Source organism: Coloeus monedula (genome assembly GCF_965178545.1).
Source record: "Coloeus monedula genome assembly, chromosome: 2".
Classification (NCBI taxonomy): domain Eukaryota; kingdom Metazoa; phylum Chordata; class Aves; order Passeriformes; family Corvidae; genus Coloeus; species Coloeus monedula.
This window is the reverse complement of record NC_138782.1, coordinates 55056613-55128701: the sequence shown is the minus strand read 5'-3', so window position 1 is coordinate 55128701 and position 72089 is coordinate 55056613. Positions and strand designations below refer to the sequence as shown.

Sequence of the window (72089 nt, the reverse complement as noted above, 5' to 3'; positions counted from 1 at the left end):
CCCAGAAGCACCCCTATGACAGGACTGACCAGCCCTTGCAAAAGAAGCTTGGGCTCTGTTTTGCTCAAGAAGCTCTGTACATGTGACTCCCCTTATGAAGGATAAATTGCTGAAAAAAATTGAAGTGGAGGGAGCTGTAGCTGGAACATGGGCTCATCACCACCTTTGTGACACCTCATAGCAGATGGAGGTACTCTTTCTTCCCTCTCCCAGAGGGCATCGAGACTCAGACAAGCAAGACCCTTGTCAGGATTTCAGTTTTGGTTGTCTAGACTGTAAGCACACCACTGATGATGGGGTGGCATCTGTCATTATTTGCCTGATTACACAGGGAGTTACCAGAGGCTGGAGCTGAGGGCTCAATGAAGTCCTTCCTGAGCTGCTGCTGCTTTCTGTGCCCTTCAAAGTATAACCTTTCTGAGCAAGGCAAAGCACATTAGGCACCTGCTCAGTGCAGGATTACAGAGATAGGGAGAAAAAGCCTCTGGAGTGGGAGCTGTAAATACAGCCAACATATATTCAGCACTGTCTTTTCGGTACAGCCTCACAACAATTATTCTGTGAAGAACAGTTGTAGCAAATGTAAAGTCTTTGGATCCATGCAAGGGTAGAAATACGAGATAAGACTTTCTGGCCTTGTTGAAGATATATTTTCTGCAAAGACAGACAAAAAATAAAAATCCCCATAACTGTCTTCAATTTACCATAATCTTTTCATCCCTGCAGAGTTGCCAAGGCAGTTGAAGAAGGCATCAGGAACACAGAACAGCTATTCTGGGCCAGATCAAAATTGTTTTTACCCAGTAGTGTATTTCTGACAGAAGTTAGATGGGCATTCTTAAAGAAAGGGCAGAAAGAGTATAGTGCCCTTTCCTCTGCTAAAATCTCCCAGTTTCTGTTAAATTGCAGACTAGGCACTTCCTGAGACAGTGGTTTTTATCTTCATGTATTCAGTAATACCTGGCAGATTTTTCTTCTGGGAATGTATCTAATTCCTTTTGAATCTTTTTTATGCTTTTGACCTGCACAACTACCCTCTGGCAGTGAGTTCCACAGCCAAGCTGTATGCAAACAAAAGAAAATTCTTTTTTGACCAGTTTTAGCTTCTTTTTGCTTAGTTTTTTGATGCTACCTACCTTTTGTGCTGTGAGAAGCAATGCATAAGCATCCCCTAATTTCTCCCCACCATTCATGATTCTTTATGCATTGAGCATGTTCTCCCTCAGCTGTTTTTATTCCAGTCTACAGTGGACTATTCCATTTAATCTTTCTCCCTAAATGATCTTTAGTCATTCATAGGAGACAGCCCTTCACTGTACTAATTCCAGTTCTTCTCCACCCTGAAATACAAGAGCTTGTGAAGAAGAGTGAGTACATGGGAAAAGGCAGCGTGAAGATTTGAACAATCAAAGCTCTCTTGCTTCCATCAGACTCCACTGAAAAGGCTTTGAGGGGCAAGAAAATTACAAGTAACTGTGGAGTTAACCTTAATATCACAAGAGTTCCAAGTCAGCCAGAAAACTAAACTTCAGAGTCCCACTTTTCTCCCATAATCTAGAGGATTCCCCTAGTTTAATCTATGGAAAGAAAGCTTTAAAGTGCAGTCCATTCAAAAGCTGAATACAAAAGGATTGTATCATCTGGCCATCATATATTTGGAATATGCAAAATGGACAAGCCCAAACTCTGAAGCTGTCTCTGAAAAGTGACTGAGCTGGTAACTTGTCATGTAGCTGTATGAAATGTAGGTCACTGAAAGTTACAAATGCATTATACATATTTGTGTCCATAACCTGCTTTACAATCTGTTGTGGCCTTTCCTCATTATGAGGAAACAGGGACATCATGGCATCTGCAGCTGTCAGAGGCTTGTGTTACAAAGTCAAGAAAGGTCAGCAAGGTCTAACTAAATACATCTCTACTGGCCAGGAAATGGATTGTGATTTGCACTGCCCATTTATTGTTAAGCATATAAATGCATGTGTTGAGGTACTAGAAATATTCCTAGAAAAGTTAAACATTATACAAATTTTCAACGTACTATGCTCTTTTTGAAATAGATAAATAGATTTTCGTGCCACTATTACAAATTTTAATGGAGGACCACTCCCTGACAAACCTCTGAATTTGTTAAGTATGGTGCAAAGTAAAGCGAAACACAAGGGGACAGGTTAAATAGATGTTTAATAGTGTTAATATGTAGATTCTGTTCTGCCACAGATAGATCAATCTGGGATGAATTCCCTGGTTTCGGGCCATTGCTCTCAGGTTTACAATGCAATAGTGGGAAAATTCAATTCAGAGCCTTCTTTTTATGTATTCATATAATACTCAATATAAACACAAGAAAGAAGTCTCCTTCTTCTCCGTGCTGCTCCCAAACTCTCTGAGATACAGTTTGACTCTGTTAGTCAACGGTGCTTATTTTTCTTATTTTTTAAGAGCAACTTAAAAGATTTAAAAGATAAAATGTTCCGAATTAAGATAGATAGTTAGCTTCAGATCATAGTTTAGTTCCTATTTATTATGCCTTTTCCTCGCAATAATAAGACGGAACTTATTTCAAGGGAAGTAAGTCCCGGTCTCCAAAAGTTCTTCCAAAGGGTGTAAAGATCTGTTACACCCCATTTGCTCTTGTCCCTGCAGACATTAGTTTTCATCTCAAAGGTATCACTGAATCACGGAATCAATTAGGTTGGAAAAGACTATCGATTACCTGTACATCTCCCTCTGTCATCTGACTGGGCACAGGACTGGTTTTCTGAATTTGACACTTAAATTGCATATTAGCAGTAAAGTTGACCAGTAAGTAGACCTGTGGTATAGCCACACACTTGGAAGCTTTCTTGGAATGTTCTTCAAGAGGCCAGTTTGCTATAAACTGACTGATGAACTTGTACGTTGAGTAATGTCCTTTTACATTTCACTACTAGTATTAATCAACATGAAATCAATGTTCAGATTGTTATTGGCATGTACTCTCTGGAGCTATAATCAGAGGGAGCAGAGCATTCAGCTTCCAATTTGCTGGGAGTAGACAGTAATTGCCTTTAATTCATGATCTGAAAATCCAATGCTAAGTGATATTGAACCTCACAAAAGCTCTTGTTACAGCAATAGTCACACAAGCACCCAACCTTGTGGACCTAAGGGAGAGCACCGCTAACCATGTGTATAATTTTTGAAAACTTCTCTTGCATTAAATGAAAAATCTAGCAGAAATATAGTGTTTCCCGACATGTATTTTGAAAAGGGATTTCAAGGAATGGCATTGCAGAGTTCTGTATTTAAATTTCAGTAGCTTCCAGATCAAATATACTCAGTCTAGAAATGAAAAACCTTGGGGGAAAACAGATCTAATAACCAAGGCTACAGGTTCATCTGGTTTCTAGTAGTCAAACTGGACTTTGTGCTATCTTCAGTGTACTAGGGCAAGCAGAAGGAAAAAAATATTGAAATTTTGAGGAGATTATTAAAAGGATGGTCCTTTAAAGAACAAAGACTATTTTTAGGGATACAGCACAAATGGATTTTGATGGTTTGATCTTAAATATGCCTACCAGTACTCTTGCTTTCTGTCTTACTGTAAGTCTCACTGATTTAATTAGTATATGATTGGTCCTGTGCAACTCTTTTCTCTCATGTTTTATTGAAACAATTGCAACCAGCAGAACTGTGTGATTTTGTGTCTGAAGAGCAGCTTTTCTACCATAGCCCCTTACTTTTGCAATGTGTTCTCTCACATTTGATCCGTAAGAACTGATAAAAACTAGTCACCTTACTGGGCATGTGTAAGATGATTTGCTGAAATTTGTACAGATTTGGACAAGTTTTCAATGTGCAGCAAAAAGCATAACCCAGATACATAAGCCACTCTTGCATTTTGTTTTAATTCTTCATGACAACAAACAGGGACATCTTCTCAAATAAAGGTTATCAGATTGCATTAAAATTGGCAAAACATTATCTTCTCTCCTTGGTCTAGAAGTAGTGAAACTAATGTGATTGAAATGCAAAGCAATTACCCCTGCTCCCATCCAGATGGAAGACTTCAGCCCCAGTTAGTATTCGACAAAGTGGGTGAAAATGAGATTGTACTGTGGCAGTTGCCAGGTAACCTTGAGGTAGTGCCACCTATAATGCCAGCCAACTTTATAAATGACATATGTATTACAGATACAATATTGATTTCATGTAGTTGCATATCACTAGTAATGAGAAAATTGTTCATTTTATTTACTGTGCCTTTTCCAATCTTCGTGGAAGTTGAAAACATTATCTTCTTAAACACCAAGGGTCTACTTTGAATAATTTCTTCATTTGGGAACAAATTAATTCAATTGTTGCCCAGGCCAAGGGTAAGCTGATCTTTATGGTGCAGAACAGAGCATCATTGACCCATTAATGAATAGTGATGTAGATATCAGAATAAGAGGATTTAGTCATGTTGCTTTAGCCATGATTTTGAAGTACAACACATATGAAATAGAAATAACTTTTTAAAATTAATCTCTGAAGTTCCATTTGTTTCCATTCAGCCTTGTGCAAGATGTTTTAAGCTAATTTACTGTTATTGGCCATAGACACAGCTTCCTATCAGCACTGTAAAAGGCTTTCCCTTCAGAACTGGAAGCAAATCCTTTAGCTACCATAACCTTGTCCAAAACGCAAGTTAACATACCTCACATATTCTAGTCCTTGGATGCTTCAGTATATGTATGTGCATACACATGACTCTCTGGGGAGGGCAGCAGCATTTCCTTACTTCCTTCTTTCCTGCCTTCCTGCCTTCCTTCCTTCCTTCTTTCCTGCCTTCCTTCCTGCCTTCCTGCCTTCCTTCCTTCTTTCCTGCCTTCCTGCCTTCCTGCCTTCCCGCCTTCCCTCCTGCATGCCTGCCTTCTTAAAGGCTGTTCCTGTGAATTGCAGTTAGCCACTGTAGTATTTGCAATGCTGTGAGCACACCCCATTGTACCTTACTGCCTGAGATGCAAACAATATAAAAGTTATTAAGAACACTCTTTATATAAAGATCACATAATTTCATATAAGTACATTTGAACACTCCTGTGGAGTCAGATCTGGTTCAGGAAAACTCCAGCTCAGCAGGAAACTTACCGTGTTTTGTGTGAACTGTTTTCCTTGTGATTTGTGTCTGAATCATGAGAAAGAACATCTTCAGTGCAAGCTGCATAGTTGGTAGAGCATGTACAGGCAGTTAATCACTTTTATCTCCTTGATGTTCTTGTGATTTGTTCTTTTTGTTTGGTTGGTGTGGTTTTTTTTCCATATACAACTGGGGGCAGAGCAGATGGCAAAGGCTTAGCTTGGTGTAATATGTCCATAAAATAAGCAAAGCTGTCAGTGAGCCTTGTTTCCAGCAGACCTATTCCACTTTGATTTTTCTTCCACTGGAATCAACCTCAAAAATATGATTTTAAGAAGAAACAAGCAGCTCCACTAGCAGCAAAATTTAACAATTCTGAGTTTCTCTCTAAGCTCACTGTAGAACTTCTCCTTAGGGGAGGAAGGCAATACTTTGGGATTCTCTCCTCCACAAGGCAATGTTTTTCGGTGAAGCTTGTAGGAATTCTTCGATTTTGCTGTTTCTGCTCTTCTGTCATTAAAAGGTGTTTTGGGGAAGTAGGGAGTGACAGGAAGCTGGCAAAATCATAGAGACATCCGTCTTGCATGAGTTCATGACTTGATAATGCAAGTCACATGATTATGTGCAGTCTCATTAAATTCTCTTCAAGTTTGAAAAAAAAAAAACCACCTTAGATTTTTGCACCCATTGTATTGAGCTAATTCCTAAATATCTTCTGAAACTGTAACTTCAGAAGTTATTTCTGCTGTTGTTTCTGCTGCCAGGTGTGTCCTGTGTGTGCCAACACAAACAACCTTGCACAGATAGACAGCCAAGACAGGCTTTACCCCAAAACAACATTTGAACAGGAAACACAGGTAAAACAAACTTTATTGTTGCTTATTTCTAAGGAAATTATGAAATGGACTGCTTAAAAAATTTGCCAAAGGCCATGCACTAGGTCTGAGGAAGAGCTGTGTCTGAGGCAGAGCTGTGAACAGAAAACTTCTGAGCCACAGTCCTGTGCATTCACCACTGCTTAGGGCATTCACCATTCATCCTTTCTTTTCAGAGGACTACCATGTAGGAGCACATTATTCAAAGCTGCTGACAAGTCTGACTAGCAGTTTTTCTAACAATTGGAGGAGTGGCAGTTGGCAAAAGGTGATAATAGTGCTGGGCAGCAAAGATTGTAACTGCTTGTGCCATGCATTGTATTATACATTTTATCTTTAAATGCTTCCTTAGAGAAGCACAAACAAGAATACGAAGGAAGTAGAAATCTGACACATGCCTATAATTTATAATACTCATTATATTTTTGGGACAGCCATCCTTGGCAAGGTAAATTACTTTATTTATAGGCAGGAGCTGCTCATGATTTGCATGGTAATGCATTCACATCTGCAAAGCCCATAAATTAGCCTCCAGCTCATTACAGCAATGCCATTGTCTTACTTGTCAGTATGTAATCTGATCCCAAATGTTTCAGATATCCACAAAATAAAACCAGCCTGAGGGAAGAGCTTCACTGTTGCAGTATTAGCACACCAAAAAAATCTCCTTCCCCTGAAAAAAAAAAGGAAAATAACATAAAATGTCTGGATGGGAGGAAACTGCTAAGTATTTCAAAAAGATGAGCCCCAAAGCCTAATACTCAAGAAACTGGAAAGCTGTTGCCATGGTTTAAGGTGCTTAAGCCAGTTCAGCCAAAATAATGAATTTATTGCACTTTTTAAAAGGTTCCAAATAAAAGCAGCTTCATACAAGATTAAGTCACTCACTTGGCTGTGCATCCTGATTTTATCCTAATGTGTCATACTTGAGCGCTTGTATTATTATTACTGTTTCAAGCTGGTTGTACACAGCTATCCGATGTCCTTTATTTTGGTGAACATTATAAAGACAGTCCCTACTTCCAGGTAGTCAAGAGTTTCGAATTATGTCAAGATTTTGCCCCTTCATTAAGCCAGCAAAAAGACGAAGTCCAATGTAGACAAAAGCAGGCTCATAGAGCACATGTCCCCTCCCATCCAGATATGCAGATGCCTCCTATGTTAATTCACTTTGTCAAAGGCCACTCGATAATAAAAGATTGCTGGTCCCCAAAGTTCAGCTTCTGAAGTAGCTCAGGCTCAACTTTGCTATGGTGGGTATGAAGAAGAGGGATCTCCACCGAACTCAGATAAATGCTGGTTCACTCTTGTAACTTCCATCTGGTTGCCTTTAACTGTTCTGAGGCACATAAACATACCCATCCTTAAAAACCAGAAAACTGAAACCCTTACAATCACAAGCCCTACCCATATCATTGGAAAGGTCTTCAATAGTGTGAAAAGCCGCTGTCAGCAAGCTCTCACCCACTGCCCAGACTTGCTTCTGCATTACCCTACTGTGTACCTCCTCTGGCTTTTTTAGCTCTTCCTTCCAACCTCTCCACCTACTCTTCCTTGGCTGTAGAATCCTCAAAAACCTCTCTTCTTTGCTGGCCTACTCCTGCAGGTAAATGACTGCAAATGAGAAGAAGGCCTGAAATAAGAGAGCTTCAGCTGAAGCTTCAGAGTGGGAGGGGGCGAGGCACGGGTCATTGCACAAGTGATGTTGGATTCAGGATCCCGGTGTACCTGCATGCAAGATGTGCAGTATGTTACATTTTTATTGAATTCTGGCTGATAGTAATAGTTGGTTATTCATTTATTTATTTATTTACTGTAGCTCTCTTGTTTGTCTCAGTATGTGGGAGAGCAGCAGAAAAACAGGGCTCTGCATGAGTCATAACCCAGAAAAAGCTCTGCTGAGAATACAGCTCACACTGTTCTGCAGTGTAGCCCAGGTGATAGGTATCAGTGTTGCTGTTCTCTCCATGTTGTCGGTCTCATATTACCATGAATGATAATATTCACTGTGATGTATTCAAGTAGAGCTGTAGGGATGGATAGTTAGGGATGTCTCCATTTAATTTTCTTCTTTTCCATACTGACATGAGAAAAAGGAAATGCAGCATAAAGAAAAATAAATACTTGTTTAGAACAAACACAGAAACATTAAAAAAAAAGGGTGTTCTAAATCCAGGGGTTTGACCTCACTTGTGCTCAGTTGTACTTTTGATCTTGCAAAGAATTGCACAAGGCTAGATCCAGTTATGGGCCCAGGGAGGGTTTATACGTCTCTGCTGCGTATCCCACTGCATGAGTGGGCAGTGCCCATGTATGAGCCACAGCCTTGTCAGCCCAGAAAACTAGCAGATATTTCTTTTAAATACAGGACAGTCCTAGTGAACTCTGTGGGACCTTCCTAGCAAAGAGCTGGGCACAGAGTGAAGGAACAAGAAGGCCTGGTGTTCTCCATGAAACCTGCAGTTCCAGCACACGTTTAAAGGCAGCCTTCCTGCTCACAGTGGGAGTCAGGCTGCTCAGTGCTAAGTCTGCAATGAACTTCTCACAGAGGGTCCCTGGAGCAGTCACTGCTGGATGTGGATGACTGCCCACATCCAGGGTGCTCTGAATGTGCCAAGCTGGGGATGGCAGCAAGCACTGATCTGGGTACCTGTTGTCCTCACATCTGTCTCACCCAGAAACTGAAGACCATTCGGGGCTGCTGAAGTGCCAGCCCTGTGTGGCCCTGCATGTCCCACAGAGAGCAAGCAAGCTCTGGCTGTCCTTGGAGCTGCCCTTCTAGGCTGAATTTCTGCACTGGCACTTCATTTCACATGCTGGCCTCCTCTTGGCCTTCATCAGACTGTACAAACATACTCTGAGTAGTTGAAAGAGATTCCAGTATTTGAGTAGTTTATCAATGCTTCCCATGTTTAATGTGATTCTTCTATTCCCAAGAGAATGGAGTACAGGATACACTGGGTGTTGCTGTTTAGATACTGCACTTAAAAATACAGTGTCTGTGCCTAGACAGAGCTGATTCCTGTGCCATTTATAATTGCATTCACTTTCTAAACATGGCATAATCTCCTTTACAATTATATGTGTGGGAAAAAAAATCTTAGTACCATTTTTGTTCAGATCACCTGTGATAAAGACTCCTTTTCTTCTTCCTCTGCCTATTGTGCTTTAAACTTTTGCTGAACCTATATTTTGTACCGAGTTTCTTCATGCATTGTACTACTGATATCCAAGGAATTATTTCTTCACGAATGGTAGCAAAAAAAGCATGCAAGGACTAGAAACAAGCATGCTGTATAGACAGTTTAAAAACATACATTTTCCTCTGTGTGTATTTAGCAGTTTCCGTCTTTGCCACATGTTCTTTTCCTCATTATTTTGCCTTTTAGATTGTTCTTTAACACTTGCCTGTTTTCTTGGTTCTACAACAGAAGGGGAATTGATCTTTCATTTGTTCGCAAATATTCCTTATTGTCCCAGGTTTTATTACCCCATCTGTTATCGAGTGATCAATTAAAGTCTCTTGTGGTCTCACTTTTCCAACTGATCACGCTATATCACAGACTATATTTCAATGTAATTGCTATCTACTGTATGATGTGTAAACGAGAGAGAGAGAAGCAAAAAGACAAGGGTGTTTTTCCCCTGCCTACCATTCCTCTCTTTCTGTGTAAGCACATATCTTCAGTGCTTACTTTTTATCAATGACAGCATTTAAACTAAATCCCTCATCTCCGCTCTTTTTTACATGGGTGCAATGCTTGTAGCTCAGTGTTTGCTACTACACAGCACAAAAGTATATACAAAATAAGCTCACCAACACTTGAGGGAAACAGGTAGATACTGTCACACTTCTTGAGCTAAAACACTTCCCTTCAACCCTCCCCAAAAAGGAAACTTCTCCCTCCAAGCAGTATTTCCCTGTTCTCCCTCTTCAATCTCCCAGCCCTTTCTTACTGCTCTCAATTCTTACTCTTGGTCATGTATGTGTTAACTCTGTGTGTAGTTTTAAAATTACTTCTTCTCCCATATTTTTAGGCATTTACAACACCATATTCTGCACAGTCCTCTTTCATCTTCCTGCACTCAACTCTGTCTATCACAGCAAGGGGGTCAAGAAAGACGTGCTTTTAAAATTAGAGGTACAGCATGGTTTTTGCAAGGGGAAGCTAAACCCTGCAAGTGTGATCAAACTGATGTGAAGAAGGTGAGTTTTCTGCACAAGGACAAATAGATGGAAATTTCTACTTTCTGTCCAGCACAATGGAAGAGAAAACTCAGAATTATAACTATTTAAACTATTGCTTTTCTTAATAATAGAACAGAGTGGGTCATTGCCAGGGAGAAACACAGAAGCAGCTCCAGGTGGAACACGGCTTGGGAGAAATTGCGTCAGAAGCAGCACCCCTGATTTGCCCCTGAAAATAATGACTCAAAGTATTGACGTTCATGCATGCTGTGTTAATCCAGCGTCATGTCCACATGTGCTGCTAATTCAGAGCTGTGATCCCTCATTTGAGTATGTGCTTAAAGACCAGACTGTCTCTCAGAAATCAGGCCTCAGTGAACTGAACTATTGGGTGAGTCATTTATAAAAGCTAAACAGAGATTTTAATGTGGAGCTGTGCAATCAAACGTACTCTGTCTTCTTCTGGATGTGCAGGTGGTGATTAAGTTCATCCCAAAAGCTCCTGATGTCACTCCTGGGAACCAAGATACTGTTTTACAAGAGCTAACTGTGCTGAGGCTGGAAAGAACAAAAATGGTGATTCTACAATGCTGTGTGGGCAGCTGTGAGATGCACATGGCTTTTACAGAGAAGAAGGAAGAGCGGAGACAGAAAATACAGATTGATGCAAGAAAATGCAAATGCTGGTGGAAAGAAAAATTGTATATCTATCATGACAGTTTTTTCCATGAGATTTTTGAATTAAAAGCTCTCAGAAAAAAGGAGTTAAATATATATATATACACATATATATGTATATTTATATATATGTATAAAATCTCAGTGCTAAGAATGGACAGCAGTACAGGGGCACCCTTAAATGAACTCAAACCCATGGATGGAAGGCAGTGCCACACTCTCACTGGAAGACATACAGCTTGTGGGCTCTGCCTTGCTCTCACCTGGGGTGCAGGTGTCTGGGTGGGAGCTAACACCATGGCCTGGGTGACCTTCCATCATCAGTGGTGAGACAATCAGACACTTCTCTCCACTTCAGCCTCTATCTAAAACATCTGAGTGAGAGAAATTCCATTTTAGGTCCTTGGCCTGCAGTTTCAGGGGAGATAAGCACCTAAATGCCATAGAATTGTAGAATCATTTAGGTTGGAAAAGACCTGTATGAACATTAAGTCCAACCATCAAACCAGCACTGCCAAGTCCACCAATAAACCATTTCCCCAAGCACCATATCTACATATCCTTTAAATACCTCCAGGGTTGGTGACTCAACCACTTACCTTGGCATCACTTCCCTGGGTTGTTCCAATGCTTGACAACCCTTTGCATGAAGAATTTTTTCCTAATATCCCACCTAAACCTCCCCTGATGCAACTTGAGGGCTTTTCCTCTTGTCCTGTCACTTGATACCTGTGAGAAGAGGCCGATCCCCCCCTGGCTACACTCTCCTCACAGGGAGTTTTAAAGAGCAGTAAGGTCACCCCTGAGCCTCCTTTTCTCCAGGCTAAACAATCCCAGCTCCCTCAACTGCTCCTCGTAGGACTTGAGCTCCAGACCCTTCACCAACTGCATTGCCCTTCTCTGGACTCATTCCAGCCCCTCAATGTCCTTCTTGTAGTGAGGGGCCCAGAACTGAACACAGGATTTGAGGTGTGGCCTCAGCAGTGCTGAGTACAAGGGGACAATCACCGCCCTGGTTCTACTGGCCACATTATTCCTGACACAGGGCAGGATGCCCTCTGCCTTCCTGGCCACCTGTCTTGTTGCTAGAGGAGCAGAAATAAGGATGGCTGAAAGGGCCCCATTGAGCCTGGCCAAGCTACTCAGGAGGCTCCAGGGTGCTGGGCAGAGGGTCCTGGGATACAGTAAGCCCCCCTGTGGGTAGGGGGTTTTGGCGGGAGGCCGCCTTGCCCCCTAGATCCTATCCCCCTATTGCAGCTTTCCCGAGGTGTCTCCTGCCCCAGGATTGCATCCCCTATCGCAGCTTCCCCGAGGCGTCTCTTGCCCCAGGATTGCATGCTAGATCGCAGTTTTCCCGAGGTGTCTCCTGCCCCAGGATTGCATCCCCCATCCCAGTTTTCCCGAGGTGTCTCCTGCCCCAGGATTGCATCCCCCATCCCAGCTTCCCCGAGGTGTCTCTTGCCCCAGGATTGCATGCTAGATCGCAGTTTTCCCGAGGTGTCTCCTGCCCCAGGATTGCATCCCCCATCCAAGTTTTCCCGAGGTGTCTCCTGCCCCAGGATTGCATCCCCCATCCCAGCTTCCCCGAGGTGTCTCCTGGCCCAGGATCGCATCCTCTATCGCAGTTTTCCCGAGGTGTCTCCTGCCTCTGGATCGAATTCCCTATCCCAGCTTTCCCGAGGTGCCTCCTGCCCCCTGGCGGCAGAGGCGCCGCCGGCCCCGCCGCCCCCAGACACCCGCGTCTCTGTGTTTAAATAAAAGTGTCAGCGTAGGAGCAATCTCAGGTCTCAAGGGGAGTTTAAGTGAAAAAAGTTTTCCAGCTTTGTATCTGATATTGCACAAATACGATATTTTCCAAGACACATCTTCTCTTGATTTATCAGATGTGAATACAAAAGTCAGAATAAACACAAGCATGCTGCTCTGCAAGAATTAATAAATCTTTCCAGTTCTTGAATAAACAGAAGTTTATCTTAAAAGAAAGCAAAGTAAAACGCCAGTGGAACCCTCTGGCCCCTCAAGCATAAGTACACACTGTACCTTGGGTTTTCTTGAAGGGGTGGTTCAAGTAACAGCAACCCTAGGAAAAAATGTTCACACACTGCGCCAAGCTCCCATTCCTGCAGGAATAGTTCCAGTGTTAGCCAGGCAGTTGCTATCACTTTGTAACATCACACATGAAGATGGTCAGTTTCAAAAACCCTTGGAAAAGGGCTTATGAACAAAATCAAAATCAATAAGGAGGTCAAGGATGACACAGTTCTTTATTTGATGCTTTCCTTTCTTACATTTTGGAAATGCAAATGAGAGGATGAGGCAAGGGAGGAAAAGTTGCAGCAACAAGTACATAGAACTTAGTTGTCAGAAGGCCCTCATTATTCTGTGGGCATGGTCTAAGTGAGCCTGAGCCTTTAGAGAACTTTGGGGTAAAATCCCTTCCACCTGGGATTTGGCCATTTCCTTCACTAGAAGCAGAATTTCACCCAGTGCAACTCCAGGACAATAGAGAGACCTTTGCACAACCTAAGTGCAGGAAACTGGAGTTAGCAAGCACACATGCACCTTTACGACTGTATGGCAACCATAAGCACTGCATGTACAGAAGGAGGACTCTTTACTACTCTTTTATTTCTGAGATTTTAGGTCAGGCTGATGGAGTCACAGAAGTTGTCCCTTGCAGGAATGAGAAAGCATTAGTCACACCTCTGCAGGCCAAACTGTTGCTCTGGTACTTCCACAAGGCTTTTGAAGCAGGCTCCACAGAACATCAGTTGCAGAGAGTCAGCTTATTTCATCTATGCCAGCCCCAGAGGAGTCTCCAAAGTAAACTGAGTTCAACTAAGGGCTACTGACAAGAGCTGGTCAGAAAAATTGCTTTCTTATAAATTCACATAATGGCAGCTTTTGAGCACACATGAGGAAATTGAAGTTTGATCTGGAAACACTGATGGAGGGGTTCTTGTGGGTTATACAAAGTACATCCCATGCCTATCCTTTTTTATGAGTTGAATGACTACCCTGTTTAGGTGATGTTAATTAGGTGGCTGTGATGCCTGAAGAGAGATTAAGTAGAACTGGGGCACTCCAACATGGAGGAAAGTAAGCATAAGACGCTGTTGAAGGACAACACCCATGAATTACAAAATAATTGGATTTACAACAGGTATTCAGTCTGTGGACATTTTTTTTCTGAATTGTTTTTGATCTGAGAGGTAAACGGGCTAGAAAAAAATAGCCAGGTAAAATGGATAAAGGAAGGGTACCCCATCCCTGAGAGGACTCTGCAGAGCAGAGGGATGCCCTTGGCACTGTGTGTCCCACTCCCCTCCCCTCAACCCAAATGCACTCTTAGCAACCAGCCTGCAGATTCCCACTGGCATATTTCAAAACCTGTGAGAGGCCAGCCATACCTGTCTGGGCTGGAGCTGATCCCTGACCTTCACTCAGTGCTACTTGGTTTTCTCTGATAGCTGGGTGAATGATTGCTAGCTAGTAAATGATTTACTCCATGTAAAGCACCGCCTGCTAGAGAGGCATATCCCTTGTTACACTGCAGAGAAAAAATATTTCTATAGACCCACAAAGATTATGAAATTAATTTATTATTCGCATAATAAATAATAAAGGTAAGGGTAGTGGTGGTCAAAGAAGCTTATGCTTCCTTTTAACATGGCCAAAGATAAAATTGGGGAAAGTGTCCTTATGTTCATAACTACAGAACACATTGCTGTGTTCACGGCAGAAGATAGTGTATGTTTGGCAGAGCAGCTTGATCCAGAAGGCCCAGCTACATTCAGGCAGGTTTGGTGTTTAGTAAAGCAAACCTCCTGTTTGTTTTGTTATGTATTAGGGCATCTTTTCCTCATAATCAAAGCACTGCATGTTTTTCATGTGTGGATCATTGCAGCCCCACAGAGCTGACTCCTACCATCTGGTCCCTGGGAAGATGTGGGTTTATAGAGCCCAGAGGTGAGAAAAGCTGCATATGTTGCTGGAGCTGCCTGTCTTGCTGCAGGAGGCACTGGTTCATTAGTTTGCTAGATCTCTTCGCTTATAGATCCAAGTATCATTGGGACTGAAGGCAGATAACTTCATTGGCTGTGTTATAGGCCCTCATACAGAATGCAATCTTTGGTGTATTATCTTTTAAGTTCAGCTGGATTTCCTAGTTGTTAAAAAGCCAGGTATTTAAAAAGAAAGGAGAAGATGGCATTTCTCTCTTCATGGGGTCACTGGGAGCAGCAGGATAGGCCACACAAGCCACTAATGCCCTCAGAGCGTCTCATCATGCCACTGCAGGCCCTGGACACTGAGGCACTCCAGATGTAGGACAGCCTTGGGAAACCAAGTAATGCAATTACTAAAAATCGGAGCCAGCTCTATACTGTCTGAACTGAGGGAACTCTAACTTTTGACCTTATAATGAAGACAGAACTTTCCTGCGTGGTGCATTTCTACTATTTTTCTTGAAAAATGGATGAAATTTAACCTCATTTCCCTTCCAACAGCTCTCAATTTCTGTGCTGAAGAAATTACTTTCTGCATTGCTTTCTGAGGTGACCTGAGTGCTGACAGGGAGACTACCGGAAAATCACTGCTCGGCACTGCACAAATGAAGTTCTTCTGTAGTGACAAAAAGAGGATCATAGTGCCCAGTTCTGCCATTACTTCTCCCCTATGCAAAACCTGTATACTGATGACATAGGCTTGCAAGTAGTTCTGGAAAATTTTATTTACAACTCTATTATGAATTTGGAATGAAATCTGAACAGTGGGAATGAACATCAGAAGGATGTTGAGAGGGCTGGTGAAACTCCACGTGATTTCTGGTACCCTGCCTGAGGTTTTTGCAACTTGCCTGTGGTGATATCGTCTTACTGTTCTGATTTTAGCATCACAATCTATTCTTTAATATTTACCAGCAATCAGTACTCAGATGAGGTTGACCATCCCTCCTCACAGAACACCTCCCATGAATATCATTTGAGGAATTGACACTGGGCACTGTTTGATTATATGTGACATAGCTGTGACAAAATCCCATTTGATGCAGTCCAATAGGAACTCATATGCTCCCATCCTCCATGAAACATGTGTAATCCCCTTACCCACTATTGTTTTCAGCCTTTCAGATCTCAGAGATTTATCTTCCTGATGTCCTCTTTGCTGAGGCCTAGAAGCTGCTCCAAGACTCAATCAAACATGTGTGAGTTGTGTGCCCAAAACACACACATTTCTAGTCCTGTCATGGGCACGTGTCTGCTCATACAATGAGTTTGCTTTGGTGCTGGGCAATGGGATGACACAATGGGATATGTGGAGATCTTATTGAGGAGAAGTGCTTCTCCTATGACCAAAACTTTGGGTGCCCATTCATGCCATGTGATGGGGAAGCATTCATTTTGGACATCTTGCATCTTGGAGTGCATTTCCAGACATGGAATGGGAAAAGATCAGGGCAGATGGATTCTGAGTACCACTGCTGGGCTTTGTCCAGTGCCCAGCACAGCCTGCTTGGAAGCCAGAGCACAATTGCAAGCAAACACTCATTAGATAGCCATTAGGAAACATGCATTTGTTTAATGCTAAGCATGATGTGAGGCAAATTATGGTTTCCTTGTTAATAAAGTCATATTCCCATCCTCACATGACACCTTTCTTTAAGGTGTCTCTTTTCTTGTCAACTGCAAAGAAACTTTTTGCAAGCTTTTGGTACCTGTAGTGGCTAACACCATCAGTATTAGCAATGTTGGGCAATGCTGCTCGGTCTATCCAGTGATCAGAGAGGACGATGATGATCTCCAGCCCCCATGAGGAGGGCAGGGCTCGTGGAACCCCGAGAACCGCGAGGGTTTTTGCGTTTTTGCGGTGTCTGGGCCACGACGGCGGAGCGGGTGCGGGTGCGGGAGGGTGGCGTACAGCGAGAGGGGAAGTGCGAGGGTGAGCCCGGGCGGGCCGAGCGAGGGGCCGGGACCGAGCGGGGCTGAGGGGGGCCGGGCCGAGCGGAGCGGGCTGGGCCCCGCTCCCTCCGCCGCTCTCCGCCAGCCCCACCGGTCGGGGCCGCCGGCGGCGGCGGCAGGCTTACTCAGAGGAATGTGGGTGGGACTCCCTCCTCCCCGGCGCCTTAAAACCCCGCTCGGACCGGCACACTCGCAGTCTCTCGTCCCGGCGGAGCGTCCCCGCCGCACCACACCCGCGACGCCCGGGCTCGCTGGGCGCGCCGCCGGCCGGGCACGATGGTGGTGTGCGGCCTCGCCTGCTGGAGGTGCAGGTGGCTCCTGCCCCTGCTGCTGGGCCTGGCCATCATCATGGGCATCATCGCCCTGGCGGGCCGGGGCTGGCTGGAATCCGAGTCGGAGCCCTACGTGCAGCAAGCGTCGCTGTGGGAGAGCTGCACGCGGGGCGAGGAGGACCTCAACTGGAACTGCGAATCCCTCATGGACTACGGTGAGTGAGAAGCCCTCCGAGGGACCCGGGGCAGTGGGTGCCAAGACCATTCACCTCCCCTAACTCCGTTGTGGAGTAGCTGCTTCCTGGGATGGAGTTTCCGTCCAGAACCAGTATCCATGCTCTTTCGGGACTTAAACCAGCAATGAAACACGGGACTAGACTGCTCCAGAGAGATCTTTTTTAATCAGTACAACACTGAGAAGCTGGGGTGTTGATATTTTGGGTTTTTTCTAAAGTTATCGTACAACCAAAGTAAGATAGCAACTGGCTCCAAGTCCGTGTATTTGCTTCCCCTCAGCTCTCGTCGGGCTGCCGTCGCACAGCCTTACCTGGCACCAGGCAGCTCCCTCCCTGTGCCGCTCGCCTCCCTGGTCGAATGGCAAGTGTGGAAACCTTCTTGCAGGGTGTCCTATGCAGAACCACACCTAGACAGTAGTAAAATGGTATTTCCCCGACCCTTTGCAGGGAGAGAGCACCTTAATTTAGCCCTCCTGGCCAAGGGAGTGTAGCTATTAAAATGCCTCCTGATCTGCAGCTTAAAATGGTCTGATGTGGGTTTGCAGGCAGAAAAAAAAAATGCTCTCTCCTTTGTAGCTTTCTGTTGCACTGGGGCCTAAATCAGGGATAAGTGTGCGTCTGTTTTAACTTGCTTAGCTGCTTCTGTATCTGGCATCGCCACTGTAATATTCTTACTGCACACTCTCAGTTTCTAGGTCTTTTGGGGGACTTTGTTTTATTGCTAGAACACGTGGGTCTGATTACATCTGCTTTTCCCTCAAACAAAATATTTCTGGACAAGTAAGCAGACCCGCCTTAAGATCCTGGATGAGGGTTCTTTAGGGACTGGGGGGCTGGAAGGGTGTGTTTCAACTGGGAGAGCTGGGACTGTTTCCCTGCGCAGGTCCCTTGCTGCCTGAGCACAGCAGACTCACTTCCAGAAGCTTTTCATTGCAACACTCATGCACAAACTAAATCCTGAATATATTGCAAGAGAAGTGGCTTCGTTTCTCAGCCGGGTGATGACTTTGGGCTTTACTGCAGGTGGAAGAATTCTGGCTAGTGAGGTGAAAATATCTCCCCCATTAGACAGAGAAGAAAAGCTAGTGCGGGGTTGCTGAAACTTGCATTGCATAGGGAAAAAGTGCTAATATAGTACAGCTGCTGGAATTTGTTTTCTCCTGTAGTGACACTGCTTCACACGTCCCTGAGTACTGATGGGTGTGTGCTTTGCGTCAGCCCTCAGCATTGTGGGGCAGAAGTAATTTTCTGTGGCTTTTTTTCTAGTTAACAGACTGACAGAGAAGAACAGTATCTTTGACTTCAATTGTTTAAGCCAAGGCTTAAACAAAGCAAAACTTACTTAAATCCTTGGCTTATTTTTACGAATTTGCCTGTTCTCAAATTTTCATAACATCAATGCCACTGTCTACTCAAATAGTATTTACATCTAGAGACAGGATGTAACACATGAGTTCAGGTTTGATTTGTTTTGTTTCCTTTTCTTCTATGCTAATGCAATTAGTGTCAAAATAGGTGAGGGCATTTACAAAGGAAAAAATGCCTAGCAGGCATTTATAGCACTGCTGCAGGAAAATAAAGGTTAACTAATTGAGATGCGTAACTTCTGTTTTGCATAAAATAATTGCTGTGCTCTAACCATCCTGCACCTCTCCTGATAAAATGAAGACTTCAGAGTGGGTCTTCATTAACAGAATGTTCCATTAGACAAATTCTTAATTGAGCTGTGGCATGTGTACTAGGAAGAGGAAGAAAAAAAGCAGACGAGTCACTTATTTTAAATGAGGGGAAGGGGCAGGAAAAGACAAACAAAGATTTGCAAATAGGAGTGTCTCCTAAACTGCATAGCTCCTTAATGCATATTTGCAAATGCCACATGAGAGGGAAGAAGTGAAAGGGAAAACGAAGAGTAGGGTGTCGTGTGGTAGGGAAGCAGGGAGGGGATTTTGTTTAGAGCTCTGTACTGGTTTGTGTCTTGGAAGTGCCCTAGCTGGCAGCGTCTGTGTATTATCAAAATGTTGCAATGCAGAAGTGCTGTACTGCACAAGAATATGACTCAAGATGACTTGGTGTAGACCATTGCAGGATTTAACTGTTGACTGTGTGTTTAAAACATATCAGTAAGCCATCAGCTATGCCAAGGATTATTTGCAGTGTGTTACTGGAGAGGATGATTGTCTTTATAGTGATGAGGTTGTAAGTTTAGGAGCAATATTTATGGGTGGCTGTGGCCTCCTGGTTCTGAATGACTGGTCCCAGTGACTGTGCTTTGAATTAACACTGTAAAAGATGGGCGTGTATGTGTGCAGTAAAGGTAACCCCATTAGGTTAACTCTTTCTTCTATTCCTAAGACAGTTGGTATTCATTAAGTACACACCAGCCAACAAAGGAAAAGGGAAGCATTCTTCTGGATCCTTAGTAAGTGCCAAAAGAAAAAAAAAAAAAAGGAATCAAAAAAGGTGGAACCTAGAAGTAGGAGCCCAACCTTTGTGAATCATGTTTCACTGTACCTGTGTCCCTAGAGGCATGGACTTCGATACCACAGATTATTGGTGAAACTGAGTGCATGTGGAGACTTCACTGAGGGGCCAGGTAAATAAAGGAGGAATGCTAAGTGTATGCTTACTTTTTCGGTACACCTCTTCTCAGGCACACTTTTGCCTGATTTACAATGCCAGGATGCATTCAGTACAAACACTGTTTATAGTGTCAGCCAAGTGCAGGCACTCGGGAAATGCTAATGGCAGAGCTGTAGCAGTTGGTGTCCCTGCCTACACCCAGAAAACACTGCAACTTCCCGGTAAGAGATCCCAGTGAACAGGTGAGGCTGGTGTCTCTGCCAGGGCACTTTGCTGGCTCCTGGGCAGGCACACTTTGCTGCTAACAATCCAGAGACTAAAAGCTGGAAATGTATAGGATTGTCTCTCCTCAGCTCTCAGCTGAAGCCAAGTTTGTACTAGAGGGCTTGTATTTAATATTTTGGTAGTGTAGCGATAGCTTTTCTTGCACTCCTAAAGCCAAAACAGAGTAGTGATTTCCAGTATTGATTTCCAACCTTCCCTCCCAGAAATCCTTCAATTTTAGGCTCTTCTCTACTTGCGGTGGGTATGTACATAGCTTCCTCTCACCAGTTGTGCTACCATGGAAGTTTGCACATTATCTGAGCAAGAAAGTAGAGCTGACAGTGCTCTTTTGCTCACAGTCCACTACTCCTTTATTACATCAAAAAAGGGAGATATTTTTGGATATTCTGTGTAATGGGCTCTTGAGACCAAACAAGGATTGCTACTGCCATTTATATGCAGAAAAATATTACAGATACAGTGTAAAACTGTGCCCCATCTATGCTGGTAATGATAAAAATTTCTACCCTAAGATTCCATTTATTCACAAGCTAATGAAGTAGCTTCAGCTTCTGGAAGTGAATGAACAAAGATGAGAGTCTTGTTACTTCAAATCCTGTAGCAGCTAATCTTCCTGCTAGACTATTTTCACTGCTCTGTTATTGATTTCTAAAGGGAAATCTAGATTTAAATATCTTAGCCTGTAGAGATTCCATCTCCTCCCTGGTGAGGCTGAGGCATGGCCAAATGAAATCAGGAAATACACATAACACTAAGGCACTGTTGCTTGCTTTCTTTTAATTTCATCATATTACTGGTGCTCATCATTAACATTAAGTAATCATGACCCCTCCTAGTTATTTGCATGATAACATTTGCACCTTAGTTCCTTTCCATAGTAATCATTAATGTAATGTAATACTATGTAATAAAACTCTTAATCCTTCCTAATAATTATAGACCTTCAGCTTCTGAACAGTTGTTTTTTTAATGTTCTTTCAACACCACCTAATTGATAAATATTTTTCTGCTGATTAGATGCAAAGAACCTGACTATTCTTTGAGGCCAAGCTGACCTGGAAACACTAATACCCCCAGCTATTTCTCTGCTTTTCTGCTCTCCTATTCTTCTGCCCTCCTATTTAGGCAGCTCCAAATAACTGTGGTGTTCTTGGTTGATTTCATAAACAGACATCATCTTTATGTTTATTTTGCCTAAGAAATACTCTCTCTGCCAAGTGAATGGATCTGAGAATTTTCTATTTTTATGGGACAGCTTAAATTCTGGCTAAATATCTTATGAGTACAAGGTACTTTTGAGCACAAACCAGGTAGAAACTGGGGCTAATCTGTCATTCTCTGACTGTGAGCAGGTCTCTCCAGCTCTTATGTCAGCAAACAGTGAGAAGGTAAACCTGCACCTCTCCCCTCCTGGCAGCTAGGAGCTGTAGGGGGAAGATCTTTCAGAAAGACAGGAGAGCTGGGTGCCTGTGGGGACTCAATCAGCTCTCAGAAGCCTTTAGGAGGAAAAGGAGCTGGGAAAGCCTGACTTGACAGATATTGGGGTGAGGGGAATCCTGCATGGAGAAAAACCAATTTCAGTCTTGGTCCTGCAGCAGCCCCTCTGCTGAAAACTCTCCCTGTCGGTGGGGTTGGCCACAGGTCATGTGGATAAGGAACATCCCAGGGCTGCAACCTATGCTCTGGGAAGGTGCACCCTCCCACCCCAATCTCTCCCATCAGTCACTTATTAGAAGACTCTTATATACACACGATGTAAGAAATCTCAAAAATTAACCATAAGTCCAGAGGATTTTGCTGCTTTTCCTGTGATTCCCACAGGGGATCAAATGGCTGACTGATAGTTCAATGGCTGACTACACTCATCCAGCCCAGATCACACCCATCTAGTCCTGTGGCCAGCACCTATGACTCAGTCTTATCAGGTCTTGTCAGCATCAACCTGCTGCTAAATGCTGTTGGAAAAGATAATCCAGCAGGAGAAAGAGAGAAGGTGCCAGGTCACCAACACAGAGCTCTGTCACACATAAGCACAAAACTCACTGAGTTTCATAACGATGGTGCCTACTGCTTCCTTTCTTCTGAAGACCTGAAGCAAAGCTGGGCTTGATATTAATCTTCCTGACAAGATATCTCCTGCAGCAGTATGTGTTGTCATTTTCTTATTGCCAGAGACAAGAAAATAAATCATTGTGAGCAGAGCCAGGGCTGACCTGTATCCAAAAGCTTATCACACTTGTAAGGACAGTACAGATGATATAAAAATGTCAGAGAGAGCACTGTGGGCATTCTGCCTTGTACTCTTCCAGTTGTGTTTGTGTTACACCAAACCTCAAGGTGCCTAACATGAAGGTGTATCTGAATTTACAACCTAAATTTTATCAAACAGATGCCACATTTGTCTTCCTACACCTTGTCAGCATAAATAATGCATCTGAAAGGGAATATGCTATGATAACTAAGTGTTCCTTCTTGTTGTGCTTTTTTTTTTTCTTCTTAATAGGCAAATATTGATAAATAGCTTGCCTAGATCATCTAGTCTGAATTGGTTTTCCTGGGCTGGCTGTGTGTAATGGTTACATATCTTACATATCCCTTTATATTAGTTATCACTAAAGTAATCCTGTTGTGGAGACAATATTCAATACCTGTAAGTCAGACACTGTTCTGTATGAAAAGATTTTATCAAACCACTGATGTAGCTCTAATCTCTAGACACTCATCAGGTCTCCTCCCTGTTCTTCCCCTCAGCATTCCCTTAGGGAAGGGGTATGAAACATGCACAACTAGCTGAAGGAGAACTAATTTACTGTCTTGAGTAGCTCCAGGAAGGGAGAGGGGAAAGAAAAACCTTTTTCTTATCTTTTCTATGTCAGCTTTATTGTCTTCAGGTGGCAGTGGTAGTGGCTGGGAGTTTTGGGCAGAGATTTGGCTGATGGATACCTGCTGCATTTTACTTTTGTTGTTGGATTAGGGGAGAAAGAAACCAGTTCAAACAGATCTATTTAAAATAGCTGTAAAACAATGCTTTGCTTTCAGATAGCAAATTGCAGAGAAAGAATGGAGTCTACATTGAAAGCAGGATACCTCCAAAGTCACTTCAGCTGTGTTGGAATGGACAGCTATGATGAAAGATAACTTTTTTAAAGTGTTCTGACCTAGATCTCACTGGCCTCTTTATTTTCCTACATTAGAGGGAGCTCAGGATCCGGCCCTACCTCTAAGTGTGTGAAAGTAGAAACCCGCAATATGTAGATGTGGGAATTGAACTGTGATGACAGCTGACTGGAAACAAAGCACTAGCCAGTATGGTTTGGCCCCTGTGGGCAGGTATCCTGCCTCCAGGGCAGGAACACCTTCGCTTGTAGTTGTTTGCACTGGGCTCACCTAAATTACTTGGTTTCTGAAGAGGACAAGGTGTGTGAGGGCCTTTTCACAAGGCCGTGTTACTGCCAAGGTAGAATTGCTGGCTGTTTTTCTAGGAGGTTTTCCTGCCATTGTTGCCTTGGCCCTGGGCTATGGTGGGTGAGTTCTGGATGCTGGTGCTGCTCTGTAGGAATACAGCCACTTGCTTCATGCCTGAGCCTCTCCAGCGTGCAGTAGCTTGATACTAAGCAGCTTGATACACCCTGTTCCAGCAAATGTCGAAGTAATGATTCAAAGAGGGCTCATCAACTTTTAACTCAGATTTTATTGTTTCTCCTCCATATGCTACGTTTTAGCTGTGAATAGATACTTATTTTCAAGAACTTTCTTTTTGTCATCTTTTCAGCTATTCCAAGTTTCTTTTTGGTCGTGCTGATTTTGCTCCACATGCAGTATTCTTGTCATAAACAACCAGAAGTTTTGTGCAGACAGCACTGTTATTTTCCAGCAGTTATCTCCTGTGGTGGTACCCTCTTGTCTGCTTTCACACTTCCCTGTGCATGGAAGTGGTTTTGTAAACTTGCATATCGAACAGGAACTGTAATGATAAAGGGCACTGTCAGCAGTTGTGTGCCCTATCTGCTCAGATGTCTGTGGGTGTCTTACAGATATGTGTTATCTCTGTTCTGTGCTGCGCTCTATCCCCCTTTTCAGCAAGACAAGTTAGCAGGCTGGGAGTCCTGTGCTGTTCCAGCAATGATGGTGCCTCCCTGCTCTGCTGCTGTGTACTTTGCAGGCATTCAGTATTGCTTTGACATAAGGACATGCTTCTTACAGAAAACCATTTCAATAAAAAATGATTAAAGAAAACCAAAGAGCTGCAATGACCTACAGGAGAGTACTGCTGTGTGTAACATCTTGTTTTCTCTTCAAGGATGGGGGAGAGCAGCAGCTGCCACATACCTCGTTGGCTTTGTGATCCTGGTCATCTGTTTTGCCCTTGCAGTCATCGCGTTCTCAATCGAGATCCTCCGCTTCAACTTTGTGCGAGGAATTGGAGGCCTGCTCTTTGTTGTTGGTAAGGCTGGGCACAAAGAAAAGATTATTTTAGATGTGAAACTGGCATCAGCAGAAAAACATGTTAGATGGAGCCTCCCTTACAAAATTAGCCGTTGTTGTCTGGTTTATGACTCATTTTCATGGGAAACAAGGGAAGGTTGATTTACCCTCTGAGAGCATAATGGTTAAGGAAGCTCCAGTGGCCTTTGTCAGTTCTCACTTTCCCAAAAGCACTCTGTGGGGACACCCAGCACCTTTGACCCTGCATTTCACATGCTAAGACTTAAGAGCTCAGAGCCCCGGGTGCTTCCCACCTTTCTGATGGGGGAGGAGGAACAGGGTTCTGGGAGGAACTGGCTCGGCAGGGTTCCTGCTGCTGGCTGTGGGACAGGGCTGGTCACAGCATGTAGGTATGTGCCTCAGCAACCTGGCAGTGGCAACTGCAGCTGCTACAGCCACGTAGGCGTGGTGATGTGCCTGGGACAGAAGTCACGCACCTCTGTAACAATGCAGATTTGATCGCAGGTCTGAAGCTAATCCTTACACATCTTAGGTATGCACTTATCTCCAGGTACCTTTTTTTAGTGGGAACTGTAATATGTTCGCTGTAACTTACTCCTGATTTTCTTTCTTTTCTCTCTCTAGCTGTATTCCAGGTCATTGGCTTGGTCATTTACCCTGTGAAATTCACAGAAGAAATTCCACTGACTGGAGATAACATGTTCAGCTGGGCCTATGGCTTTGGCTGGGCCAGCACTGTTGTCGTAATAGGTTGTGCTTTCTTCTTCTGCTGCCTCCCCAACTGGGAAGATGAAGTCCTGGGAAACATCAAGCCTACCTATTACTACTCCTCCCCAGAGAGAGCACCATACTTAAATTGAAAGATTAAGTCCAAGTACAGTCAACTATCAAAACAGAGAAGCACCTCTGATGTACATTTGGTGTGATTGTAGGAGAGTGAAAAAACTCACCTTATTTTGCCAGAGTATTTGTTCCAATATATCTAGCAATAAATTAGGAAAAACATTGGCATCTTAAACCAAATAGATTTTACCTGAAGTATTATTTACATATTCTCATGTCAATTCAGTTTAGGTGGTTTTCTTGCTCCTTCCCCTCCCAATTAATTGAGTCATCCTTATTTTATTCAAACATTTGCTATGAATAAAGATGATAGTGTTCCAAGTGTAGAAAGGAAAAGGATTAAAAGGATTTTAAACAACCCATTAGTGGGTCCTGCGAGATGGGTTGGTTTTTTCCACCTCTGACAAAATTGCTTTCAATGGACCTAGGAAAAAACACAGCCTTCCAAAGAAGGCTTTTTCTTCTGTCAAAGTCAGTCCTAAGGAAAGAACTTCCCTGAGACTATCACAGTCACCTGCTGCCTAAAAATCTTTTCTCATTCCTGTTACTGGACTGTTGTTGACTACTAGCTATATGAATTAAGGGGAAAATAAAATTAAAATTTATTTTTCACCAATTGCTGCTGTTGGACAAGGTCTCTTCCAAAGCATGGAGCTGGTGTGTATAGCATAACAGTGGCTAATATAACATTGGTGGGTTTGTGGCCACAGCAGGACTTGTGATGGAATCACATATTTATGTTGTTATAAATTCAGATGTTAAATGACACACATTTTTACATGGTATTTGAGGGATGCTGATTTAGAAAGTATCGTTGAGCAGAAACATAAACTATTCTATTTGTCTACCTTTGTAAAGCTGCAGTGTTTTAATTATCAGTGTGCTTTGGAGGGAAGCCTTTGCAGAAGGTGTTTAAAAACCTCCGAAAGTTTCTAACACTGTAGGTACCTCAGAGTTTAGTAAACTTGGGGCTGCTTTGTGAATGAGTAGGGGTAACAGGTAGAAATAGAAAGGCAGTTCTGTGAGCAATTTACATATGCAAACTTCATACAGACACCTGTTTTGGAGTAATCTGGCTGGCTCCTCATTTGTGTTTCTGTAGCCAGCAATTCCAGCTAAGTATTCCAGCAAGGCGTAGCTGTGTCTGTGTTGGTCATGGACCTGCAGCATCTTACAGCAGCTTTAATTATGGTCTATAATCTTTGTCAGGGCTTTGTTCAGCTGGAGAAGAAGGAAGTTCATTTTTTGAACTCCTCTTCCAGCTATGGGAGAAGTAGCTTTAGCAGAGACAGACTGAGGAGGGTACAGGTGGGGTAGAAAGCAAATGCTGCATGTTACTCTGTTATTTCTTGCTCTCATGAACCTGGTACTTAGGAGAGGGTGTGTGGGTATGTGTATTCATGCACATGTACAAAATAGAACTTAAAAAGCATTAACCAACAGACTGTAAAGCTAAAGTAATTTACAACTAATCTTTTGCAGTGCCCTGTATTACTTGTATTATATATTGTATAGCTTTCCATTTTGTAACACCTTTTTCAATTTGATAATGCATGTGATCTTGTTTTAAAGAGGCCAGGTGATTCCTGAAGGTCCCTTTTAGGCCTGTATTTTATAACTTTACAGAGCACAAATGTCTGCAGACTTCAGAATTGTGTTACGAGCTCAGTTGTGGCATATACAATCAGTTGTATTTATGATTCTTGCTGAATAAGAGAGTTCTGTGACAAACATGTCCTTTTAATTTTTTTCCCCCCTTTTCTGTACAGTACTGGCTGGTGGGAATACTGTGTAGACTTACTTGTATCATAAGTAATGATAGTACCTACTTCTAGTGAATTCAAAACACAGCAGAGAATCTCAAGATAGGAAAATCCATGCACAACTAAAGCTGAAAAGGAGGAAAAGTAAAAAAATGGACACTTTTTCTAGTGACAGGGAAGATGATATGGTAATATGGTAGTTGGATTTAGCAAAATTTAAGTCTTCTGTATGCTTTTTTATAAGCATTGGCATAACTTGTCAAAAAAGCACAAATGTAAAATAAACTTGGCTCTGAATATACTGGGAGGGGTAGAAACATAACCAGCATGTTACACAATTAAGATGTTCCAGAGAAAGCTATTGCAAATAGTCATTAATTACTTTCAAGTGATATTAATGTATGTGACACTCCTTTCAAATGTGGTGGCTTAATTAAAAATGTTTTAACCGATGGTTGTAGAAACTTGGTGGTGTTTGTGGTTCATGGATTAATTTCATAAGATCAAACAAATAAGCCATTATTTTCTTTTCTTAATGTGAATATCATTATCCATAAAGTGTCAGGTCACTAAAATGAAGTTAAAGACCTCATGTCCAGGAGGCAGCAACTTCATTTTCCAGTCAAATAAGCTTCAGTATACACTGCAAAACGTCTGTGCACTTTCATTGAAGTGCCAGGCATAGAATGTTCTTTGCTAAGTCAAACCCTCTCAAGTGCACCACAGCTTAAGGGAGAACTCCAAACGTTTTAAATACACAACTGTCTGCAGGAGGTCTCGGGTGTGGGAAGTCTGTTTTTATCAAAACTGTTCCAAGTGCCTTTCCTACACTGATCAAGAAATTTAAATAGTGAAAAAAAGATGGTGTACTTGCCTGTTATTTTCAGTGGAAGGATGCACTTCTGCCATGATTAGAAACTGTCCCACTTCTAACCTCAGATTATGCATGGCCCATATGGTAGCCCTGTCCTAGTGGCATTTTTAAAGAGAGCAAATCAGTCAGTCACTACTGTCTTACACCAGTCTGTGGCTTCAGATTTCTGGAAAGACAGGTTCATCATTCTCCTGTTTGTTTTTTTATCTATCCTCTTCCCTAAATGCCTTAATTTTAAAATTCATTTACTACCCTGGATTCTAGTGCCTTGCATGTGCTTCTTTTTGGGTTTTGGTTCCATGTCTCCCCTTTTTTAATTACTTTAAATTTTAAGTAAATAAATAGGAAAAATATTTTGGTTCCTTTTAGATTTTCCTAAATGCTCTGAAGATAATTGCAGGGTTTCTGTAATGCCCTTCTTTCAACAGGAAGAAAATTTATACTCCTGTTTACCTACCAGTCTGTATTAAGCTGCAACCTAAATCTGTGCTCACTAAAATCACTTGAACATCTCCAGTGAGCTTCAGGCTGCATTGTTGCTCCTTCTAATCCGACCCGGGAGAAGAGAGAGCAGTTCAGAAGAATCTGAGCACACTTGGCCCTTTTCTCAGGGGGAGTTATGAGCAATCAAAAATGTGCATGACTGAGTACTAGGGAAGACTAATTGACCTGAATGGGATGATTAATGCTTAAATCTCATGGATATGGCAAACAGCTGCCACACCCCACTGGGATTTTGTATTTTTAGTTGACGTAACAAGTGACTAATTTTTTAGACAGTTCATTGACAAGATAGAACTCTAAAAGACTATTTACCTGACCTTTACATCCTGCATACAAGGCCTTTTGGATGTAGAACACATACATAAATCAAGGGAGTGTAGTAACAGATCATTCGGGAGGGGGGAGGGTTGTTATGGTGATAAGCACTCCAGAAACAAAAACAACCGCATGCTAAAAGAAAATATTGCACACACACACACACAAAGAGAGTTGCTGAGATCACTGAGCACTTACAAACTAATGACCCAAGCACATATATCTATGGAAACCAAAACGCTTTAGGAAATGCATGACATTTGAGAGAGCTGAGGTACTGGTCCCACAGCTCAGAGCAGTGGGAGCTACTGGCAATATGGAAAAGCACCCTGAAAAAACAGGTTAACCTGTGCCAGTAGGTGAAGTTGCACAGATCTTTAAATAAACTGGGGAGATGATACTCACAACTAGAATAAAGTCAAATCATATCTGGAGGATGCATTTGTCAAAAATAGGGATGCTGAGTTTCTGAATTTGATTCTTGTAACAGGCATTCGGTACAGGAGTAGCAAAATCCGTGTGCAGTGGGTTCACAGAACCACTGTTCTGTGTTACTGCAGTAACGTGTTAAATGCCAGTGTTACTGTACAGGTGCAGCAGTTTATATGTGTAGATCTCATTTGCTGCACGTATGCAGTGTATTTATGAGATAATTCCAATGACTCCATGGTGCAGGTGTGCACTGGTACAGTAGGCAGCCTTTTGTCTGGGATTCCTGGTGTTCTAAGGTGTGGGCAAAGGTGCATCAGCTATGAAGCTTAACATCTATAAATTCCAGGCAAGAATCCAATGCCCTCAAATTTTGACTATATAAAATTATATTTAAATTACTTGAGAATTGTTAGAATAATCCAAAGATATTTGAATGCATAAATTTAATAAAGCTGTATTTATAATAAAGACTGCAGAAGAAAACAGACAGACATGCCTGGAGCTTTATAATATAAATATTACAGCTATAAACAACATAAATAATAATCTGTGCTAAGAAATATGCTTTATATAATATAATTAATAAATAGAAATTAATTATATTCCTCATGGGTTCATCTTTGCAGGATTGGATAACACTAGAAGAGTTGGTATGGCTGCTGCTTTTTATTTGTCTGTGGGAATGGGGACAACACATACTATTTTTCACAGAGGTCTTTGTGAATACAGAATATTTTATAAGCATCAAAGCTTGCTAAGACTCAAGGTGATACATTGGAAATCAGTGTTCACTGAGAAGGCCCAGAAAGGTTTAAAGTGAGCACTCACGAAACTGTGAACATAAAAGCCAGGTAAGTCCTGTCCTACAGTGTGCTGCTCTGGGAAATGATCACGGGCTGCAGTAGCCTAGTTTGATGGGCACAGTCCTGAATACACATGGAAGCATATGACTGGGGCAGGAGCTAACCTGTGGCCATTACAGTCCCTTTTCAGGAAATAGCCTATTTTTAAGCTCTCTTTGTGTTAGCAATCCCTTACAACAGGAAATAGAACTTTTAATGAAAAAAAATTTAGGTGAATTGTTATATATGACAATTAACTTCTGACTTGAAATAGAAAGACAAAACAACTTGCAAAACAAAACTTGGGAAAATCATAATTGGCAGTTGGTATCAAGATAGTAAGTTGAAAATGTTGCTAGGAGACCTCCATTTTGATTTCAGCCCTCTTGTCGAATCAATTTTATATCAAACATTTAAAACTGAAGAGGTAATTTCCATGTAACATGTTAGTTTTGGCAAAATCCTACTTTTGGCTAGAGAATCTCAAAGTGAATATTCCTGGCTGAAACCCTTAAAGATATGCTTGGTGTGCACGTCATATCTGTAAATCTCAGAGTGTTTAAACAAGTAGCTATTTGCAACTGACCCACAAGGCAGTGCAGATAAAAGCCATTTCTTTGACAGAGAACTGTAAGTAGCAAGGCTGTGGCACCTGGGAATTACCTAAGTGATTTTATTCCTCTCCTAAGGCAACTGAGCTTTATGCTTTACAAGGAGTTACTGTTATGATCCACTACAACAGGACAAGTATTCAGTTAGCTTACCTATGCCACAGAAAAGTTGTGGAGCCCAAAGCAAGTAGCTTAAGTAAAATCATCCCATATGTAGAACAGGACTGTGATGTACCACTCTAACTGCTTACTCACGGGTTCATAAAATCCCTGTATGCAACATGCTATGATTCTTTCATTCTATGATTCTGTATGCTCACCAGAGAACTTGTGCTCCTGACAGCCACTCAAGGAAGATACGGACACTCACAATGGTTACAAGTGTCCAGAGGCCATCTCAGCTCCTAACTGAGTAGTTGATTTACAAGACACCCTTGATTTCAGCCTTTTGCCTGGAGAAAGGGGAGTTGACTGAACTGATTAAACTCCTACAGAGTATCTGTAGGAAATACCTGGGGATTAAACCTTGTTCCAATATGGAGCTTATCACGTCCTTTAGCAAAAACTAGCTGACAATTAAATCCATGCTCAGGCACACAGAGTCTTTGTACTTTCCTAATCTTGTGTTTTCCTTATTTGTGTTTTCCTAATACAGTCTTGAATTGCTTACATAAATGACAGTCCTGGATGCCACCCTGTGTTTGCATCTTGGGTGTTAAAACTTATTGGTTTGAACATGTAGTCTTGCTAAGAAGAGGAAGAAAGCCCTTTTGAGCCTACTCTTTGTCCTGTCAAGGCAAGCCTGCTTTGCTGACAAGATCCAGCCAGCGCTGCATGTGGGGCAGGCTTTGGAGGTCCTGCAGCAAGCTGGTCCTGGATGACTCTTGCTAAAAATCTTAACAAAACCCTGTGGGAATTCTCCTCTGAGCTCAGCAGTCGATGAACAGAGGAAGTATCCAACATTTGCAGAGCTTTCCTGTGTTGTGTGGAACAAATAGAGGAAAGCTTTCCCAAATGCACAGCAGCAGGACTGAGCACCCACTATTCACCAGGTCATCACAAGCATCACGGAGAAGCATCATGGAGAAGCATCGTAGTGCCTGGGCACCACGGGAGAGTTCCTCAAAAAGGGTTGGTGTGGGCAAAACTACAGGATCTCAGCTGCGTGTATTTTTGTAGGAGGGTGTTTTTATTTTGCAAAGAAGTAAAGTCAGGTCCTGTTCAGAATGTATTTCAAGTGTCCTTGTAATTAACGTAAAGGAATTGCAGCTTGGATTACCCTGTGAACACTCCTGATGGCTAAAGGTCCTTTTCTACATGTGCTTGCTATGGATGAAATATTAATCACATGGAGAACACTACTGCCTTACACACAGGTTGTAACAATAACTGCAGTGCAGCCCTTTCCAATGGGAAACCGTAGATTGGCATCAGCAGAAAAAGAAAAGGACTTATGGTTGTAAATAGATTAATAAATATAGTAGTAATAGTTACAAGATTTATGCTCAGAGTCACTTATTAGATGTAAGGTAGCACACAAGAGAACAGATCATAAAATAATCTTAGCAAAGCTTTTAAAATCCAAACTCTGGGGACTTCTTATTTAGGAGCAGTGTGAACATTAAAGAATGAAAATGTGCTTGTTGCAAAAGTCATGCACCACATGCACCACAGCTGGTCAGCTTATGCCAATCCAGTCATTTATCTAGCTTAGCTGACCAGACCAGAGACTAAAAGTGAATGAAAATATGCTGCCAGTGACTTGTTAGCTTCTTCTTTCACTAAGAAAACCATTTGTGTCTTGGCTGAAAAAGGCATATTTTTAATTCTGACTCTAATGCTGTAGAATTGTTTGTTTTATCAATATCCTCCTGCTTACTTGGTTACCTCAAGTAATAATGAAGATTCATTAGCAATACTTCTAGGTGCAGAAAGTTTTAGCATTGATAATATATCTTCATTTTCAACAGATTATTCTGGTGTTAGCCAGGAGGGACTATCCACAGACACTGGAGAAGGAGAACAAGCATTTGCTTTCATGTAAACACCCAGCTTGTACATTGTAAAAGACAAAGCATGGAGAAGGTAAGTCATCACTTCATTTAAAGTTTCCAATCATTGTTCCTTGTTTGCCACAGGAGTCTCAGAATTACATGAGATAGATACATCACTTTGTCACCTTTGGATATATCTCCCTCTCTACTGTTCAAGGTATCACAAATTACCCTTTTACTGAATGTGAAGATTGCTTGTAATTCTAAGTTACTTAAGGATGACAGAGGTGGGCAAGACACAGAAACATCCGTGGTGACTGAACACTACTCACCTTTCTTTCACAATGTGATATTGTTCTCTGTGGTATCACCTTGCAAATGCTAGCATTTGTGACAGTATGCATTCATCCACAGGTGAGCTGTAATAGAAACTGCTGACAAATCCTTCAGTAAGTGCCTACCTGAAAAATGGCTGAGCATTCCAAATTCAGGGAGGGCCATTTTAGTCCTCAACAGACATTGGCTCTCAAATGCATGACAGTACCTCTCTTCATACTAGATTTCAGGGACAAAGTTACTTGAATTTGATTTGCCTATTTCCTTATAAAGCTGTAATTTTGTGAAAGGTTGAAACTTGGCAAGAGACTAGATATAGAAAACTGAGTGAAGGCTTGTCTACACTCTACAACCACATTCATGAAGCCATCTTTTAAAAGCCATTTAATATCAAAACATGTGTTCTCTCAAACTTTTAGATTCTATTGTGCCCACTTCTACCTCAGCTGTGGCAACAGAAAGAACATGCATCTACAGACTTGGACAGCTTGCAGGTACCAGCATAGTGTACTAAGGTTGAGCTTCAAATGATATTTGCTTTAATGTAAATATTTTTTTAAATCATGCATAAAAAATTATATATTGCAGTGTAATAGAACAGGTAAATTATATTTTAAACATTAGGTTAATGATAACTGAATTTGTGGATAGCATAAATGTGGACTACAGTGGAAGATACATTCTATTCTAAGGGAATGGTTGTTCCCTAAAGTTTACTCTACAAAACAAAAGGTGAGATTGGCCCTTATTTCCAACTCAAAACAGCAGCTGAGGTGTCTTCATAGTTGGCTATGGCTTTCAGCAACACTCAAATTCAATGGCCAAAACAGTAAAAATGTCTCCTGCTCTCACAGAAGCCTGTTGGATACCCCTAATGGACCTAATGGACAACCACAGGGATACTGGACTGTCTGTGCCACAGGACAGATGCTGGCAGGATGCTTCAGCTGGCCAGAATGAGAGATAACACAGCCTCACCACGCTCATCTACCACCAGGCTAATGAGGTCATGTGAGATAACACATGCTGTCATATTAACTTCTTCAAACCAAATTCTTCATGGAGTTACTGTTTCTTCACTGTGCTGCAGCTCATTGCTGTGGATGTTCCAGTTTGGTTCTCTGCAAGCTCAATGCCTCTTCAGGCACAGAGTATCAGAGTAATGTAAATTATTAATTTCTTTTATTTAGGCCATTATTGATTTATGAGTATTAATTCAGAAAAATGATGTGGAGTTTGCAGTTCAAAATCAGTTCATGGCTGTCACATTGCACCATGAGAGCTGCAATACAATAGCAAATTTCTTTGGGTAAATGTGGTCAGTACTTGGATGCAGCCCCACCTGACAAAATCCACCATGTGAGCAAAGGATACTTTGCATCCTCTGGGCTTAACTGTGTTTCACACAAACCAGCTTTGATCAAGGGCTGCAGCTGCTTTCACATGTAAATGCATTTGGGCCCTACCAAAAGACTAGGTTGTAGCACGTGTTAGTTCAAAGGGAGGGTGCAGGGAACACAGCAACATCGCTTCGGAGCTGACAGACAGAAAACTCTGCCCTGCACTCCCAGGACATAGATGGCTCATCCCTGCGTTGCTCTCAGCAGCCGCAGACAGGCTCTGACAGGCCCCAGGCAGTGCATGTACAGCCAGATCCACACACGGGGAGTGTTTGTGAGGCTCAGCCAAATCAAAACTCGTGTTTTGTTCTCCCAGTAAGGCTATATCCAGATCATAATATATTTTTAACAATAAACCTTGGTTTTGTTTTCCTCTGTACTTATGCCCCAGAAGGGGAAGAGAGGGCAGTCACAATGTTTATTGTCTTAGCTTTATAACAGCTATGGGAATTTCTTTAATTGTAAAAAATAAGGTATGGCTTTATTTTTAAATGGCGTCCAAGAAAGACAACTTACAGCCTCCAGGTGGCAAGTTTCAGAGGCATCTGCCATGTCACACAAATCGTTCCCTCTCATCTCTGCTTTCACCTGCCATAGTGCAAATACCTTAGAAGATAGAAAGGTGTAAGCAGAGCTCTGAGATGCTCCTGCTGGTGGGAATGTCAGGAAGGAAAGTGTTAAATGCTGAGGGTAAACAGCTCCCGATTTGTTACCTAGTCAGCAGGGCAGAGAAGATCCCACAGATAAACCCAGCCTCGAAGCTTCTCCCCAGCTCAACTGGTTATTGCTCAGCGGCAGCTCTTACTCATCTGAATCTAGGTGGAGCTCCTTCCCTCCCTCCATCCCTCCCTCCCTCTCTGCCGTGTCTGTCCTGGATGAAAATCTTTTCTCCAACATCTGCACACGCGCTCATAGGTACGGGCACCACCTTTCCAGGAGCTCTGCAGGAGCACCCATTGCTTTGCACCGCTGAGCCTGTGACAGAGAGGGACATCCTCATCCCACCACCACCTGCCCTGAACCATGGTGAAGTACGGCCTTGACTACACGCGCTGCAGATGGATCCTTCCCCTGCTCCTGGGCATAGGAGTCATCTTCGGTATCATTGCACTGGCGGGCAGGGGCTGGCTGGAGTCGCAGACCTTGCCCTATGTGCAGCAAGCGTCGCTGTGGCAGAACTGCAGGAGGCCTGCCCAGGGTGGGGAATGGAGCTGCGAGTCCCTCATGGGCTACGGTAAGCACCTACAGGGGTGGTGGGGAGCAGGCTCTGAAGCAGAGGATCACATCCCCCAGATCACCTTCCCTCGGCTCTCCTAACTCTATCACCCAATACCTGGCATTTATATATGAAGCCATGGGCAATAGGGACTGTCTCTGAAATGCACCAAGGCTTTTGACTAACTGGGTGAAGAAATAAATGCCCTCACACCCCTGTGCAGAAAAAAACCTAGCGGATTACATAGTACATAAAACCCCCCACATGGTATTTTACCAGTGCAGAAAATAATACAGGATTTTCTTCCTCTCTTAGAAGAAGCTGGTAACCTCTTCTCACTAATCACTGCTTTTCAGAACTTAACGGCTACTGGTGATCAAACATCCAAACAACAAGTTGTGTGGGTAAGCCTGGCATTAGTGTGACAAGCGGGTCTGAGTGCCAGGAAAAGGGAGGTAAAAATGTAAGATCGTAGGAAGATATTCCCAGGGAGTGTCAGGCTACAGAATGCTGCCCTGAAACTGCTCCAGTAGGTGGGTCGTGTGAAAGTCTCCTTGTGATTATGAAAGAGAGCTTTAAGAGATGAAAGGATTTCTTGTTCGTACTAAGTTTTGGGGAAGTATGCTATTAAACATGTTGACCCAGGTACAATCTTCAGCTTAAAAAGATGTAAACCACAAGTGTGGGAGAATACCCCAAGAGAAGGGTCACTCTGGATGTGCTCTGTTTCTTTTTTTTATTTCCTTTTTTTTTCTTTCTGTGTATTTGCTATTGGCCATGGTCTGAAACAAGTAATTGTTAATGAAGGGCTGTTAGCCTGAGCAGGGAAGAAAGTTCAAGAGTTGTTACAATTTATGCTAATTCAAATTACAAGGAAGAACCTTTTCTCTAGGGCTCAGAATCTCAGCTGTTCTTGTTAAAAGTAAGCGTAAAAGCACTTGCTGAAGCAATCTCAGGGATCATTTATTACAGCATTTCAAAATTGTTCCTGAAGGTCTATTGTATGTCATGAAACTCTACCTTCTATGCACAAAATTCAGCTGTAATGAGTTAATTGTAGCAGGCCTCTGTGAGTGTAGGGCTCCAGGCATGGCCAGCTCCACTGAGCATCACCATCCAGTCCTGCTCTGTAGCTGGGCTCCAGCATCAGCTCTGTGGCTGGGCATAAGTCAAGCCAGCAAATTGGCCTCTGCTGCATGGCACTTGAGAGCAGGAGAAAGAACATGATGCTTAGTACAGGGCTTCTCAGTCCTGAGTTTCCTCCCAAGTTTCCTGAAAAGCGAGCCCTCCTCTTGATCTCCAGGTTAGGCCCTGGAGAATGCCGTGAATGCCAGCTTTAACTGGATGGAAAACAGTGAGATGTTTCACCTTGCTTCTCTTGATAATGCAAGAGAAATTTCACCTTAGTTCCAGGACCTATATAGGTGTTTGGCATTTCACTTCCTTCCTTATCCTTCCTCACTCTCATAGCCTTAAATCCTGCAGCTATATGCCCAGTTTCCCACTGGACAGCATCTAGAGACAAACCAGGAAGGTCATCCTCTGTGTGGACTGTCCTGCAATGTCTGGGGTTACCATGAATCTCATCCACAGTAAGTCCAGCACTTTTAACATAAACATGTTGGACTCAGTATACACATGCAGAACATTACCCAGCAGGTACACTGGAGTTTCCACTGATGCTTCCGAAAGCATTAGAAATGCTTTTCATGAGCTGCATGACTGCATTATGCCCTAAGTAGGCATGCATCTATCATTTGACCTCTTCAAGGTGACTAGATACCTGGGAAGCCTAAGCAAATCCTCAAAATCCCCCTGGACAAAATTTCCAGGATATGTCTGGCACAACGGAGTCACTTAGCCAGTGAGAGAATGTGTGAAGGCTGTAGGTAAACAGTGTGTGCAAAGGCCAGGTAACAGTGGGCTACCCTGCCAGGCTTCTGCCTCAGACAGATTATGCCACTAAAATGCAGGTCTTGCCCTTCACAGGGGTGACTTATCCCTGGCCCAGGAGACTGACTGTTAAGGATGCAAGCTCATGTCACTGTCCTGATCCTTTCCAGACCTTTCCCTCAGACACCTTCTCTCCAGATGTGGGATGTGCTTAGATCCAGTCCCATTCTCCATTTTTCCTTGCTCAGTGACATGGGGTTGGGATTTTTCTTTTGTGACTCCCACCTTTTCTCATGCAGGGCAGAGATGGCTGATGCTGGTCTTGGATTCCACCCAAAAGACCAGGCCGTAAGAGCATCTCACTTGTGAGCATCCAGCTTTTGTGTTGAGCCTGATTTTACCTGCCTTAGTGATGAAATACAGTGTTTTAGTAATTCTGGGATTACATTTATCTACTATGCTCCAGAAAGGTCATGGAAAACAGCATTCAGCATCATGTTCTGTGGGATGTTTAACTTTGTGCCAAGCTAAATACAGTGCTGGTTAAACAAAGTGTAATTACACGCCTTCCTGAGTGCAGAGACAAAAGATGTCATGTAAACATAAAGGACAGAAATGTTTTACATCCTTCCTGAGATGAGACCTCTTTTCCCCACTCTGTTCCACAGTTTCCATCTTGTTTCTTCCAACCTTTACTCTCAGTTTCCCTGCCTAATCTGCCTTTGGCTGGGTAGGTTCTGAAATTCATCCTTCCTGCAGGGGTGGTTTCACCAATAAACATGGTATGTATGTGTACCCCAGCAGCTGCCAGCAAATATTGCCAACATGACTTGGACAGTAGTTATCTTAATCCACTACAGTCATCTTCATCCTATCATAATTAGATGTAATTGCAACATCCTTGCAAGTTGTTAATTATAATGTGCAAATTCAAATCAAATTCTGCACGTGCAGTGTTTATAATTCCCCTCGAATCTCGACTGTTTGCCTTAAGATATGTTTATACCGTTGCAAGACAAAAACCCAACATCAAGGCTGGTTATATTGGCAGGGAAGGAGGCTGAGTATTTCATTGGCTGCACCAGGGGAGTTTGGAGGCTTTGACTTTATTTTTCTTTTTTTTTTTTGGAAAGACAGCGCTTATCTTCTGTGAAAGCATCTGCTCACCTGTGGTCTTTTGCAAAGTTTATGAGCTCTGTGGAAAGTGAGAATATGAAGAGTTTACACACTCTGTTATCTTCTCCAAGACTTCAGATCATCTGCTTTAACCATATGACACTCATGCAGACTTTATCAAAGACTTTTGCTTTTCAAGCATATTTACTTCAAATAAATAGAACTTTCTAGGAAAAAGTATCCAGTGCATTAGGACACTTACTCAAAATGCATGGACTTCAGGATGAGGGACAGAGAGATTCATTGCTCTCGCTCTTCATTGTTCTTGCACTTGAAAAAACAAAGGGCTCAATCTTATGACATGCTTGAACATTTACAAAGAGAGATGAAGGCTTTTTGGGTAGATAGTGAGTAATATGGAATGTATCTGTGTGGGACATGGCTGAGCTTACAAAGAAAACACACAGGTTAAACCCCATCATGGTGCTGGCACAGCACTCCTCTGTTTTTCTTGTTCTTCGGCCATATTACCCGCCTTGAACAAGGTGTGTCTTGCAGACCTGAGACACTTCTTCAGTATGTAATTTATTCCACTGCAGGCTTTGAAGATGTTTAAACATGTGTAGGTAAATACATAAGAAACATTAATAATCTTTATTTATGTTTAAAATAAATAAAGAAATATTTAAATATAAATGTATATATCACAAGTATATCAAATTATTTATATGAATGATAATTACCAGATATTTCAGGGGAAATAACTGACTTTATTAGTCTGAATGTCATGCACAAAGGGTGAAAAACCTGTGACTCCACTTGTCCCATCTTAATTTCCACCTAGTCTTGCAGCTCTTCCATTTGCAGATGCTGCCATCAAAACAACTGAAAGTTTAAAGCTCTAAATGTATGTTGAAGAGATCATCTTATTTGCATAGTGCAAACAGAAATCTCAGGGAAAAATATCAGGAAAAGGCATTTCCACATGGCAAGCGGAATCCACATCTTCAGTTTTTTTCACATCATAATATTAGATTATAGCTTTTTCCTGGGATGTGTGGAGGGTTTTGTGGCTGTGGAGATTAGTGGAGGGATGAATGATTTTGGCATCTGGAAAAGACACCTTCCTGCAGCTTGTCTTCCAGGCAAATAATGGGCAACTATGTTCTAGGTAATTCCAGTTTTATTTTGCTCTATGAATATGAATGCAATACTACAATATAAGAAGGCTAGTATAGTATGATCATAATGAACAAAAACTACTTCAAATATGACAGCAAACAAGTAAGGCTACAGGATAAGTGAAAGAAGGAAATGTTGCAAAGGTAATATCCTTTTGACAAAAAACATATTCTGCATCTCCATTGATGAGTAGACTTTCTTCCCTGTTTTGTCTGTATCAGGCTTTTGTTTCTGGGGAATCTTTTGCTACAATGAAGCACCATTTATTATTCTGGAGGAAGAACAATATGGAAATCACTTACTAAAAATCCCCAAATAAAGATAAAACAGCAAGATTACATGGTGTGGTTAGGATCAGTTTCCAAGCAGCAAAGCCCCTCTCTTGGTACTACACCTACCACTGGCCTTGCACTGCTGGCCACACAGCTCTCCCTCTGGAAAATTACTTTCTCCATCAGAGCAGTGACTCGTCACACCCAGGCACAGGACAAACCAGACACCACATTTTGCCACTGCCACACTACCTACATAAAACTGCTTTTCCTTCCCCCACATTCCCATCACATCTGACAGCCAGCACCTAATCCCAGCATGGGGAAACCCTTACTTGCCTCAAGATAAAGCAAGCACCCTGAGCAGAGTGACATGGGGACATTTCCAGAGGGACAGGATGGGATACAGCAAGGCCTGGGAGGAGAAACAAGATGTCCCAGTAGCTCTTTGACATCTGAGGGTGTCTGTACATTGGAATAGAAATGAAGTAAACAAGTAACTGTGCTTTTGAAGTAGGGACCAGCTTAAGTCATGGGGCCTTTATTGCAGATTTTTCCTGAAGTCAAGGTTCTGCACTTAACAGCTTTCAGATTTGGTAAAATCCAAGTAGGTTTGCAAAAGTGTCTTTGCAGCTGGGAAGGAGGCTGGTGAGGTTGCTGACCAGTTCAAGGAAGCCTGTGGGAGAGCCCAGGATGGAGCCCAGCTCTGCCCTGTGCATGGCCTGGATTAAAGGGCAAACTGTGACTCCTTTGACACAGGGGGAACTGAAAATGAAAGCCTGCTGCTTCTCCTTCTGTATTGTAGCATAAAATAGTTATATTTATATAAAATGATTGTCTGTAGTTTTAATGACACTGTTAGAGAAGCATACAGTTTCCTAAGACATCATTCTTTAATGTTACCTGAGACTAACCAGTGAGAAATGAGATTACAAGATTAGTTCCTGAATAATGTAGAATACTCAATAATTATTCAAAGCTTATAATGAGAAAAAGTACAGTCAAACATATAGCCAATGAAAAAATCACAACAGTGTATGTAAGGAATGATGCAAGAAGGAAAGAAAAAATTTGATTTTTCCCCAGCTTGTAGGAGACACTCCATTGTTTCTAAACAGATATAAGAGAAGGGAATCAAGGCCAGAGCATTTAATTACCATGACAATTTTTATTCCTTATCTGCAATTGCTAGCATGCTTTTCCCTGTAGTTTTAGAGTTTGTCCTTTTATAATTTCAGTGGCAGATTCATTTAATCAGATTCTCTTCTAAATAATAGTAATGCTCTTGAGCAATTAACTCTCCAGAGGGCAATTGCACTTGTAATCCCACCGTTTATTATGCAGCCTTCCCTTAATAATTACAGTTAGATTATATGGAAAAATAGCAATCACGTGGAGCATTCTCTTCTGCCCACCAGGAGATATGAACTTCTGGTGCCAAGGATTTTAAGATCCTCAACAGTTTGCATTGTCAGGCCCTGAAGTCCTTGAGAGAGGATTCCATTCACTTACACAGGAGGCATCTCTGCTGAGAGCATGTGGAAACTTGTGGCCAAACTCTCCACCCTTTTCACCTCATCTCTTCCTCCAGTTTATTGAGGTAATCTGATACAGCAGGGCTATAATAACATCTCCATAGCCTGAACAGTGATAAGAGCTGCAAGATGCATTTCAAATTCCACTGTAGGTTTGAACAGATTACTTAAGTAGGAAGGTGTTACATAGCAAAAGAAACAAAACTCTCTGAACATTTTTTCACATTTCTGTATCACTTCTCACTAGCAGCTTGTGTTGTTCTGAGAAACCTTAAACATACTGACTCAGTGAGCATTGTAATGCCATGTTTCTTCTTTGTCAAGTACCATTACAGAATAACTCATTGCTCAAAAATTCCCAGGAACTCAAAGCAGCTTGTGGAGTGCTGACACTAGCTTGTGTTCCAGAGGTTTCTAGCTTCCTTCTACTAGTACTAAATAACACTTCACATCACTTCAGTCCTGCTGAATTACTAATCTGAAACTGAATACATCTAATGTCACCTACTGTGCTGACATATGCACGTTGTGCCCAAATTAGGCCCCCAAAAAATAGGAAGTCTCTGTGCAGTTCATTTAACAACCTCGTCAGCAGGAAGCAGCAAGGGACAAAGATTTTCAGGATGCATTGTAAAAGCTGTTTCATTAACAAGAAGAGTAAATAAATTCAATATATTTTTATGAGCACTGAGCATGACTTCTGCTTATATGTTGGGGTTTTTATTTTGAAAATGGTAAAATTTTGCTTCTACCAGAAAATCAGATCCAAGTCCACAGCTGCTGTCTGTTAGTGGTAAATTCCCTAGTGCAAAAGGTCACTTTCAGCAAGGTTTCAAAACAAGTTTGTTCACAGCATAAAAACTGTAGATCAAGAGTGACAGCAAATCTTGGTGCACATGGAAGATTTAAATTCAGTGTTCGTTAGTCCCAAGTGACTCTGGGAATATAAAATTTAAAAAGAGATTTTTTTGGAAAGGTTCCACTATTTTGATTAAAAGTCCTAGTTCATAGACCGTGTTATCATGGAAATTGATTCTGTTTAATTCACATTAAATGTTTCAACCCACTCAGGGGTAATTAGGGAGCAGGTACATTTTGCTATTCTCATTAACTGAGCTTATGTAAATGAACCAATTAATCAATACCTTACCTGTTTTATTTACCTGACCCTCCCAAACCCCATGGACACATCCAAGTATAAGTAATCCTGCTTTAATTTAAAATAAATAGGAAAAAAATAGGAGGAAAAAATGTTACAGCATTAAAGTACATGAGGCTGAGCTTTAATCCTGAGATTTTCTCAGCATGTGCACCTGCTTCTGAAGATAATGTGAGATAGGGGTACTCCCTGACTCTCTCATGAGCAAACCTTTAATTTTGAGGCACTGTGTGTGCATTATTTTTAATAGCTAACTTACTCCCTTGGTGCTCCCTTTGATGATGGCTCTACACCCTCTGCCCCTTCTGCCTTCCCAGCACTAAGTAAGCATCAGGGAGCAGCCCTCATTAATACGAGATTTGCAGAAGTCAAACTTGTACTGAGCTTATGATGAGATGAATCTGAACCACTCCCTCAAGATGTAACTGCTCCTCCCCTCAAATTCAAGTCAGAATAGCTTCTAAGTTTAATTGCTTACCTCAGTAAGAAAGGAGGGTTGCAGATTACATAAAGGCCTTTGCCTGTGTTTGTTTGTGAGTGAAGTCAGTGGTGAGGAATTAATAGGTATTTCATTTAAAGGAGTTAAAGCCCACCAAGCCACACTGAGCTATCACTTTAGCATGCAGCTATGGACAAAACACTGCCTTCTGCTAATACATACTGTGTTTTATTGATAGAGGACCTACTCATAAAGGTTCTGGTTTTTAATGCTGTCGTTTAAAATCATTATTATGGGGTAATTGTCCTAAAGTCCTAATCCTTTCTCATTTATATGGGCCCTGTTACTAATCACTGAGAAATTTTCACAATGACATTATCCTAGTGTGAACCTAAATAGGTCATTCTCTGTTTCCATGGTTGTCTTTTAAATAGTGGCAAGCTAAATGCTGGTTCCAGCTCACATAAAAATGGCTTTTATGTTATGAGATTATACTCTGTTATTGAACCAGAAATACATATTAACAGCCAATGAATTCTAAAAAAGTAATGCTAGGGGGAAAAGAACAGAGTTGCCAAAGAAGATGCCATATAGAAAGACTAAAAATTCTGTATTCCACTTCAAAAGACACAAATTCACACCAAAAAAAAAAAAAAATCCAAAGAAAAACCTCCAGTATTCACTACCCATGGGAAAGTTATATGGAGAATGAAGTTGTTTTAAGAATGATCCAGATGCAATGAAGTCAGAAACTCAGGAAATAGTACACCTCCGATCATACCTTTGATATTGTTTTCCTCGTTTTATTCTGTTCATATATTATCCATGACTAATATGTGATTTTTTTCTCATTTGTACAAACTTCCTCTGAAATAATTTTTGGTCAATGGCTTCTAGTCTGCACATGCAGTTTATTCATAAGAAGCTGCTTTTGATAGTTTCCAATTTATTTTGGCTATGTACAAGCACAGGCACACAGGTATTTCAATGCCAGCTCACGTGATCAGCTAACAATTGCAGAGATGATAGCGTGCATTTGTTTTCAGAAAGAGCGCAGAAATTTCCCAGAGTTGGCATGTTACAGAGTCAGTATTTCCAGAAGACAGGATTTTCCACGGGGTAGTGTTGCACACTGTTGCACACAGGAAATCCAGAGTCCTGATGACGTGGGTTAATGAGTCTGATGGACCACCTTAGGATTCATGCTAAGGGGACACAAGTTCTGCTGCAAACGTGCACTTTCACGTGGAAACTTTCTTGAGGAGAACAAACCAAAGGGAACCATTATCCAAAGGGGAATTGGTAAAACCTGGCCAAAGCAGTTCCTTTTCAAACTGAAGCATGTGCTCTGCAGTGTTCGCCACACCCTGACAAAGAACATCAGGTTGAGAAACTCGAGTGAGTTCAGCTTTGTTTCCAAAATAATACTCTTTCCCTTTAATCAGAGGGATGTTAAACAGGCTGAGCTCTGCAAACTCAGCCTAGAAACATTCTCATTACATGCAACACAGAGATGAATCGCTACCACTGCAGATTTTAGTTCTCTTAAGAATCACTTTGCCAGACTGCAGCTAGAACTGCAGGGTTTGTGTTTCTTTCCCTGGGTGGTATGAAGGATAACAGAGCAAAATATTAGTCTGTTACATTTTCTTTCACTCCTCCCTGGTTCTTGTGAATTAAAGCTACCCTTCCTCAATTGCACAATTCACTGCACCGTAAAAATGATCAGTCAGCAAGAACTTCTAGATAATTGTTGGTGTCTTTGAGCTGGCAGTAAATATTTGTTTTTCTTTCCAATGCTAGTTGTGTATTTAGCTTCAAGCCAAGAGGAAAATTTAGACAATTATGTTCTTATTGATTATACAAGGAGCAGTACTTCTGAACTCTCTGGGGTTGCTTTCAGAAAATGTCACCTAAGGAGAGACTCAGCAGTTCATGTGGTGTGGGAGTACCAGATTAAGTAAAACATGAGAATGTTATTGTGAATGTTTTCCCATGTTTTTAAACACATACACTAGGAACATAGACACTTGTATTTGTCATGGGGGAAGTAGAGGTCACACACTGTTTTCAAGACACAGCAGCTCTTTTTTTGAAGGCACCATTTGGAGCATGAAAGATGGAAGGCTAAGGAAATACTAGGTTTGGTGGTTCAAAGTTTTGGCTCAACTTACTGCTGAGCAAGAAAGTTTGTTTCTTTATGTGTGAAGTGTTTACACTTTCATAAACTGTAAAATGTGTGAGGGAGTAAAGTCAGGAACGCAGGAAACTGGAGATGTTCTTAGTCCTGGGTGTCTAATTAAGTCCATCAGCTTCCCTATGGCTGCAGCCAGATACAGGATAATCAGAATGTGTTTATATGGTGCAAGACAAGAGGTAGTCATGCTGCCTCCAAACTGAGATAGCTGTAATAGCAGAGTAATACATCTGTGTTATTATTGAATTCTGTCTCAGCTAATTATGTTGCTCATAAGATATCATGAGCTCTGTCCTGGCATGGATGGGCTCTTTCTGGTCTCTAAAGTAGCTCAGGGGTCTTCTGACACAGCAGGGAGTTATAGAAGTCAGGTGCTTATTTTCATTTTCCAGTGGTCACATATTACTGTATTCACTTTGGATAGCCCAGCCTCTCACAAATCATTGCTGATTGACTTACAAAACACTGTTATCAGAAGCACTGTCCTCGCTCTGCTTGAGACAGGTGTGAAAACATGGGTTCCTCTTGCCTGTTTGGAGTAGCAAGGTCTTGTTTAAGACAAAATTGCTCAGATAATTGCCAGTTAGAAGGAGTTTTGAAGAGCGGGCAGTGTGTAGTTGCCCACAAACTCTTTCATAGTGTTCACTGGTGTTCTTTCAGCTGATGCAGGAACTGGAAAAGGGAGAAATGGGACTGGCACCAAAGTGTTACAGGATCCTGCTGGTATTCAAGGACACTTCTGTATAAACACACATTTGTTTCCTCACAAGCACATTTTAACTCGTAAACAACCAAAACATCACCGCCATTTTTGGGACTGAGAACACAGATCTCAAAAATTGCTGAATATTTTCAGACTCAGTTTGATATCCTGTAACCTGCTGCTGCCTCTGTTTCAGTTTTTGATTTGGTGACAGGTGGACTGGGCCGTATCAGCTTTTAACTGCCCTCTCTTTACAGCCAAGAGTACTTTGAGTTGGTGTTGCACCTGTGAAGATTCTTTGGCCTGGAGTTCACATTTTTAAGAAAAAGCTTTGCAGATAGAACAATTTATTTATATTTTTTACTCAATGTTAAAGAAAAAAACCCAACAACATTGGAAGATAAGAAAATATTTGGGTCCAAATTAGCCACTTGCTTGTCAGTGTTTTTTGACCTCTGACATTTTTAAGGAATTTTAAGTCTTAGTTGTATTGGTAAAGAACTAAACTACTCTAGTACTCCTGGCTGGCACAAGATGCAATAAACAGTAGCAATTATTGCTGCACAAAGCCTTTGTTACCTTTTACTCTAGAAAGGTAAGGTGTTTACACACTGGTCTTAGGCTACTGATAGCTGCTGCTTTTTGTGAAGGACAGATGAACTCAGAATACTGTTCCTCAAAAAAACCCATAGAGACTCACTCTTCCATATGCCTCTACTGCCTTGGAGCTGTGTATTGTCTTTCTTCCAACATCGAGGGGCTTTTTTTCTCTTTTGTAGAACTTAGAGCCACAAAATTGGCTGTTAGGTGATTGAGCAATGCCTCCAAATGGTGTAAGCATCCTGCAACAAGCATGTCTCTTCTTGCCATATAGCCAGTGCCCAGCGGGCTGGGTGTGCACCCAATCTGCTTCCATACAGTCACAGCATTTGGAACACTGCTTCAGGAAAAACACCTGGGTGAGCCTGGCAGAGGAGGGAGGTGCTGGCATGGGCAAGGTGCCACCGCACATGGCTGCAGCCACCAAGCACAGCCCCCTGAGCCCCCAGCCCAGGCGCTGCTCCCACCCCAGGGCTTGGTGCTCTACCATCAGCTGCTCTTGGGAAGCAAGGCTGAGCTCTGGCAGATGCTCTGGCAGAGGGTGAGCTGGAACCCCCAGGATTCCTGGTGTGTCAGAACTTTCTGGGCAAGCAGCTGGGCTCTGAGTCTGCTCTGGGAAAGGACACCCGTTTGCCTGGGAGTTTTGTACCTAACCACAAGTTGTGCACCTAAGAAAAAACATCACCTCTAGATATTCTTGCCATTTCACCCTTTTGCCAGAAGTATCCAGACCTCTCGTATCCAAGAACAGTGAGGCCACCATTGCTGAGAAACTTCTCTTATGGCCAGGTGCTCCTTTTTTTTCCTGTTTTAAAGGAGTAACAGAGAGGCTGGGAATAGGAGCATCTTCAATGGGGTATATTGAGCAGTGTAAGAAATTACTCTTCTTAACTGTTTCTTCTGATACACTGCCTGAGGTGCTGTCCTCCCACCTGGGCCTCCACACTGCATACTCTGAGCCCCCTGTAGACTCCCAGAGAGAAGAGTTTGAACTAAAACACTGGGCTAGAAAATGAGATGTAAGATCACCTTTCCTGTCCCTTTCAGTCTTCTCAGGCAGCTGCCTGTTTACTGGAAAAACAATCCAGTTGAAAAGCCCTATAAGCAGACAGGAACTTTGTGGAATAAGAAAGACAATGGGCATGGCATAAAGCTGAAGATTTAGTGCAATAGCTACAATGGAGCAGGGATCATAAAGTAGGGAGCATGTTGAAAAGCAAATGAAAGAGAAACTGGTTTTGATGGACTGAGGGGTGGAAAAGGATAGCTGGAAAATCCTGATCCATTTTTCTTGCCTAATTGTAGTGGTGGTGTGGGCCTTGGGGAAAGACAGATTAAACACCAAGCTGTCACTCACTGGGGACAGGACGGCTGCTTTCATGCTTACCTGGCTCTGGTCAAGGGAAAGGCAGGACACTTTGCATTTTATTACTTCCATGCTTAAAGCAAACAATTTGATAGGTTACTTACTCAGTTTCAGAGGGAACTTTTACTGAACAGCATGCACTGCATTTAAGTTGAATTGTAATCATTGTCAGGGTTGTTTGGGCTGTGATAATTTTTTGGCACTGCTGCTGCATATATTTGATTAGAAGCCAACACTTGACAAAGGCATAGTGGCTCGATGAGGAGATGAAGTCTGTAGAAGCCTAGCAGACTTTAACTGCTTACTCAATTTAATACACAATTTAAAATGTGTCAAAGTGGGTTTTTTACATCCAGAAGAAGAGACACTTTGATCTCTTTGAGCAGTAGTTGCTCCTCAAGACTTGAAATATTAAATAAATATTGTTTTTCCAGTTGTTATGCCAACACAATATGCTTTGCTCAAACACGTTATAACATAATTTTTTACAATTTGAAAATGAAAGAATTGATATCCTGAACAAGCTTTTGAATTGAAGCAGTTCTAAATTTGGGCCAAAATCAGAGATCCAATTTCTCTACAAAACACATTCCAAATCCTTATCTCCATTTAGGACACAGAGCTAAACTAAGGCTGAAAGGCAGAAATCACTGAATTTTGACATTTATAAGCTATTTCCACACCTTTAAGTTTGCCAGATTGGTAGTGCTTTTATAAACACTTTGTTTCAAAGGAAGATTTTTATTAATTTCAGGCACAGTTTAATTCTCCTTGTCTGTGCAAAACGAAGCTGGTTTTATGGCATCTGCTGAGGTAACATTTTGCTATTGAAGGACAGGGTCCATTCTTAAATCCTTAAAGCCATTTTTATCTTAATTCTTAATTGTTAAAACTAAAGAGTAAGCTTGCACCCAAGCCCCCATTGCACTCTGTGTGAGAAGACAAAGCTGGAATTTTTATGCATTCTGCACTTAGTGCACGATTTCTTGTGGAACCAAAATGTTCACCTATAAGGGAAGAGGAAGCTCCCATGCTTTCTTTCTTGGGAGATGATCCTCTTTTCACAGGCTTTAAAATTAACCTTTAATTACTAACCAGAGAAAACCAGCTTTTGTTTGCTTTTGGGTTTTTTTTTGTTTTGGGTTTTTTTTGTTTGTTTTTTGTTTTGGGTTTTTTTTGTTTGTTTTTGTTTTTGTTCCTTTCTAATGTATCTTCTGATTTCAGCTTGGGGAAGAGCTGCTGCTGCCACATACCTGGTTGGCTTTCTACTTCTAGTCATCTGTTTTGCACTGGCCATCATAGCATTTGCCATTGACACACTTCGGTTCAACTTCATTCGTGGGATTGGAGGCTTGCTCTTTGTGGCTGGTAAGGCAATACATGGAGTCAAGCTTAGCTTGTGCAGATATATCCATACTAGAGCTGGTATCCCCCTCAGCTGATTCTATACCCAAGAATTATGTTAATAAATATTCTATGCCTGTGTGCACCTGAGATCTCTGTGAAAAATCAAAGTCTGTCATGGCACTGGATCGATTTTTGGATCCTCCAAAATATGGATGGGTTTAGCTGCAGGGATTATGGAGAAAGGCAGTGGTGCTGGGTGGTAAACATTTTTTTTTTGTTTTCTCCTGTTTCTTCAGCTGTGTTCTCCGTCATGGGCCTGGTCATTTATCCAGTAAAGTTCTCATCTGAAATTGAAATGACAGGAATCAATATGTTCAGCTGGGCCTACGGCTTTGGCTGGACCACTGCCATTATGGAAATATGCTTGGGATTCTTCTTCTGCTGCCTTCCTAACTATGAAGATCAGATCTTGGGTAATGTCAAACCCACATATTTTTACTCTTCCCCATAAGCACCAGGAAAAATGTGTTCCTGTTCCAGAGATACCTGACAGACTAGCTACGTTTTTCAGAATATTGTCATCAGATGTTAGTAGAAAAGGCTGGAAACTTTTCTAATGTGTGTAGAAAAATGGCACTGGCATCTGCAATAAAGTTATCTACTCTATTTTGGACCTTCATATCTGATGTGGGTTATTAGATAAAGCACAAATGTTAAAACCCCTTGGTTTTCCTCATTCATTCCTATGGGTAGGATTTATGTGGATTCCATTACATCTCAAATACATTCATAATTGTAATTAAGTTCAGAAAAACTTATTAAACTGGCAATAAACAAAACAATGTGTATCATCTTCCTGAAGGAAAGCAACTCACAAAAATCCCATTTTGTATGTATCATCTTTAACCTGAAGATTTTGCACATTTTTCAAGAAGATAAATGCCTTTACCCACTGACTGCCAAAGTAGTAAAGTACTTCATAGATTTGCTTCTATTTTTCATTCACTCACTTAAGCCATAAGGACAGAGTAAACAAGGGATTAAACTCCCTACCAGAGCCAGCATCTTGACTTTTCCTCATTCACATGTAATGTATATATTTCCAAATACTTGCAAGAGTAAGCAAGGACCACCACTAAACCCTGAAGAATCCTGGTTTGCCATTGCTGGTGTCAGTACAGAGTGGGCAGAGAAAGAGGGGATTTCAAGCCCCCTGTGCAACCTGCAGACCTGGTTTGATAAAGCTCCTGGAGTGGCTTTCTTCTTGGGTCTCTGACAATTTTTTTCTTCCGTATCAGAAGCTATGACTTTTAAATACCCTGTTATACTGGTCCAGCTTTTTTATCCAGTGTGGGAAGGTCAGGTATGATTTCCCTACACCTCAGGAGTTGAGCTGGAGCAGTGTGAGAGTAAGTATTATACAGTTGCTAAAAGGCCCCTTTTTTGTTCATTTGCTGTTCTTAGGTATTTTAAAAGTATGAAGTGTATACTGTCATATGTAACTGTAAAATGCATTTTTAAAACCCCTTACCATACTATATTAAAGCTCTCATAGAGAAAATCACATCATAAAACATCTTCCAGCATCTTATACTCCACAGTGCCTCAAGCCTCAATGTACTGCAAGCACTGAAGTATACTCAAGATGCTGCTGGTTTCTGCCTTGCTAAACCTAACTTTATAACATTCCATTTATTCTCTTAAGTGAAAAAAATGGATAATATGTGATGTGGAAAAGAAGTCTCATCTACATTCTTAACTACTGAGGTTTATTAGCTTGTAACACATCTGCAATTTTGTAACTGTGTACTATGAAAAGCCCTGCCAAGTGTTTTTTGTTTCAACAAATAAGACGTGGAATATTTTTTAGTTAAAACTTCTTGGTAGCTAAAATTAACAAAGGCACAGGGCTTCACCTGGGTTGTTTGGAGTTCTTTGGTTGGTTTGTTGGGTTTTTTTAAGCAGTTAACTCCATTCACTTTTATGGAGTGTCTCCTAACTTTGATCAGTAAGCGTGAGAGATGGGGAGATTATGAACAATGGGGAGAGTATATGCAACAAGGAATAGTTAGACAAGAACATGTAAATACTTAAAAAAATACTTCCTAGCTGGAAGAAAATCCAAGTGAAATACAGTTGAGAACACAGTTTGTATAAAATGACTTACAATTCTTTGTGTAATATTATCCATTCAGGAACAAAACTTATCATAAATATTTTCATTATGCTTATTACACCTAATAAAAAATGGTATCTATGTATTGTTTCAAAAATGAGTCTTAACTTTTGTTCTCTACTGAGAGCGGGGAAGTATGGAAGCCCCCAAAGCCTCCTCAGGCACCACCTTGGAGTACCTGAGTATGCTGGCTGGAATTTGACATCCAGCATCACAACTACAGCTTGTGTTACTCTTCAACCCTATGCTGGCTGTCTCCTTGAGGCCTTGTTCACAAGCCCTTGAGAATAGTGGACATTTATGGACCACTCTGTTTGCTTGTGGGCTTATGGTGTTGAGTACCTACAGACATGATTCTGTGCCATGATGTGCTACAGCTCGTTTTGGCACGGCCGGTAACGCACTCGTGTTCCCTGAGCAGGAAACCAGCACAGTCCTGCTCAGTGTGTTTACTCCAACAGATGTGGCAATCCCCTGAGGAAGCTAAAGGAAACTTAAGCAACCACTGTTTGTGTTTACAGTTTCTTTTGCATTAGCTGGACACTGACAAAGCACCCCGAGGTGGGGAAAGGTGCACAAAACAAGGTTTAGGAGTGTGACTCCAACCTTGATGAGACAGCAGAACATAATTAAAAAGCAAAGAAAATCTCCAGTGATCGTCCCCCTTCCTCTCTCCTCTCTCTTGCTGATCTCAGCAGCTTCACCACCTCCTCTCTTCCCTTCTTCTCCTCCTCCTCCTCCCTAAAGGTGCCTGAGCAGTGACAGGGCTGATGACTCTGCAGGGCACAGCCCCAGTCCCCATTCCCCACTGCCACTTTTCCCTTCCTGGGAGAGAGGAGGAATGAAGCAACTTGCTGACCCCAGCACAGCATTAGGGACTGTAGCCTGGCTCCCCGCCCCCAGCTCTCACTGGAAAGGCTTTCCCTTAAAGAACAAGGTGGGCGAGTGTGTATCCAACAAGCAGAAGTATCACAGGCACTAGTGCTCAAGTGAAATCCTGCCTTCAGGGTAGTTTGCTTCCAGTCATGCCAGGCCAGTTCAACACAGATTCCTAGAAAAACACATCCAAAACCCTGCATCAGAAAAACAGTGAGAAGAAGGACAAAACTGTTTTACAGATGCCAGTGTTTTTTCCTGTGACTGCTGTAACAGGGGGGCATGGCAAAAACAGCATGCAAAATATGCATTCTGATAGAAAAGGAAGCTGAATCCAGGAGCCAAGGGTGTCGTCAATTTATTAGATTATTAACTATCAACTGCTAGGTTATGAACTGAATTGTTAAATTAGTCTACAATTTAAGGTCAAGTACAGCATTAACTAACAAAGTTGTTCGATTAATTTGAGCTAAGTCACAATCAGAAAGCTTGGATTTTCAAGCGAAGGAGAAATTAGACGAAGAGAAGACATCTCCTTAGTTCATCTCTGTTAGCCAGGGTTCTTGCTCCAAGTCTTGTCTATAAGAGGAAAGGGCATTTAAACACTATGAGCAGCACAGTAAAAGACTCAAAGTTTCATTGTGTCCAATGGCAATGCTAAAGAAAGAGCAGGGAAGACCAGATGTCTGAAGCTTTCGGGAACATTAGGTCTGCTACAACAACGGAAATAAAGATGACTGCCAAAGGCATTGCTACTGTTCCTGTCAAATTAAAAATTAGGGAAACATCCTCCAACAAACATGTTTTATCTAATTCAACTTTATTACTGAAAACCAATGGAGAAATTGTGCTGAAAACAAATGAAATGTCAAGCAGCCCTACAGAGCTACAAACTGAAAAGAAATAAAGAAAATCTCCTGCTGGTAAGTTAATATGTTCAATTTAATTTCTGATGTCTCTGCCAGAGCTTGAACATCTTGGTCTTTTCAATTTTCTCTGCATATGTCCATATTTCACTTTACATTTCTCAGGTACCTGCCATTTGGTCTTGAAACACCTCCTGCTTAATCAATAATTCAAATGCAATCTAGTTCGCAATTGTATTTCTTGTGCATATTTTGTTGTATGAACGAATGACAAGACTTAAGTTTTGACCCCATTGTCATCACTTACAAAACATTTGTTTATTTTTATGAGTGTAGCATTTCATTCTTGAAGTGAAAACCCTTTATTTTATATGTGTTAAGAATCAATAATACCTCTAATGGATGCTCCCTTCAGCAGCTCTGTTTACTTCTGGAATAGAACACTGGTATGGACAAGGTAAGAAAGACCTGACATATCATTTCCAAAATAAAGGCCAATTCAATGTGTGTAAGATTAGCAGAATCTGGGTCATAATTAAATCACTTTTTGTTAGATGCACAACATGGTTGCATGAAAAAGAGTCGTCCTTCCTTTTGAGGCATTTCAGTTGTGTGACAGTTATTACTCCTTATAATTCAATCTCTTGGAACACTTCCTTGCACATTTCTATATTCAGTGGATTTCTCTGTGTTCTGAAGATAAATAGATTCAAGAGAATAATGAAACGAACAAGCTCCTGATAAGGGAAAAAGGTATTGGCCCATTTGCGCACTGTTAGAAAGGAGGAATCAAACCATCTTGCTAGGACAGTGATCTGAACAAATAGTTCCTTCTGGATCATATTGGAAATTCCAGGCTGAGAATTAAAAGACTGATAATAATGGGGAAAGAGAGATGAAATCAGTTGGGTGTTCCTTTATCTTGTTCCACACTGTCAAAATACTGCTTTTGCCAGAAATTTTGCTTTCAAGAAAAAATTGTCACTTTGGTGCAGCTCCATAGGAATGTCTGGGCCCCAATTTTATCTGCAAAATGCTTCAGTGCTAAGTGCCAAAATCCAAACAAGCACCTGAATAACCTTAAGGCTGCAGATGATTCCGATGGGGCCGTCAGAGCTGTTTTCATAGGTTGTTCCTTAAATGACTTGATGTATTAGGTCTCATATGCCCATCTGCACACTGTGGTTAGTTCCACAGATTTCCTGCATGTGAAGTGATGCAGTAATTCTTTTTTTTCAATTTTGCTTTTCATTTTTCATGATCTAAGTGAAAATGTGGATGTATCATAGGATTTTGCATGGTGTTGGCTGGGTGTGAGGAAAATTTACAGGAACAACTTTCAAAACAGTTTTCCTGTTTAAGATAAATGTGGTGAGATTGGATCAAACTGTCCTCTCTTGGGCAGCTTTTATGATACTTCCTTTTACTTGTGCCCTAGTTTGTCCAAGCCATCTGTTTTTTGTAAAAACTGTTTTGTGAAAACTCATGCTAGTATCATACTGAAAAGAAATTATATTAGGTATCCATGGAGAATCCATCATAAAGCACTTTAAATAGCCCTTGATTGTTCAAATGCAGATCAAACAGAGAGGAAGATGTTGTCTGTAGGATTTTTCCACAGATAGTGTAAGCCCAGAAGAAGATTCAATTAACTATTGACTGTAGACCTGGCTTACATGCCCAGCTCCCCATTTCTTACAAACTAACAGGTGCCCCAGAACTTTGCCCTCAGGGGAACATCAAACAAGTAAAATTCAAACAAGAAAAATGAAGGAAAAATATTACATAAAGTATTTATATATATACATCCATAGTGTCACGATTTAGTCCATAGCTGACCTCAACATGAATGAGGATGGACCAAAGTTGTGTGAATCACAGTTGGGGCTCTGCTGTTATTTCCAGTTTTTCATTCTTTTATTTTCCCATATGGAATTCTTCTCACCTCACCTCTGTCAAGCCTTACTGCTTTTTTTGTATCTGTCCCAATTTTACCACACCCGGTCTTAACAAGCACACACGTGCTTGCCATGCTCATATCTGAAGGATGATATTAATTAAACTAGACTTTTATCCCTTAACCCTCTTTCTTTTCTTCTTAAATAAAAGGGCTTGAAGTAATAAAATCCTGCTGACGTTAGGAAAATTGGAAGAATGGGGATTTTCTCAGGCTGTTTTAGAATTAACTCACAAAAGAAGAAAGAAACAAGAACTGAGGTTCAAAAGAAAAACCCAGTCCAGTACAAAAACAGTATCCCAAAATCTACTTGCAGTCTTGACAGTAAAATGGCTTGGGGTGATTAGAAGCCAAACTACCTTTATGGCTCCCTCCTTCATGTGAGTGCATACTCCGCGTTGCCGTGCAGTTTCTCACTAGCTTCAACAAATCTTCTGGGCACTGGTTTCTGAATCCACCAGTATGCAGAGAGAGGAGCTGCCCATCGCCTCTGCCTCCTACAGCACCCAGGGAAGGGAGTTTTATGGCAGAAGCCCAAAGGACTCATTTGGCCCTTGTATGACATGGCTGGTGTCCTCATGGCAGGATGGGATGGTTGCCCACCTGAGTGGAAAGCTTCCCTCTGTTTTAACCTACAGTTCCAAACAGGTTACTAGCAAGTTGAAGCTGCCATTTTATTCATCTGAGAGGGTTTTGTGAGCAGGCAGAGGAAGGTTAGAGATTTGGAGACTCACAGTGCTTAGCCCAAGAATTTTGTAAATTAAGAATTCACTGTGTCAAGATGTACAAGCTTCCTTAAAATACTCCCATGTATAATACACAGAAAAAGGGAGGGAACAGACACACCTATTTATCTTCATAATTGTTAGGCCTGATGCTTTGACACCACGAAATATTCTTTGGGTTAGTAACAAGAGGATGAATACAAAGAGCTGAAACTTTATGCTTTGTCCTGAGTCACAGCCACAGGTGATGATCTCCTGAGTCACCAAGTGCTGTCTCTGGCTGTTAGAGAAAATTGCTTATTATCTTGTTCATTATCTTATCCAACTCTGCTTTGCTGTCCATTTGTTACAGGAGGCTGATTTGAAAACAATCTGAGGGTCCGCCTCTGATTTCCATCCAACATGTATCACTAGCCAGAAGACAAGAGCACCTCTCCTTCTGGCACTGCCTATGGCAATACCCAGGGGCAGCATTGTCACCTCTGAGCGTTCCTCCTGCACAACTTCTTGTTTCAACTGCAAAAACTTGCATTTTGACTGCTCCATACCTTTCAAACCATCTTTCTCCAAGCAGCACACTGCTTTCCAAATCTGTGCTCCTGTCTCAGCTGCTGCCTAATATCCCATGACTGCCACAAGGGGTAATCACTGTCATCCCCAGTAGTGTCTTGGGCATCATTTAAGTTCCTCCTTTCTCTTGCTCAGCCTAGAGCACAATTATTCCGAGCTGGCCATGCAGCAGCCAGATGGGGAGCACTCTTCACTCTGGCCAGGGTGTGACCAGGCTGGAGGGCTGGAGGGGAGCCTTGTTCATCTCTGTGGCAGTGCATGCTTAAAGAGCACCTAGGCCAGCATTGCAAAAAAACCAAAATAAAACAAAACAAAACAAAACAACCCAAAAAACACAAGGTTAAACCAAACTTCTTTGGATCTCCATCTGTGCAGTAAAGGCACAAGAACTGTTTGCTAAAGCTCTTTTTGCAGTCGTGGACTTGAAATGACATGTTCTGCCTTCACCTCCCAGGCTCCTCAGGGCGTTTAGGAACCATGAGTCCTTTAAAGGTTCAAAGGAAGTGGAAAGAATTCTTCTCCTCATACACTTCCACCTCCTCCCAGTGAAGCAACTCAAAGGTTGCTCTGTAACCTCCAACAGGAATGTAACACAAAAAATCAAACCAAAATAGAGGAGGAAAGGTGGCTTCAGGCATCGTAGTGGACTATCACCACCTATATATAATATTAGTTCACACAGAATATTGCACAGATCATATACAGTGTATGCTTCGGAAAAGGATGGTTTGTTCTAGTGTAGTAAACATTGCTACAGGTGGTGTACCAGCTTGGATTAGTATTGGAAATTAGGCTTGATATTTATCAACCTTGTGTCATCAAAACGGTTTCAGCCTGAGCTGTGTTTGTTTGTAGCTTACTGCATAAAAAACCTCAGAAGTCTGATATCAATTTTGCCTAAATGATTGATTCTTTAGGGCATTTTTGGTTTTCTTTTTATTTAGCTTACTTTCATGGACATCGTCCCAGAACAAAATACCTATTTCACCTTCCTTTTCCTGGTGCATTTTTCTCCAGATTTTAGAATAATAAATTTTCAAAATGAAAAATTTTAATTTTCTTTCAAAGCATGTAGGCATGACATTTTAGGTATTTAATTTTTATTTTCCAGTGCATGAAAATATTCATAAATGACAAATTTGAGAGTTTAAAGAGATCAGAGAAGCTGAGATCTGATTTGCTTTGTAATGAGCAATCTATTTGCCCCTGAACTGGCCTGGTTCTATTGTAAATACAGTAGCTGCTTTGCTATTAAAAACAGTAGTACGGCTTATGTAAAGCTAATGTAATCCAAAGAGATTCTTTCTTTCAAGTCACCATCCAAACAGAAAGGCTGGCTTTGAAGGTTATCAGATAGATCACAGAGGACTGAGCCAAGTTACAGGGCTTGTACGAGGGCTCCTCCGCACTTACTCTCCTGGTTTTGAGAGTCCCTGCCAAGTCAAACACAAACATAAAGACTTTCTGACAGCCTGTGAGAAACATTTTGAAGGCAGAGAAACGCCAAATAACACACTACCTCTGCCTTATGCTCCTGCCACTAAAAATGTGACCTGTGCCTTGCTACAGCTCTACAGGTGTTTTAGTTTTCTAATGTAAGGGTGCTTCATTTTATGTGTATTAACATAATGAAAATGTAGGCTGGCCTAGCAATAAAAAAAAATGAATGAACTAATATGCAGGGGATGTTCAAAAAGGGAGTGCTTGTGTTGCCAGTCTCACAGAACTTTATCATCATGCTTCCTTCTTCCCCCATGGCTGTGGTAAGCAGGACTATTATGCACCTCATGCAAGCAAAAAAATATATGAATTAATATCCCTCAGAGGGCAATTCCCATCAGGCTTTGGGACTGACAAAATACTATATAGATGCAAATAGTAGGCACCTAGAACATCTACTCACATGAAATTAATCTCAGCATGGAGCAGTTGGTCTGGGCAACAGAAAGCCTCTCTTCCAGCTTTAGGGCAGCCAGTGTATTTCTACTGTCACAAGAGATTAGGAAATACACTGTGCTGTCCTAAGGAGCTGAATCGGCAAAAAACCCTGGGCTGAGACGCTGCTGCTGAGACAATCAGTATCAGTTCTTGGGTAGAAAATGCCCCTCGGGCTAGGGCTGGGCTGCTCCGAACCTCCTTGGCAAGGAGACAGGAGGCACAGTCATCCAGCACTTGGTTCTGGGGAGCAGCTCCTCTGCAATCGCTTGAGGGCAGTGAGACAGTTGGCAGAGAAGCCATCACAGCACAGAAATTAAATTTACAGGCTGCTTTCCCATGGCTGTGCTGGGACATAGCAGGGTGCTTTATAATTATGCTTTAGGAGCCTCCGCCCTCTTGCCCTAATTTCCAATTAAAGTTGTACCCTTCCCAGTAAAGATTGCAAACATCCTACAAATGGGGAGGAGGCCAGGAAGGACCATTCTGTGTAGATCGGTAGCAACCTGCAGAAATTATGCCACAACCAGCAGCTACTCAGCCTTGTCACCCGATAAATTTTCTCTTCGTGACTTACTGATGGTGTATTAAAAGCCAAAAGGAAAAATGGACAACAAGTGGAATGGAAATGTGGTGGGAACAAAAAGAGAGGGGAAATAGACGAGGCAGCAAAGCAGTGGAAAAACTGCAATGCTTCACTCTGGATGCTATTCCTATGGTCAGCCAACTGTGACTGTCTAGAGTGAAGTGCTAGGCTAGATGTGCCAGCAAGAGATACTCTTTTACTAGTTTGTTTTCCTAACTAGTTTGTTTCCTAGATGCTGGACAGCGTCTTCTCCTCTGTTTACCCATACCTCATCCTAGGTGACCCAGATACGGCACCGAGAAACCAATGTTGTTCATTAATCTTGATCTTTTGAAAGGTGGAACATAGAAACTCTACAACTAATAGCATTTTAAAATACTTCTCATTTAAGTTTTGTGGACAGTCTCCTAGTTTTTATAAACCACTGCAAGATTTTACATATTTTTTTCAAGTGCTGGCAACTTCTGATTCAGATTTAGAATGTGCAAGACCTACACTTTCATCTCCAAAAGTTTGTCAATAGAAATTTCGTGGTGGCTTTAAATGACCAGTAAACTGCTCTGAATGCCAAATGGCACAGAGGAAATGTGTGGTTAGACTTGTGATGGAGGCTGGCAGCACCTGCTTTAATGAGGAAGAAAGGTATACGCAGATGCTATGAACCCTCTGTTTTACCACATCTGAACAGGTCTTCCTCCCATCATGGGTTATCTTACTCAGTCAGTAGGTTGCAGCTGTGAAGGAAACATCTCTTACCCAACACACAGATCTTCCTCTGACATTCTCTCCTCCTCCTCCTCCTCATTTGCCTCCTCATTTGCCCACAATTCTGCAGGGTCCATTCTTTTCATGTGGGTTTAAATTAAGGAAAGACCATAATCTCATGAGTGGCATTCAAAGCCACAACTTTGCCCATTGTAATAATAATAATAATTTAATATCTCCTATAAGATGTTAAGAGGATGTTTCTCTCTTCCCCTGTGTAATAAAGAGTTTCCTTTTAACTTTAATAGTACTTGTTCCATCATCCGTGACTAGCAGAATATATTATTATCAAAAATATAATTTATATAATTAGAGATTTATGGGCTTATATTGAACCCTTTACCAGCCTGCTTCCGTTTCTAGACATTGCAGTTTTGTTGTTTGTTTTTGCAGCTGATAAGAGCCTGTGTGGCCACTAAAACTGAAAATGAAAAAAAGAATCATATAGAAACCTTCCCCACTGGAAAAAGCAGATCTGGACAAAATAAGACTGTAAGGCTTCATTTGCAGACTTAGGCACTTAATTATTATATTCCTTTCATTCTTGTAGAACAACAAAAGCAATGCTTAATGAGATGACATTTTTGATCTTATCAAAATAAAAGGATTTATGAAAATCACTTCAGTAAACCCTTAGTTTATAATTCTAAGTAACTTTTCCTAGACATTTTTTAGATTTAGCTCAAAACAGATGGAAATATAAAGCCATTAAAACATAAATTGTAGAAAAGAAATTTCTTCATTGACCACTGTCAATAAATGTAATTTTTAGGGATCAGTTTTATGGAAGTTTTGATTCTGCTGAATAACCATGACTTAGTTATCATTAAAGAACTTCTGTACAGGGAGAAAGAAAAGTGAGTAAATGTGGAAAAGATAAATGTTTTTGCAGTTAGATGTTATAAAATGAAAAAGTGGAAGAAATGTCCATCCTGGAGGGACTGTGAATGTCCTGTCCATTTGAAGAGTACCAAAAGTTGAGCTCTGTCAGTGGGGCTGCAGCCTCTTTGTGTAGGTCAGACACTGCCTTAATGCAAAGCTGTGCTCAGCACCGTCTGCACTGCCTACACCTGGCACATCGGACTCCTTAGGTCTAGATGAGGAAAAGCCTTGGGACAAGGCTGTGGGGGACACACAGCTGGATCCAGAGACAAAGCTGAATCCGGATCCACCTCTTTCTTCGGAGCAGGAGGTGTTGCAACATGACCGACGCGGCTGCTGTTGCTGAAGATAACATGTTGTGTGTGAAGTACTGGCTTCTTCTTCAGCCCAGGGTGGCATCCATGACGTCTCCTTTGCTCCTTGTGTAGTACAAGATGGATTACAAGCAAAGGGAAGACTATTAATTGTATAATTAGCAAATTATATATGTTGAAATGTTACTAATTTAGTAAGAGCTTTTATAGCAGCACAAACAAGGAGCCATTTCTCACATAAAAGACAAAGTTTTTGCTCATAGCTCTTCAGGAGTTATTAATGTTAAAGCTTTTTCAAGCTACCCTGGACTAAAAAGCAGACAGAGTAATTATCAGCTGCTCTAACTGGAAATCTTTCAGCCATCAATCAAGGAAGATGTGGGAGCAAAGGACAAATGCACATGCTCAAGGCAAGAGTCATTCCAGTTCAATGAGTTAATATTAACCTACATTTTTATCTGTTCTTGTCTGATTACACTTGAAGTCCTCTGAGAGCAGAAACTCAGTACAACTTGTCCTTCCAAAAAATTACTTTTCCTAGGTATCCTAGTGAAGAAAACCCTGAAACCACATTGAAATGGTAAAAAGGATAAAGTTACTTTTTTTTTTTACTTTTTTTTTTTTTTTTTACTTTTTTCTCCCCCAGAAAACACAGAGTGACTGTGACTGGTCAGGTCAGTAAGTGAACTACAGAAGAAGTAAGTGATGCTGAGGAGGAGGCCATACTGAGAGTTTTTTTAAAGAAAAATGTGACAGTGAGGGAGCAGCTCAAGAAGAGTTTGAAATGGCAGCTAACCCTGATGTGAAATGCCAAAATTCCAAGTACCGCAAGGGTTTGCTCTTAATGTTTTTTTCAATTACATCTTATTACTGCTGTAGCTAGTGATTTATGTGGGTGCACTGTGGGGAAAGATTTTAGTGAGCTGCATGTGCAAACTGGGCTTTCAGTGTAATAGTTTTCTTCAGGAAAGTCATCATCTTTCAGCAGTTTGTTGTGGTGAGGGTTTAGGAGGAAAGGGAACCTACAGGGGGTTGACCTTAGCTGTCATTTTATTGAGTGGGAACCTCAATTTTACCTACACATGGATATGAGGGATGAACAGAAAAGCATGTCTAATAACCCAGTGACTGCACGAACAGAGTGCTGGAATCCTCCACTGCCACTTACCTCCTCCAAATATGTGCTTCTATGTAAAATAGGGATAACCACCTTTTGCAGAGTTGTTAAAAGGATGCATATTTGAAAGGTACACTGAAACTGTGGATGTTTTTGAATTTAACTGAGTTTTAAAGCTGGCAAACAATTTGAGTCTGTTGTTCCTTGGGATGCCAATGCAGCCACTCCTCAAATGCAACACCCAAGGCAACAAAACCAACAACCTGATCGGAAAAGAAAGGAAGAAGCTGCTTTCCTTCCTCTTAGTCCTCTCTGTCCTCACATCCCAATTTGCTTGTCAGACACCAATAGAAGCAGATGAAACAATACTGCCTTTCATGTCTTTTCCCATGCTTTAGAGAGAGCAATTGTGACAGCTCAAAATAACTTCATTAAAAGCATATTCAAAATAACAAGAATATTTTAAATATTTCAACTTTTCTGGCTGATTCTGAGCTGTGTGCAAGCTGTTTGGGAGTTGTATATTTTCTAGCAGAAACCAGCATCATATTTTTTTTGCAGACCTGGTTAAAAGTTCAAGCTCTTTATACTAGAGAGCTTCCACCCCTCTGTGATCAGCAGCAGTGGTACAGTGCCCCAAGCACACCAGCATAACAATCTTAATGGCATTAGCACTGCTAGTGTTGTCAATCCCCTCCCAGTTTATGGCACAGCAGTGATTATCCTGGCTGTCTTGGAAGCTGTGGTGTGGCAGATGTTGGTTTGTTCTGGTAACTGAGCAACATGTTGCTGCTGCATGGGAGGATGATGAATCATGAGGGTGTTGTTCAGGCGTAGCAGGGTTTGGCTTGGGGAAAGCACTAAAAAAGGAAGCCTAACAGATCTTGTACAAATCCAAGAAAACACTAGTGTTGTCATGGTCCAGGTCAGGGACCAGCCTGTGCAATAAATTGCAGTCTATTCACAGGAAAAATCCCCTGGCTTCGCAGCCAGAGGTGCCAGGTAGCCAGGTAGTGACCAGAAAACAAATTATATTGTGTGTGTGTGGGGATGAACCTAGAGAGACTAACAGGCTCCAGCCAACAGCTTTTGGCAGAACAGTGTCTTTAGTGGGTTTTAGGGCTTCTGCAAGAATTAGAAGCTTTGAATTTAGTACTAAATTGAGAAACATATGCAGGTTTAAAGAATGGATTATTTTAATCATTTTTTCTTTTAACTTTAAACAGATTTATGAGAGTTTAATATTCCATAGTAAGCATTATGCAAATATTCCTATTCCCTGCTAATAAAACAGGAAATAATGAATGGTGGGGCTGTCTCAGTTACACAGCGTGGTAAGTCTGGCAGATAAACAAGCAAACCAACCCATGAAATGCAATTTTTGAGTGATTATGTGTATAAATCTATAATTTCACTAACAGAAAGCTGTGCAAATAGCAATACATTTGGTTCGGGTTATATGTGAGCTGTGGCAAACCTCTTCAACATGGAGCCTCCAGGTGAGAAAGTAAAAGTAGCTGACTGAAAACTTGTCCTTTATAGCAGATATCAGGGGCTATATCTCAAAACACTAATTTTATTGTTCCTTTTTAAACATAAATCAACCTTGGCTGAGTTTGAGCCCAGACATTTAGAAATTCCTGTTCTAAATTGAGCTTGCTTGAACCATAAGGATTTCTGTTCACATTGGAAGCTGTCTGATTCGCAAGTTTTCTCATTTGTCAGTATTAGAAAAATACTTCGCATCATAAAAATGAGATGAGAGTAGAGTTCTTGCTTTCCCAGAACCTGGTAGTGGCTGGGACAGTCTTTCAAACCTTCCAATTAAATTTCTTCTTACTCCCTTCTCTTGTTGTCATTTCCTCCTGCCATAGGTTATACCTCACCAATCTGCCAGCAGAGTGACTTGTCTTAGTGCTCCTTACCTTGTTTCAAACACAATCAGTTGAAATATTTCAAACTTTTTTCCAAGTCTTTAATTTCCTCTGATTTGCATGAATTAGCTTTGTTGATTAACAGTGACATGAATTAGAAAATGCTTTTGCAATTGTGATGTTAACAGAAGAGCCGTGAAAGAAAAAAGTAGCTGAGAATCACTTTTTCTGCTGTCACTGGACACAGAAGAGAACCCCTGTCATTGCACTATGAAATGCATCTCTGAAAGCTTCTCTAGCTGGGCCCTATCATGTTTTCATCAAGGTCTTTGGCAAGCCCTTCTTCAGAAGTATGTGAATGTGATTATATTTTTCAAACTACACTTAATTCTTTATCTGATTCCTTCAAAATCCCACAGACCTCCTTTAGAAACACTTCTATAAAGTGACAATATAAATCAATTCTCTGTAGCCCACACATGCAGCTCATTCTCCATTAATGCTTTCTCCGGTTTCAAAGGACAAATCCATTGCACCCTGGGGAAAAATAAAGATACAAGAACATTTAAATGGTCAAGATATTTCCAATTGGGCACGCAAGTTATCTACAGGAGCTCAGGGTCTTCTGGCTTTATCAGTATTCATAACAGATAACCCAAACTAACAAAGCAAAGCCAAAGCCTTTTGTCTATATTAATATTCTAAGTTCTATGTTGAGTACAACAAATCTGTATTTTGTTTTGGGACTCTATCATTCTAGGAAAAAATCTCCTTTGATGCAAAGACCCAAAATCAAAATTGTTTCCCACAAGTCCCAAAACCACAAATGGAGTTAATTGATTGGCACTATCAGGAGGAAGGACGTGACTGAGCTGAAGCAACCTTTCTACCTTTCTCCTTTCTTAAATCAGGAGTTGGAACACACTACTAAAGCCATGTTGGCAAAGATTGCATCATTGCTTCTTATGCTGTACCTGCTGGTAAACAAAGGCAGGATTGTGTCTTCCACCACCACTGTCAGCTGGGTGCATTTCATGTGAAATAAATGCGAGGAAACATGAAAATAAGGAAAGTTAGGAAGAGACCTTTGACATAGATCTGAGACAAAAATTTAGACAGGTGCAGTGCAGCCTCCTTTGACAGTCAGTAAGTTTCTAATCATCAGAGTGTGAGGAAAATCATCTCCCCTGAGGGAGTGAGCCCTGCTTGAGCAACTTTGGCATCAATATCTGAGAGAGGTTAACCAATCTATATGTCTGTCTCATTTTTTCTTAATTCATGTGTCAATGTTAGTGATCTCAGATTTCAAGGCTGTAAGGGACTCACCACTACAGTCTTGCCTCTTGCAAGACACAACAAATAATGTTATTTTTTAATGAGCAAAATATCAATACTGCCAAACTCAGCCTTTATAATGAGATCACTTTTTCAACTTTTTAAATGCTTACTCTTCTTAAGAATTAATAGGACAAAATAAACCAAAACAAAACGAAGCAAACCCTCTTTGCTTGTTCTAATCCCTGAGTCATCTTAAGGTGGGAAGAAAATGCAGCTCAAACTTCACAGCTTTTATCCATACTGCTGAGTTGGGATCAGCTTGAGACTGAGCTCTCACAGAGGTCTGGGCCTTACAATTAAATGCTTTGCTGAGACCTCTTGACCCAGAGAAGCCCGCATAGGCCCAGGATTTCCTCTCCTGGAACAAGCTGGGGGTGACACTCTGAGGATCAGGAACTGCCGGGAAGGAGGGATGAGTCTCCATTTGTTCAGTAAGGAAGGCAGTCGTTAGCCTCCAGCAGACCTTGGGCACAGAAGGCCTGTAAAACAAAGCAAGAGCTGAAAAGATTTTGTTTCAGTGCCTTCACTGGGAAAATTTTAACAAGTCACAGACTTGTCCTCTTTGTTATCTAAAGTCATAAGGCATAAGACTAGAATAAATTTTTTCTCCAAGAGATGAAAAGGCTGAGCTCAATGGGGTGTAAAGCAAAGAACTGAAGCCTTCTTGCTTGTATCTCTAGTCTTGTATCCCTGAGAGCCAGCGACATTGCTGGATTCCAGCACAGCCATCTCTACAGTACTCCCCACCAGCTGAGGAAGCCCACTTTAACCGGGCTGCCGGGAAGCACAGCAGTGCTAACTCCTGGGGGTTAGCATGTAAATGGCTCTGCATCTGTGGCCCCTGCAGCTCCTTGCAGGCCTCTTCCCAGTGAAAGTGAATTGCAAAATCCCCTCTGACCACATTTTATGGATGGCAGCTCAATGGCTCATTAAAATCTCCCTCTCCAGAGATGATGTGATCCTGCCTTCTGCAACCAGAGCTCCATAATGTGACTGAAATTAATCCTGCAGCCACAGTCATGGCACAGGAGCTCTTTACTTTGGTTCTTTGTTTTACACCCCATTGAGCTCAACCAATCTTATGGATAGAATTTCCCAATCATTCTGCAAAAAATATCCCCCCAAACCCACTCAGTCCCCCCTGCCATGGATATTACAGTTAGTAGGGGAGAGTGCACACAAGAAAAAGAATTCACTGCAGCATTCAGAAAGGCTACCAACACTTAGTGGCACTGCTACCACCTGCCAGTGGTACAAGCCACCTTCAGGTACAAACTTGTTATTAAACAGGCCTACAAGCCAACCTTCCGCTGCTGTAACAGACTACCAACAGACCTATTCCACTTTGTGTAGATTTTTATTTTATGGCACAAAAATAGCCAAAAACCAGGGTTTAGAAGCACTTTTCACTAGGAAGACCATCACAAGTTCAGCTCCAGCTTACCATGCTCTGGAGTTCTTTGAAGTTTATCCTAAACAAATCCAAGTAAACAATAATTAGCTGTGCATGGGTGTGGGTCTTAATCAGAAGGCACAAAGGATTCATATTTATTAATCCTCTTGTACCAGGCAAGTTTATCTTCCTGGTAGAAAAGTTTCAGGATTTTTAAAGGCTCTCCTAAAAATATCTCACAAGACTCTCAAGGATCTTACCCTTTTGAAACTGCTCAGGAAGAGGCAGTCTGCTTTGTAGATTGAGTGCAACAGCCAGAATAGTAGCTTCTAAAGTTAACTTTGAGGTGTCAATGATCTGCTTTGGGAATTTTGCTCAGTTTTGTTTTGCTATTTTTTTACGTTTTGATTTGCTTGTTCAAACCATGAGAGTAGCTTGAGCCTTTCCAGATTTGTGGCAAGCAGGGAGGACTTTGCCCTTGTAACAGCATTTTGCAAGTAAGAAGTTAGTTATTGTGTAGGAAAAATAATAATTTGTTCCGTAAACCTGTAACAACTTTAAAATTGATTGGGGAGTCATCCCATGTGAAACTCAAGGATCACAACTTAGTTTTTGATGAGGTGGCTGGTTGATTTCTGAATTTATATGTTTCTCAGCTTTTTGACTTGGAAAGCAACTTAAGCTTTCTCTATTATTAGTGGCTACATTGACCTGTTTTTATTTCATTTCTGGAGACTTAGTTTTTGTAGTAAGGAGGCTGTAATCCCTGCCAGGGATTATCTGGCAAACTATAAGCATCTGCTCTCAGCTCGCTTCCTCAATGGACAGGGCCAGTTAGACCTTGTGGCTATAAAGGTGTGCTGGTTTTTGGAAAGAAGGGCTGTAACCATTAGTGCAGATGGTCTGATGGTCTTAGAGAGCCTTTTAAGACCCTCAGCTCCAGCATTTAAAAATTTAGTTGGAAATCTGGAAAAATTCCTAGAAGGTTCCAGTAGCCATTCATTACTGAACTGTCTTATATCCCTTTTGGCATTAAACTGAAGCAATGTTGGATAAAGAATTTGAAATAAGTGCATTGAAATAAGCATTTCACATGGATAATGCTGAAATTCAGTCTAAGACATTTGTATGTCTCTTGTTCATTTGTTTATTTTGGAGCTGATCATAGTGTATGAGTTGACATAAGAGAAGAAAAGATTTCTTTGAAAATAAGAGAGAAAAGGTGGATTTTTAAACAGAGATTTGTAAATGTTTCCCATTCTTTTTTAAGACAATTGGGCTCCCAGTTCCCTTCAGATCCTTTGAGAAACCTGCCTCCATTGCTACAATTTTAGACCATTCCTATATAAAATTTGGGCTATCTGAATTTTAACTGTCTTCTAAGCTCTAAATATTCCATTCACCTGCTCTAACAGAAAGTTTTAACCTTATTCCATGGACATATTCCTGAAAGGGCTTACACTGAGTTTTTAATAAGAAACTTAGAAGACTCAATGGTATGATGAGTTTGAAGTTTAGTAGTAAATTTGGTAAACAGTTCAGATTTCATTGTTCTATAAGATGGAATTAATTCCTTGTCTGTAAACAAAATCACTTCTTCCCCCATATAGGAAGGGATGAAGAAAATGTTGTAGTGACAGCATTGGCTTCTCTGCTTCCTGTGGCAGCAGATGATTTTTGTTCTGTGCCCAGGTTGCCGGTCCCATGACCTGAGGGCTTTTTGAACACGAACATGGTGATCAGGAAAGTCGAAATTTCCCAGAGGCCTAAAATCTGCAAACAGAGCTGTTTTGAGTAAAATGTCTAAATTTGGTCTCATATTGTCCACACTCAAGCACACAGCAAAACCTCAGCTGATCTGAGCCAGAAGCAGACCCTACACAGAGAGCTGTGATATCATCAATCAACTGTTTAGACAGAGAAATGTACAGAAATCCCCATATCCATATATACTCTGACACATTTCCCAGTGTAGGATTCTGCTCAAAAGTGCTAGACACTCAGATTGAAACCTAGGCTCAATTGTCAATTCTCAAGTTGTTGACAGTGAATCATTTAATGGACTGACCAAGTCCTGTCATCATGTGCCACTTGGTGGGCACGTGTCCACATGTTTAAAAGATTCACAAATTTGCAACAGGTCAGAGCATTGTTTCCCTCCTTCATGTCACATTAAAATGACACTGTTTGCACATTTAGAGCTCTTGGGAGAGCTGTTTGCACTATTTTTTCAGAGGAAGAAACGTGGTTTATGTAGTTCAGTGTCACTGAGGTGAAATAACACAAGTAAAAATCACAGAATCATAGAGTGGGTTCGACATAGATCTGTTGGAGCAGGTCCAGAGGAGGGCCATGAAGGTGATCAAAAGGCTGGAGCACCTCTCCTTGGAGGAAAGGCTGAGAGAGCTGGGGTTGTTCAGCCTGGAGAAGGCTCCAGGGACACCTCACTGGGGCTTTCCAGCAGTTAAAGGAAGCTTATAAAAAAGAGGCAGAGCAACTTTTTACATGGGCATGTAGTGCTAGGACAAGGTGTGGGGTGGTTTTAAACACTGCATCTCTCTGCCAGATGGCACTTATGCTCCCTCCTGAGGTGGGGACACTGAGGAAGAATAAAGGTAAATAAAACAGCAAAGAAAGAGATGGAAGGGATGTGCCCTGGTCTCAGAGATTAGCATGCCTTGCATGTCTTAGGGAAGACCTAAATTCTATCTTTTCTCTAAATGCTGCTTATACATTTAAGAATTGGTACATAGACCTGATTATGTGGATATGTTTGTGTTCATGGACAGTGGTGGCAATAATCCAGTTTCCTGGTTTTCCCCCTTCTCTGCTATATGAGCATCTTCATCACTGTGCCACAGAATTGTGCTACCTCTGTAGACCAGTGGGATATGAAGTCATGAGACTCAGTGTGAGAAAAAGTGCTATGGCCATGTATTTTGTGGGTGACAGCTGAACCTCTGGCTCCCTGGGCCTTGTGACAACTCTACCTGCTGGAACCTGTCAAAAAGCAAGGCACTTACGGTATTTAGAAATCTTCAGGAATAGAGAGCAGCTGAACAGGAGTTTGCTTATCTGAACATGTGTGCTTCATTCTGATAATGCACCATTTATTACCTATGTCTTTTCAGTATCTTCATCTTTCTACCCAATATTGAAGAGAGTGAGGAGAATATTTATGAGTAAACTGCAGGCATAAGCACACTGAAAGGCTGCAAAAGCACAGACATCAGAATAAAATTACTTAACATGTCACGCTCCCTGAGTTAGGGATAGTTACCTAAGTGATTCCATTCCAACCAATGCAAGAACAACATTAATCATGTCTAACTATACAATTTCAGGTTGGCTCCTGTCCAGTTACTGAAAATCTTAACCATGTCATAACCCCATTCTGATTATCTGTTGCTTGGGGAATCAACTTCAGGTCTCCCAGAGGCACAAAAGAAGCATGAGCAAACACTGTCAGGCACTATCTTTATTCTAAAAGCACTTTAAGAACCATGATGGAGATCTCCATCTCTATTGGATACATCCTTTCTCCTGGAGCAGGTGTCTTCTTCAGCTACTGCCTCTGCTCTGGAGCTCTGTGCTAGCCCTCAGGCAAGGCGATGGTACCATTTCTGTCAAGTCCACAAACAAAAGCCATTGACTTGGGAAGAAGAGTCACTGCTTGCGTGCTTGCAGGAGAGGCAGTGAGCTGTTAGAAACCCATGTTTACGGCCGATTAACAAATTGTGTGGTAAGGCAGCATGGCATTAAGGAGTTAATCATAATGAGGCAGAGATTAATATCTAATTGTAGCAACTCCAGGCAGTTTGCTTCCACTGGCTTAGTGACAGAGTGACTCTGCCAACTGGAGCCATGTGAAGCCTGCTCCACCCAAGCTGGGGTGGTTTCAGACAGAAAGCACCTGTCAATCTGCCCATCCTGCCTTGCTGCATGCACAGAAAGCAGAAACCATGTACAGCTCTCCATCTCCTAAGCTCCTCTGCACTGAGACAATTACCCATGATTATATGCTTGGTGGAAGCTGATGTCTCCTCAAATTGGTCAGGCATGCTCACAGGTTGAAGAAAAGATGAAGTGGCTCAGTGATTTGAGATTAGTTTCTGCCTCCCTTTGTTGGAGCCATATTCACAGCACACTGCCTCACCCCTGTGCAGGAGGGAGAACAAGATCAAAGGGATTCATACAAAGACTTGCAATTCCACACGGAAATACTGTTTCCTCATCTCACTTTTCTGCCAGTCACACTCCACTGCCCTAACTCTGGAGTAAGGCCAGATTTGGGAAAGGAACAAGGTGGCCTGGATTTGGCACTGGGGATTAATTTTGTACCACCACATCTCTCTGGAAAAGGATCTGCAGAAGTGTGTCCACTGTAGCAGCTCTCTTCAAAGAGAATCCAGTATCACCAATTTGTACAGGAATTTGTTTCTCATCTCTCCACACTACTCAGGTTATAATAAAGGAGCTGATTTTCAGCATACCACAGCACTGGGAGAAGTGAGAAAGTACCTATATGTTGCATTAGAAGCAACAACAGTGGTTGAACCTGCAGGGGAACTCCCAGTACAGTGGATGAAGTAACCCAGATTGGAATTTGACAAAAAAACTGGATTATTTCCTTTGCCTGAAGAAATACATGATGGTGACCCTAAGGTCATTTCACTGCATGAAAAGCCATGATCCTCCTAATATGGTTAAATAAGTCATTCACCAAATTAATTTGAATCCTTTTCCCATGCAAGGCCTTGTCTGCTTTAGGACAGTGTCCTGACAGATTTAATTCTGATTATTATGTTTGTTAGAGAAATAATTACTTCAGGCTCCCAGCTCAGAGTCCTTGATGTTAGTTCTCATACAAAAGTGCAGAGAATATTTATGAGCAAATTGCAGGCATAAATATACTGAAGGGCTGTGAACTTATGCGATACTCTCAAGCCCACAGTGACTCCAAGCCATCACAGTGAGGCACTTAAATGGTGAGCTGCTCTTTGAAGGTGTCACTGACTGCAGAAAGTGTGACTTTCAGCTTTTGTGGAAATAGTTACTGAATTCTGAGTGATACCATGGGGAGATCTTGTCATGCAAAATGCTATGCTTTTTTTTTGATGTGAGATCATAGAATGATTCGGGTTGGAAGGG

The 72089-nt window shown here is 41.6% G+C and overlaps 2 protein-coding genes across 2 annotated transcripts; both read left to right on the top strand.

The window, feature by feature from the left end:
* Nucleotides 1-17082: 17082 nt before the first annotated feature.
* LOC309586112 (p53 apoptosis effector related to PMP-22-like) lies at nucleotides 17083-25485 on the top strand (the record flags this gene model as incomplete). The annotated part of the gene is made up of 3 exons (XM_082302680.1): nucleotides 17083-17293; nucleotides 24480-24623; nucleotides 25250-25485. 3 exons carry the CDS (start codon nucleotides 17083-17085, stop codon nucleotides 25483-25485), a joined length of 591 nt encoding a protein of 196 aa, XP_082158806.1.
* A 10077-nt stretch (nucleotides 25486-35562) lies between these two features.
* LOC309570463 (p53 apoptosis effector related to PMP-22-like) lies at nucleotides 35563-50075 on the top strand (the record flags this gene model as incomplete). The annotated part of the gene is made up of 3 exons (XM_082277292.1): nucleotides 35563-35773; nucleotides 49442-49585; nucleotides 49861-50075. The coding sequence occupies 3 exons, from the start codon at nucleotides 35563-35565 to the stop codon at nucleotides 50073-50075; spliced, it is 570 nt and encodes a 189-aa protein (XP_082133418.1).
* Nucleotides 50076-72089: the final 22014 nt, after the last annotated feature.